The sequence below is a fragment of the Coregonus lavaretus genome (genome assembly GCF_964263955.1).
Source record: "Coregonus lavaretus genome assembly, chromosome: 2".
NCBI lineage: Eukaryota > Metazoa > Chordata > Actinopteri > Salmoniformes > Salmonidae > Coregonus > Coregonus lavaretus.
Genome location: NC_139989.1, coordinates 64,126,398 through 64,197,415, shown reverse-complemented (window position 1 = coordinate 64,197,415; position 71,018 = coordinate 64,126,398). Strand labels below are relative to the sequence as shown.

The 71,018-nt window shown below is 44.0% G+C and overlaps 2 protein-coding genes across 6 annotated transcripts in view; both read right to left on the bottom strand.

Annotated features, from left to right (window-relative positions):
• LOC311143989 (cytokine-like nuclear factor N-PAC) overlaps positions 1–21,723 on the bottom strand; it is a 23,852-nt gene extending 2,129 nt beyond the window's left edge. Inside the window, exons 1-15 of one of the 5 annotated variants that reach the window (XM_084179899.1) lie at positions 21,660–21,723; positions 21,080–21,116; positions 20,880–20,959; positions 20,637–20,784; positions 16,732–16,842; positions 12,925–13,020; positions 9,149–9,202; positions 6,776–6,826; positions 5,289–5,362; positions 4,723–4,822; positions 4,367–4,477; positions 3,462–3,563; positions 3,131–3,293; positions 2,832–3,011; positions 2,315–2,439 (exon numbers count right to left, since the gene is read on the bottom strand). In XM_084179899.1, coding sequence (XP_084036025.1) covers positions 2,315–2,439; positions 2,832–3,011; positions 3,131–3,293; positions 3,462–3,563; positions 4,367–4,477; positions 4,723–4,822; positions 5,289–5,362; positions 6,776–6,826; positions 9,149–9,202; positions 12,925–13,020; positions 16,732–16,842; positions 20,637–20,784; positions 20,880–20,959; positions 21,080–21,116; positions 21,660–21,697 — 1,470 coding nt within the window. In that variant the 5' untranslated portion in view covers positions 21,698–21,723. Of the gene's footprint in view, positions 1–2,314; positions 2,440–2,831; positions 3,012–3,130; positions 3,294–3,461; positions 3,564–4,366; positions 4,478–4,701; positions 4,823–5,288; positions 5,363–6,775; positions 6,827–9,148; positions 9,203–12,924; positions 13,021–16,731; positions 16,843–20,636; positions 20,785–20,879; positions 20,960–21,079; positions 21,117–21,659 lie in introns of all 5 variants that reach the window. The other 4 variants (XM_084179898.1, XM_084179900.1, XM_084179901.1 and 1 more) reach the window with 4 other exon arrangements.
• Positions 21,724–27,607: 5,884 nt separating this feature from the next.
• LOC311148032 (periplakin-like) lies at positions 27,608–53,559 on the bottom strand. Its single transcript, XM_084184922.1, has 22 exons — positions 53,312–53,559; positions 44,732–44,831; positions 44,244–44,398; positions 43,154–43,274; positions 42,924–43,049; positions 41,823–41,864; positions 41,237–41,398; positions 40,815–40,922; positions 40,435–40,530; positions 39,262–39,384; positions 38,164–38,310; positions 37,048–37,199; positions 36,774–36,877; positions 34,318–34,475; positions 33,902–34,080; positions 33,572–33,710; positions 33,131–33,324; positions 32,139–32,289; positions 31,713–31,796; positions 31,448–31,564; positions 30,977–31,069; positions 27,608–30,839 (listed from the first exon to the last, which is right to left on the bottom strand). Exons 1-22 carry the CDS (start codon positions 53,362–53,364, stop codon positions 28,173–28,175), a joined length of 5,271 nt encoding a protein of 1,756 aa, XP_084041048.1. The 5' UTR covers positions 53,365–53,559; the 3' UTR covers positions 27,608–28,172.
• Positions 53,560–71,018: the final 17,459 nt, after the last annotated feature.

The window sequence follows — 71,018 nt, the reverse complement described above, 5'->3', positions numbered from 1 at the left end:
ACTGGCCAGGTTACGAACAGTGTTCCCACGCCCAGTCCTCAGTGTGGGCTGGGCCAGGTTAGGAACAGTGTTCCCACACTGAGGACTGGGCCAGGTTAGGAACAGTGTTCCCACGCCCAGTCCTCAATGTGGGCTGGGCCAGGTTAGGAACAGTGTTCCCACACTGAGGACTGGGCCAGGTTAGGAACAGTGTTCCCACAGCCCACACTGAGGACTGGGCCAGGTTAGGAACAGTGTTCCCACAGTCCACACTGAGGACTGGGCCAGGTTAGGAACAGTGTTCCCACAGCGAGGACTATGCCAGGTTAGGAACAGTGTTCCCACAGCCCACACTGAGGACTGGTCAGGTTACGAACAGTGTTCCCACAGTCCACACTGAGGACTGGGCCAGGTTAGGAACAGTGTTCCCACAGCGAGGACTATGCCAGGTTAGGAACAGTGTTCCCACAGCCCACACTGAGGACTGGTCAGGTTACGAACAGTGTTCCCACAGCCCACACTGAGGACTGGCCAGGTTAGGAACAGTGCTCCCACAGCCCACACTGACGACTGGCCAGGTTAGGAACAGTGTTCCCACGCCCAGTCCTCAGTGTGGGCTGGGCCAGGTTAGGAACAGTGTTCCCACACTGAGGACTGGGCCAGGTTAGGAACAGTGTTCCCACAGTCCACACTGAGGACTGGGCCAGGTCAGGAACAGTGTTCCCATAGCGAGGACTGGGCCAGGTTAGGAACAGTGTTCCCACACTGAGGACTGGGCCAGGTTAGGAACAGTGTTCCCATAGCGAGGACTGGGCCAGGTTAGGAACAGTGTTCCCACACTGAGGACTGGGCCAGGTTAGGAACAGTGTTCCCACACTGAGGACTGGGCCAGGTTAGGAACAGTGTTCCCACACTGAGGACTGGGCCAGGTTAGGAACAGTGTTCCCACGCCCAGTCCTCAATGTGGGCTGGGCCAGGTTAGGAACAGTGTTCCCACACTGAGGACTGGGCCAGGTTAGGAACAGTGTTCCCACAGCCCACACTGAGGACTGGGCCAGGTTAGGAACAGTGTTCCCACAGTCCACACTGAGGACTGGGCCAGGTTAGGAACAGTGTTCCCACAGCGAGGACTATGCCAGGTTAGGAACAGTGTTCCCACAGCCCACACTGAGGACTGGTCAGGTTACGAACAGTGTTCCCACAGCCCACACTGAGGACTGGCCAGGTTAGGAACAGTGCTCCCACAGCCCACACTGACGACTGGCCAGGTTAGGAACAGTGTTCCCACGCCCAGTCCTCAGTGTGGGCTGGGCCAGGTTAGGAACAGTGTTCCCACACTGAGGACTGGGCCAGGTTAGGAACAGTGTTCCCACAGTCCACACTGAGGACTGGGCCAGGTCAGGAACAGTGTTCCCATAGCGAGGACTGGGCCAGGTTAGGAACAGTGTTCCCACACTGAGGACTGGGCCAGGTTAGGAACAGTGTTCCCATAGCGAGGACTGGGCCAGGTTAGGAACAGTGTTCCCACACTGAGGACTGGGCCAGGTTAGGAACAGTGTTCCCACACTGAGGACTGGGCCAGGTTAGGAACAGTGTTCCCGCAGCCCACACTGAGGACTGGCCAGGTTAGGAACAGTGTTCCCACACAGAGGGGGTTCATGTCCCCCTCAGTGTCTGTGTACCAGGGGGGTTCATGTCCCCCTCAGTGTCTGTGTACCAGGGGGGCTCATGTCCCCAGAGAGTGAACAGAGAAACTGTACCAGAAGTACTGGACCCCTGACACCGTGGGCTCGACTAACATTGGAATGGAACCCACAGCCCACACTGACGACTGGGCTAGGTTACGAACAGTGTTCCCACAGCCCACACCGACGACTGGGCCAGGTTAGGAACAGTGTTCCCACACTGAGGACTGGGCCAGGTTAGGAACAGTGTTCCCACACTGAGGACTGGGCCAGGTTAGGAACAGTGTTCCCACACTGAGGACTGGGCCAGGTTAGGAACAGTGTTCCCACACTGAGGACTGGGCCAGGTTAGGAACAGTGCAAGCTGCCTGTTTATTAATTCCCAAACTCCCAGACACCAGAGGAGCTGGAAGCAGCACAGGTCATTATATATCAGTTAGTAATGTTGACATATATCCACCTTATATGTAGAATACGTACATCCCATTTTCTATACTGTAGGTGCTGGGCTAACAATATGGGTAATGTGTCCATGGGTATGTGGACATTTAGACCGTTTGAAATAGCTAAGATCCACCCCCAATGTAAACATTGCCATTTAGAATCTCATTGTCGGCCATTTTGTGTGTGTCAATCCAACAACGTCTTACCTCATTGGCTGCTGCAGCCATAGGGGTTGGGTGATTGGCTGTGTCACCCATGGAGATGGCTAGCCTCAGATCCTTCTGAATGTGTTTCAAATAGTAGTCTGGTTTGAAGTTGCCCTGTAGGATATCTGGAAAGATCCGGGGGAAAGACCTTATCATCATTAGCAGTGGAGAGATGTAATAAAACAATATGCCATTTTGAATAGTTTAACCATAGCCGAGGAAGGTATTACAACATGAACTGAACAGGTAACAAACTTTGTAACCATCAATATTGGGGCATCTTTTACTAAACGAGTCATGCTTTTAGGGATAACACTGGCCCCAAACCGGACACGTTGCTTGTGAGAGAAATGAAAAAATAATTTACCACATGTTAAATCAATTGAATTCACTATGCTCCGAGTTTCCAATGGGCTCTGGTCTAAAGTTGTGCACTATAAAAAGGGAATACGGTGCCATTTGGGAGACATTGTATTTTTTGCTGACTCACTCAGCAGTGTTTTTGTTTCTGACTCACTCTGGCATTTTTGGTCCACGAAGGTGCTGGCCATCTGACCCTGAGACAGGATGTCCAGGAAGGTATGCTGTGATTGGCCCGTGGCCTGGGCTAGGGTCAGCCCCTCGGCGATGGTGGCCATGAAGCTTCCCTGTACCATGTTGAGGATCAGCATCATCTTTGCTGCGTTACCCGCCTCACCTGAGAACACACACACAACATGGACACATGTTAACCTGCTTCACCTGGTACAACAGTAAATTGGATAGCCCTTGGCTAAGACACTCCAGTGTGACTGGCCTAAAACTCAGACCACCTACCTAGGAAGAAGGAGGTCTTTCCCATGGCCTGGAAACAGGAGCTGCAGTCTTCGTAGACCGTCCTGTCTCCGGCAGCTAGGATGACCAGCATGCCCTCGTTAGACACCTGCTGGCTCCCTGCCACAGGAGCCTCCAGGAAGCGCCCGCCCCGCGACGATATCACCTAATGACAGACAGGGACAGGAGCCAATCAGACAGTGGTGTGGCAGTAGAGGAGCTAATGAGAGAGCATAGGATAAGATGATTGATGATGTAACGACAATACCCAATGGGAGAGCAATGATGGCCTAGTGACAGTGGGAAGTGCAAGCATTAGTATGTATGTGTGTACCTGTGAGAGCTCTGTGATGGTCTCTGGGTCGAGGGTAGACATCTCTACGTAACATTTCCCTGGCCTGATGCCCTGGAGCACTCCACTGGGACCCAGTACCAACTGGCAGGAGGGGAGGAGAGAGAGGAGAGAGGGGAGGAGGAGCGAGAGAGAGGGGAGGAGCGAAAGAGAGGGGAGGAGCGAGAGAGAGCGGGGAGGCGAGAGAGAGAGAGCGGGGAGGCGAGAGAGAGAGCAGGGAGGCGAGAGAGAGAGAGCGGGGAGGCGAGAGAGAGAGAGCGGGGAGGCGAGAGAGAGAGAGCGGGGAGGCGAGAGAGAGAGAGCGGGGCGGCGAGAGAGAGAGAGCGGGGCGGCGAGAGAGAGAGAGCGGGGCGGCGAGAGAGAGAGAGCGGGGCGGCGAGAGAGAGAGAGAGCGGGGAGGCGAGAGAGAGAGCGGGGCGGCGAGAGAGAGAGAGAGCGGGGAGGCGAGAGAGAGAGAGCGGGGAGGCGAGAGAGAGAGAGCGGGGAGGCGAGAGAGAGAGAGCGGGGAGGCGAGAGAGAGAGAGCGGGGAGGCGAGAGAGAGAGAGCGGGGAGGCGAGAGAGAGAGAGCGGGGCGGCGAGAGAGAGAGAGCGGGGCGGCGAGAGAGAGAGAGCGGGGCGGCGAGAGAGAGAGCGGGGAGGCGAGAGAGAGAGAGGGGTATGAAGAGCAATAGGCAGTGACATAAATTAGTCACTGCAGTCGGAACAAAAAAGGCATTACAATACTTTTCACACCAAGCTTACTAACTGCAGCAACATGGTAGCCTGGGAGAAATCCAGTCTGTTTGTGCTAACATTCCACTCTTTTTTATCTGCCTGTAAATCTGGCCTGAATACACGCATACAAACTTTCTCCATTGAGATTTGTGTCGGTTTCCTTAGTACTTACATCTCTGGCAGCCTTGGGGTCTGAGACGCAGGAGAAGGTGATGTCACACATGGAGACCACCTCTGCTGGGGTCCGCCCTAACCTGGCCCCCTCCTGGATGAACAGGTCACACTGCAGTAGGAAGACAACAGGAACAAGACAGGACGTGAGCTCACAGGAAGTGATGTCACAACAGGAAGTAGGTCAAATTCAGAACCAAACCCAAACTTTGTTACGTTACATTATAAATAAAATGATTTATTGCATAGATTACAATACTGTACCAAGTAACTGTTGTTTTAATAATAATGTTGATGGAATCACAGGAGTAAATTTTCTGTATAGTATTTTCTCACATGTTGGTTGTCTTGTGGTACCTTTTCTGCTGTGCGATTCCACACTGTGACGACGTGACCCATCTTTAACAGGTTGGACACTATTCCACTACCCATAAGCCCCAGCCCTAGGAACCCTATCCTGTAAGAGGGAAAGATACAAGAGTTCACATTTTTATTCCTTTTCCTGATGGACAAAAAACACTGGGGCCAGTATTCAGAGTCGTAGAGTAGGAGTGCTGATCTAGGATCAGGTCCCCCTATCCATGTAATCTAAAAGGGAAATCTGAGCCCATATTAGCACTCTTTGTAAATACAGACCCTGGTCTACTATATAGGTGCAGCCAGTGACTAACACATTGCTCCATTCTAGAACTAAAAAAAGTCCCATCCTCAAGTTACACTGCATCAGAGTTGCCTACGGGCAGTTTGGTCAAAGCCACAACGGCTTGGAAGACCATCGGGAGGAAAAACACCTGTAGGAGAGCTTATTTTATTCCATGATCTGTAAATTACACGCAGAGTACAGTCTGTACTACTGTTTAAATATAGGGAAGAGATCACGGTGATAATTAAGTTAATATATAGATTATTACAGTATCTCCTACCGTTTGTCTGTGGGTATAATACTGCCATTGATAGCTGTACTGTCAGCAGCTTGTATAGATGTTGACCCCGTATCCTGTACAGACCAACAAAAACAAACATCATTTTGACGCACGCATCGAGAGTTCAAGACCACAGAGGAGTACAAACATACTGTATCTAGTGGGTTTACTCGTTTATTGAATATTTTATCTAGAACTTGCTCTTTGTATGAAAAAAGCAATACCATTCAGTAATGCGTGCCATGTAGTAACCACCATGAGGCTGTGCTATAAAGAGAGTACCTTCCCTGGAGTTAAGACTGAAACCAATGACATACAGTGAGGGAGAAAAGTATTTGATCCACCGCTGATTTTGTACGTTTGCCCACTGACAAAGACATGATCAGTCTATAATTTGAATGGTAGGTTTATTTGAACAGTGAGAGACAGAATAACAACAACAAAATCAAGAAAAACGCATGTCAAAAATGTTAAATTGATTTGCATTTTAATGAGGGAAATAAGTATTTGACCCCCTCTCAATCAGAAAGATTTCTGGCTCCCAGGTGTCTTTTTATACAGGTAACGAGCTGAGATTAGGAGCACACTCTTAAAGGGAGTGCTCCTAATCTCAGTTTGTTACCTGTATAAAAGACACCTGTCCACAGAAGCAATCAATCAATCAGATTCCACTCTCCACCATGGCCAAGACCAAAGAGCTCTCCAAGGATGTCAGGGACAAGGGGGGAGCAGCTAACTGTACCCCTACAGTACCCCTACAGCAGCTAACTGTACCCCTACATAACATGTATCTACAACAGCTAACTGTACCCCTACATAACATGTATCTACAACAGCTAACTGTACCCTTACATAACATGTATCTACAGCAGCTAACTGTACCCCTACATAACATGTATCTACAACAGCTTACTGTACTCCTACATAACATGTATCTACAGCAACTTACTGTAGTCCTACATAACATGTATCTACAACAGCTAACTGTACCCCTACATAACATGTATCTACAGCAGCTAACTGTACCCCTACATAACATGTATCTACAACAGCTAACTGTACCCCTACATAACATGTATCTACAGCAGCTAACTGTACCCCTACATAACATGTATCTACAGCAGCTAACTGTACCCCTACATAACATGTATCTACAGCAGCTAAATGTACCCCTACATAACATGTATCTACAGCAACTTACTGTACCCCTACATAACATGTATCTACAGCAGCTAACTGTACCCCTACATAACATGTATCTACAGCAACTGCTTATTAGTTTCAAGGCGATCCAGTAAAATCAGACAGCGAATGGAGAGGTCATATGGTAAAGTTCTGTCACAAATGGCACCCTATAAAGTGCACTACTTTTGACAAGAGGTTAAAGCACAGTGCCTCATTTGGACAAAATGTGGGGTAGAAAAGAACTGGTGCCAAACGCAGGGCCCTAGTTATAGGGAGCCGTTTGAGACAGACGGCTTGCTCACCTCCTCAACGATCTTCAGGCGTTTACTGATAGGCTCCATGGATGAGGCAGGCTGAGGAGGGAGAGAGAGAAAGAGTTACAGACAGACATTAGTTTACACACAAACAGTGCTGCTAACATCCTCCTAAACTACCACACTGGTTGCGTCCCAAATAACACCATATTCCCTTTATAGTGCACTACTTTTGACCAGGGCTCACTCTCTGAACAGAGAGACACGTTTCATTCCTAGTTCTGGCAGTGTCAGTGAGCGGCTAAGCTAATGCTAGCTAAGGTTTGTAGCATGCTGCTAGGCCTGCTTTGGTAACACTGACGAGGACTATGTGATTGCAAAAATTCTGTGTCGAGTTCATTCATCCAATTCTAGGAGGAAGTAGAAACTAGAGGGGGAATTTATTTTTAAAAAATACATATAGAGTTGCATGGAGCATCTTCTGGAGTCTGTGTGTGTGTGTAGAGCAGGGTTGTCAAACTCATTTTTCCCCGGGGGCCACATTCAATCTTCAGCAAGGTCCGGAGGGCCGCAATGAAAATATGTTATATATCCTCCAAGTCAAAATGTGAAAAAAATTGTCCTATATACATCTTTTTTTGGAATTTGATGCTTCCCGACTATCTAGCTTTCATTTAAATGATTATTAGCAAGCAGGACACAGTCAAATAACTGTATGAATGTAGGTCCATTATCATTTCTACACAGTTTCGACTTGATTTTAGGCATTTGAAAGTATATTTAGTTCATTCCGTATGTTTGACACCCCTGGACTAGAGTTTGGCGGTTTGTACTGTACTAGTAACGTCTGGTGTGTGATAAGATAATGGTCTGTAACATCCGGGGAATACCAGTTAGAACTGTAGTACCGCAGTTATCAGAATAACCACATGTTACTACAGTTTAACGGTTACAGTTTCACTTGCGGTGTGTGTATGGCTTGCTATGTATCTAAAATAAGGCAAGGAATTATGGAGCTCAGAGTGAATAGTGTTGCCTGAGGGAGATTCAGAGTGAATAGTGTTGCCTGAGGGAGATTCAGAGTGAATAGTGTTGCCTGAGGGAGATTCAGAGTGAATAGTGTTGCCTGAGGGAGATTCAGAGTGAATAGTGTTGCCTGAGGGAGATTCAGAGTGAATAGTGTTGCCTGAGGGAGATTCAGAGTGAATAGTGTTGCCTGAGGGAGATTCAGCCCTGTGTGTGTGTGTGCAACTTTATTATCACATTATATCTGCTTTAACAGTGGATACATACACACCCAAATGGAACCCTATTTCTTATATAATGGACTACTTTTGCCCTATTGGCTCTGGTCATAAGTAGTGCACTAAATAGGGAATGGGGTTCCATTTGGGACGCAGAGGAGGATTCAGAGGGAAATCCATGCAAGCGCAGCAGGACAGGGCAAAGGGAGGGAAGAGACCTCTATAAACAATAGACTTCAAGTGCTTCCAGATCAAATAAATCATCCAATTGATTTCTTTCATAAAAACTGTGCTAGATGGAAGTACCAGTGAAATGTAAAAGGGAATCGCCACAGTAGTGTAGAGAAACATTTACATTGAATGAACTACCTAATAAAGCAACACACTGACTGAACTACACACAGACAACGAAGGGGGAAGAAAGGGTTAATGATCAACAAGGAAAAAAGTTGCAGGCAAAAAGGGCTGTGTCCAAACTGTCTGCTTCCCGGTTCTCCACCCTTCTCCTGAAGTGCGCACTTGCACACTCCCCATCGTGGATTTAAAAGCACTGGATTGGAGTCCCCTCAACCCTGGATTGGTGTAGCCTAAACACTGAATTGGTGTAGCCTAAACACTGAATTGGTGTAGCCTAAACACTGAATTGGTGTAGCCTAAACACTGAATTGGTGTAGCCTAAACACTGAATTGGTGTAGCCTAAACACTGAATTGGTGTAGCCTAAACACTGAATTGGTGTAGCCTAAACACTGAATTGGTGTAGCCTAAGCCCTGAATTGGTGTAGCCTAAGCCCTGAATTGGTGTAGCCTAAGCATTGGCTGGAGGAAGTCTGTTTTCACCATTATGAAATCCATGATGGGGTGTGTAAGACAAGTGCACACTTCAAGAGAAGGGTAGACAATTGGAACAGACCTTATTCCTATGAAGCTCATACACAAGCCTGTGTTATTCTCCCACTTAACAGAGTAGGGTGAAGTTGCCCGTAGACGCTGATCTTGGGTCAGTTTAGCATTTTTTCTCCACTGATTAAGGTTAGGGAGGGGAAGCTGATCCTAGATCTGTACCTAGGGGGAACCTCACCCCCTGTGCCCTAAAAACCCAACAGTGTGCTGCCACAGCTGCAAACCAACCAGCCCCCCCAAACCAAGCAAAACGTTTTACAAACGTTCCCTCTTACCTTCTCAGTCTGGCTGAGCAGAAAGTGGTGGAAATGGGGATCATCCTGTACTGGCTACAATGGAAAAGAGTTCAACTGTTGAAATGGGGATCATCCTGTCCTGGCTACAATGGAAGAGACTTCAATTGGAAACTAGTAGTATTCCCTAAACCAGAGTTTCCCAACCCTGGTCCTCGACTACCCCCAACAGTACACATTTTTATTGTAACCTTGGACAAGCACAGCTGATTCAACTTGTCAACTAATCATCAAGCCCTCAATGAGCTGAATGAGGTGTGTTTGTCCAGGGCTACAACAAATCAGTACTGTTGGGGGTACTGGAGGACCAGGGTTGGGAAACACTGCTCTAAACTAGTAGTAGTATTCTCTAAACTATACTGAACAAAAATACAGTTCATTTAAGGAAATCAGTCAATTGAAATACATTCCTTAGGCCCTAATCTATGGATTTCACATGACTGGGAATACAGATATCTGTGACCAGCAGAAGAAGAAAAAAGATTGGGGCATGGATCAGAAAACCAGTCAGTATCTGGTGTGACCAACATTTGCCTCATACAGCACGACACATCTCCTTCGCATAGAGTTGATCAGGCTGTTTTTGTGGCCTGTGGAATGTTGTCCCAATCCTCTTCAATGGCTGTGCGAAAGTTGCTGGATATTGGTGGGAACTGGAACACACTGTCGTACACGTCGATCCAGAGCATCCCAAACATGCTCAAAGGGTGACATGTCTGGTGAGTATGCAGGCCATGGAAGAACTGGGCCATTTTCAGCTTCCAGGAATTGTGTACAGATCCTTGCGACATGGGGCCGTGCATTATCATGTTGAAACATGAGGTGATGGCGGCAGATGAATGGCACGACAATGGGCCTCAGGATCTCGTCATGGTATCTCTGTGCATTCAAATTTCCATAGATAAAATGCAATTGTGTTTGTTGTCCGTAGCTTATGCCTGCCCATACCATAACCCCACGGGGACCTCTGTGCATAACATTGACATCAGCAAACCACTCGCCCACACGACACCATACACGTGGTCTGCAGTTGTGTTGTGGCCGGTAGGACGTACTGCCAAATTCTCTAAAACGACGTTGGATGCAGCTTATGGTAGAGAAATGAACATTCAATTCTCTGGCAATAGCTCTGGTGGACATTCCTGCAGTCAGCATGGCAATTGCGCGCTCCCTCATCTGTGGCATTGTGTTGTGTGACAAAAATGCACATTTTAGAGTTGCCTTTTATTGTCCCCAGCACAAGGTGCACCTGTGTAATGATCATGCTGTTTAATCAGCTTCTTGATACACTATATATACACACAAAGGTATGTGGACACCCCTTCAAATTAGTGGATTCGGCTATTTCAGCCACACCCGTTGCTGACAGGTGTATAAAATCGAGCACACAGCCATGCAATCTCCATAGTTTGCCACCTTTCCAACAAGCCAGTTTGTCAAATTTCTGTCCTGCTAGAGCTGCCCCGGTCAACTGTAAGTGCAACATTCACTACAGAGTTCCAAACTGCCTCTGGAAGCAACGTCAGCACAATAACTGTTTGTCGGGAGCTTCATGAAATGGATTTCCATGGCCCAGCAGCCACCATTGGACATGTACAGGCTCACCGCCATTGGACTCTGGAGCAGTGGAAATGCGTTCTCTGGAGTGATGAATCACGCTTCCCCATCTTGCAATCCGACAGATGAATCTTGGTTTGGCGGATGCCAGGAGAAAGCTACCTACCCCAATGCATAGTGCCAACGGTAAAGTTAGGTGAATGAGGAATAATGGTCTGGGGCTGTCTTTCATGGTTCAGGCCCCTTAGTTCCAGTGAAAGGAAATCTTAATGCTACAACATACAATGACATTCTAGACGATTCTGTGCATCCAACTTTGTGGCAACAGTTTTGGGAAGGTCCTTTCCCGTTTCAGCATGACAATGCCCCTGTTAACAAAGCGAGGTCCATACAGAAATGGTTTGTCAAGATCGGTGTGGAAGAACTTGACTGGCCTGCACAGAACCCTGACCTCAACGAACACCTTTGGGATGAATTGGAACGCCGACTGCGAGCCAGTCCTAATCGCCCAACATCAGTGCCCGACCTCACTAATGCTTGTGGCTGAATGGAAGCAAGTCCCTGCAGCAATGTTCCAACATCTAGTGGAAATCCTTCCTAGAAGAGTGGAGGCTGTTATAGCAGCAAAGGGGGGGGGGACCAACTCCATATTAATGCCCATTATTTTGGAATGAGATGTTTGACAAGCAGGTGTCCACATACTTTTGGTCATGTAGTGTATTCCACACCTGTCCGGTGGATGGATTATCTTGGCAAAGGAGAAGTGCTCACTAACAGGGGTGTAAACATATTTGCGCACAAAACTTGACAGAAATAAGCTTTTTGTGCACATGGAAAATTTCTGGCCTCTTATTTCAGCTCATGAAACATGGGACCAACACTTTACATGTTGTGTTTATATTTTTGTTCAGTGTAGTAGTAGTATTCGCTAAACTAGTAGTATTAGTATTCGCTAAACTAGTAGTAGTAGTAGTAGTAGTAGTAGTAGTAGTAGTAGTATTCGCTAAACTAGTATTCGCTAAACTAGTAGTAGTATTAGCTAAACTAGTAGTATTATTCTCTCAAGACACTCCCTGGCCTGATTGAGGTTACACCCTATTCTCTAGGCTATATAGTGCACTACTTTTGACCAGAGTCCTATGGGCCCTGGTCTAAAGTAGTGCACTATATAGGGAACAGGTTGCCATTTGGGACGTCCATTGAGGTGTTGTTCCAGAAACATACATTCTACACAGGTCTACTCTGCACAGATGATCAGATATTTTTGAATGGCTGGTAACGTGTTCTAACATGTCAGGAACCATATTAAACTAAGACTCAGCGATATGACGTTGCCAGCAGGATGAACTGCAGATATTGCAGATGAGTGTGATGCAAGACATTTCACTGGCGAAAAAATATCTGCTCATGGGTGTGCTTCGCGTTGCAGGGCCCAAAACAGCAGAGAAGTTTAGCCTCACGATTCAAGTCCATCTGATTTTGCTGTTAACTTTGTTCATCGCTGACTCCATCTTTAATATGGTGTAAGAATCTATTATAATCATATGCTGAATTTGTGTTTCTGGAACGCGCAAATGTCACTGTATAGCTAAAGCTAAAAAAAAATGACTTGCACCCCTTTCTTTAAACTGCTAGAATTGTTTTTAAAGCATATATGTTTACTTGAAATCAGAAAAAGCAAGCATTTTGCTACAATCTGAAACTCTAGCTTTTCTTCTGCCATGTTGGAATGACTCATGCCTTAGACTAGAAAGCATTACGCCTTATCGCCTTGTTTCCTTCTGACTACTCATGTTGAAGAGGACTCCCACTCAGGATTGAGCATCTCTACCACAGTGGTCACCAACCCTGGTCCTGGATGAGTAACCATAGCATGCAGGCTTTTGTTACAGCCCAGCACTAAAACTTTATTAGAATGCTCCCATTTGTATGTGCCCCAACTTTAGGGGTTAGTTTCCTGACACAGACGAAGTCTAGTCACGGACTAAAAAACGATTTCCTCTGAGTTAGGAGTAGGCTAAAAAACACATACAGATCTCAGATAACCAAGCTAATCAGCTCTTAGTGCTGGGCTGGGACAAACCCCTGCATCCTCTACCTCTCCAGGTCCAGTGGTCAGTCAGTACCCACTGCGTTCTGTAGCGTAGCGGTAAAGGGAGCTGAAGGTAAGGCAGGCAGGCTGTATGAAGGGTTCCACCTACACTGCTCTCCCATTTGAATCCTGAAACAGGTCCAGTTGTCCCCAGGTCCCCTAGCCGCTCAACACTGGACGGCTCTGGGTCAGATTCAGTTAGGTCCTTCAGGGAGAGAGACACACATTACCCCCTAGCCGCTCAAAACTGGACAGCTCTGGGTCAGATTCAGTTAGGTCCTTCAGGGAGAGAGACACACATTACCCCCTAGCTGCTCAAAACTGGACAGCTCTGGGTCAGATTCAGTTAGGTCCTTCAGGGAGAGAGACACACATTACCCCCTAGCTGCTCAAAACTGGACAGCTCTGGGTCAGATTCAGTTAGGTCCTTCAGGGAGAGAGACACACATTACCCCCTAGCCGCTCAAAACTGGACAGCTCTGGGTCAGATTCAGTTAGGTCCTTCAGGGAGAGAGACACACATTACCCCCTAGCTGCTCAAAACTGGACAGCTCTGGGTCAGATTCAGTTAGGTCCTTCAGGGAGAGAGACACACTGGAAGTCACTTTAAAGACTGTAGACACTACATGCCTAATATTGGGGAGTGGGGTTGATTAGATTGACGTCTCCCTGGTAGGTTCAGTTTATCTATGGAAAGAACAACAGTTCTGGAGTGTGGGGTGTAAGACTGTTCTTCAGGGAGAGAGAGACATTACCCTGGTGGTTCACTCAGTCATGCTGTAGACTAGATAACCTATACATCAGGTGGGGGTGTGACGTCGACTACAGTCACTTTAAAGACTAGAAACACTATAATAATGTGGAGTGAGGTGTCAGTTAGGTCTGTCAGGGAGCGAGACATTGCCCTTGGAGTCACTTTAAAGATACACTATAATCAGGGGTGCACATACCTTTTTCAGTGAGTTACTCAGGTGAGTACCAGCAGATGGTGTCTGGTACTCACCCCATATGTAGCGTGGTCTTAATAAGTGCAGTCTTCCTCACTGTCCTCCTCAGTGCCGCCACCACTGTCCTCTTCAGTGCCGCCACCACTGTCCTCCTCAGTGCCGCCACCACTGTCCTCCTCAGTGCCGCCACCACTGTCCTCCTCAGTGTCGCCCCCACTGTCCTCTGCTTCAGCTTCCTGCATGGTAGATGATGACGATGCTGCAGATGCACCTCCCTGTCCTTGGTTGAGCCTCCAATTAGCTGTCTCCATCCACAGGTCAACAGCAGGCTTTGGGTCAAATGTCTCTGTGGTCTGCTTTGACAGGTGAATGTGCATCAGGGCTGAGAGACGAGCATGTGACAGACAAGATCTGTACCTGGTTTTTATAATGTTGAGATGTGAGAATCCCCTCTCACAAGCTGCACTGCTTAAAGGCAGTGTAAGAGACAGCTTAACCACCTTGTTGATGTTGGAGTAAGCATCTGGGTTACTTGTATTTACTATTTGGACCAAGTCATACACTGCTTTAAGCACATCCATTCTGTCACAGTGGTATCTTTGTCAAGTTGCAAGGTGGCCTCATATTTCTTGAGAATGCTGCAAACTGTTGTGTTTCCAAAACTGTGGAGGTCTTGCATTTCCTGAGGCCATGTTGAAGGATCAAATACTAAGAAATTATCACATGACTTGAGGGAGTCATATCTGATTTCAAACTCTTCAATTAACCCCCTGAGTAAGTGTGTCTTGTCTCTGTCAGCATCAGCATTGGAAACAGTGTGTGCCCTGTGGCTTTCACCATCAAGCAGAAGTGTGAACTGTCCAATGGCCACCATGAGTTCATCCTTACATTCTCCAATGGTCAGCTTTTCCTTCTGAAACCTAATGGATGTGGTCTTCAAAATGTTGCAAATGTCAAGCATGTTTGACAGAAAGCACTGAAAACGCTCTGTGCAGATATGCTGCAAGTCACTGTTATCACTTGTAACCAGTTGCATTTTAATGGCTGGCAATAGTCTTGATATTTTTAACAGTGTTTCATGCCTCCATGCAGACCATCTGATATTATGAAACTTACCCAGTTTCACAAAGGAGTTCCCATTTTCTTCACATAGCTTATTCAGTGCAGCAGTTTTTTGCGCCACCTTTTTGTAAATAAAACTGCAGCAGCTTGACCACAGAGCGATTAAATGTCTAACAGTAAGGAACGTTGCGATCAGCTGATTTCGCGCAATTCTCCAGTGTGTGTGCGGTGCACAGAATGTGCACAAGGGAGTCTCCAACCGCAGCAAGTTGCCGGAGTTTTGGCACAACGCCGTTGTAGATACCTACGTTGACAGCAGCCCCGTCTGTGCACACAGCGACCAACTTTGTTGTCCAGTCATCCAAGCCTGTGTCCTGGAAAAGTCTCACAAGTCCGTCTGTTATGGCCTGCGCGGTTCGGTCAGCACCCAATTCAATCAGTCCAATAAAGTCCGAAGTAAACTCTCCGTTGCTGGACACAGACACAATGTAAACGATTTCCTGCTCAATTTTTGTGATGTCCTCAGATCCATCAAAAAGCAGCCCCCAAAATTCAGCAGACTGCAACTTGGCTCGTAACTCCCCGCTGATGGTGTGAGCGATACTCTGCATGATCCGTGTGCCCCCTTCACGTGAATGATATGCACCTCCGACATTTACTCCTAGCGGCTTCAGTAAAGGAACATCCTCAGAATAGGAAGACATGGGACGTGCGTGTTTAGCTTTATGGAAGGCGAGGAAAAAAAATATTAAACAGAGCTTGCCGCTGTTCTTCATTTAGCTTGTCTCGCCATCTGGCAAGTGGGCGACTGGACATTTCTTCTCGGCTAGCTTGTTTAGCAATGGCTTGCGCCACATTCGTGTGCTCCTTGCTCTTTTCATGTTTGTCAAATAAAGGATGGTTGAAATTCTTTGAGCCTTTATAAAATGCACCTGTTTTGTCTGCTAGATGTGGATTTGAGAGGAAAGTCGTGCACCACATTTCAGTGCGCTCATCGTTAGCTTCAAGCCACTGCAAATCTTGGAGCCACTTTTCCGAAAAAAGTATTTTCTTCGGCTCTGGCTCCAGTTGGCGTTTTTTGTAGGTGGCGAAACGCCAAAGAAGCTGCTTAATGTCTGTTGCTTTTTGGACATCCCTGACAGTAGTTGACAAGCAACATGTCATGTGTAAGGTTAGATGAGAAGATCGGTCAAGTACGCAAAGGCGCGTAGTAACACAAGTGGCATTACGCATTCCTGATTTTTGTCGCGCTTGCGTACCTGCGTACCAGTTATGTGCACCCCTGACTATAATAATGTGGAGTGGGCTTGACTACAGTAACCTGTAGATGTAGAGGTGGTTTCCCAGACAGAGGTTAAGTCTAGTGCTGGACTAAAAAACCAAGCTCAATAGAAAATCTACATTGAAAATGTCCATGATTAAGCTTAATCTGTGTCCGGGAAACAGTCCGCTAGTGTGGAGTGAGGTGTCAGTTAGGGCTTCCAGGGGGTGAGAGACATATTACCCTGTGGGTTCAGTCACGATGGTAGATAGACTTAACCTATTGGGGTGTGGGGTTGACTAGACAGTCTATACATCTACCAGGGAGTGAGAGACTGGAGAACCTACTAGGGCTGACTAGAGAGCTTATATCTAGTAAGATGTATTTACCTGGCTGTGGGTACACAGTCACACTGTAGAGATAGACTGGAGAACCTACTCAGGGATTTCTACCAGTGAGAGCTTCAGTGGTCTCTGTGTGAATTCATGCCAATCAGTGGGACTGAGGAGCCTAAAGAAGAGTGGGACCAACACCTAGCTGTAACCTGATGCCACAGCAGGTGTTGGACAACTGGCCCTTTAAATGATATCAGAGTCTGTATCAGAATGCCCACCACTCTCTAGTGCACTTCTGAGTGTCCACTAACCTTCTCAGAGGGGTCTTTCAGGGCACTGAGGTCTTCATCATCCTCCTCTAGGATCTTCAGGGGTTTAGTTGGAGTCTTCTTTCCTTTAGAGTCCCCTTTACCCTCAGAGCTCTGTAGGAATAACAGACAGACATTACCCCTTTACCCTCAGAGCTCTGTAGGAATAACAGACAGACATTACCCCTTTACCCTCAGAGCTCTGTAGGAATAACAGACAGACATTACCCCTTTACCCTCAGAGCTCTGTAGGAATAACAGACAGACATTACCCCTTTACCCTCAGAGCTCTGTAGGAATAACAGACAGACATTACCCCTTTACCCTCAGAGCTCTGTAGGAATAACAGACAGACATTAACCCTTTACCCTCAGAGCTCTGTAGGAATAACAGACAGACATTAACCCTTTACCCTCAGAGCTCTGTAGGAATAACAGACAGACATTAACCCTTTACCCTCAGAGCTCTGTAGGAATAACAGACAGACATTAACCCTTTACCCTCAGAGCTCTGTAGGAATAACAGACATACATTAACCCTTTACCCTCAGAGCTCTGTAGGAATAACAGACATACATTAACCCTTTACCCTCAGAGCTCTGTAGGAATAACAGACATACATTAACCCTTTACCCTCAGAGCTCTGTAGGAATAACAGACATACATTAACCCTTTACCCTCAGAGCTCTGTAGGAATAACAGACAGACATTAACCCTTTACCCTCAGAGCTCTGTAGGAATAACAGACAGACATTAACCCTTTACCCTCAGAGCTCTGTAGGAATAACAGACATACATTAACCCTTTACCCTCAGAGCTCTGTAGGAATAACAGACATACATTAACCCTTTACCCTCAGAGCTCTGTAGGAATAACAGACATACATTAACCCTTTACCCTCAGAGCTCTGTAGGAATAACAGACATACATTAACCCTTTACCCTCAGAGCTCTGTAGGAATAACAGACAGACATTAACCCTTTACCCTCAGAGCTCTGTAGGAATAACAGAGACATTAACCCTTTACCCTCAGAGCTCTGTAGGAATAACAGACAGACATTAACCCTTTACCCTCAGAGCTCTGTAGGAATAACAGACAGACATTAACCCTTTACCCTCAGAGCTCTGTAGGAATAACAGACAGACATTAACCCTTTACCCTCAGAGCTCTGTAGGAATAACAGACAGACATTAACCCTTTACCCTCAGAGCTCTGTAGGAATAACAGACAGACATTAACCCTTTACCCTCAGAGCTCTGTAGGAATAACAGACAGACATTAACCCTTTACCCTCAGAGCTCTGTAGGAATAACAGACATACATTAACCCTTTTCACCCCAACCCCAGTTGTAACTAACCTGGTTCAGCTTATCAACCAGCTAATTATTAGAATCAGATGTGCTAGATTAGGGTTGGAGTGTAAACCTACAGGAGGGTATCTCTAGGTACAGGGCTGGAGAGCCCTGGTCTAATCTGTGAATGTATAGACAAGGCAAGTCCTTCTACATACAGTGAGGGAAAAAATTATTTGATCCCCTGCTGATTTTGTCTGACAAAGACATGATCAGTCTATAATTTTAATGGTAGGTTTATTTGAGGGAAATAAGTATTTGACCCCTCTGCAAAACATGACTTAGTACTTGGTGGCAAAACCCTTGTTGGCAATCACAGAGGTCAGACGTTTCTTGTAGTTGGCTACCAGGTTTGCACACATCTCAGGAGGGATTTTGTCCCACTCCTCTTTGCAGAGCTTCTCCAAGTCATTAAGGTTTCGAGGCTGACGTTTGGCAACTCGAACCTTCAGCTCCCTCCACAGATTTTCTATGGGATTAAGGTCTGGAGACTGGCTAGGCCACGCCAGGACCATAATGTGCTTCTTCTTGAGCCACTCCTTTGTTGCCTTGGCCGTGTGTTTTGGGTCATTATCATGCTGGAATACCCATCCACGACCCATTTTCAATGCCCTGGCTGAGGGAAGGAGGTTCTCACCCAAGATTTGACGGTACATGGCCCCGTCCATCGTCCCTTTGATGCGGTGAAGTTGTCCTGTCCCCTTAGCAGAAAAAAGCCCCCAAAGCATAATGTTTCTACCTCCATGTTTGACGGTGGGGATGGTGTTCTTGGGATCATAGGCAGCATTCCTCCTCCTCCAAACACGGCGAGTTGAGTTGATGCCAAAGAGCTCCATTTTGGTCTCATCTGACCACAACCCTTTCACCCAGTTCTCCTCTGAATCATTCAGATGTTCATTGGCAAACTTCAGACGGCCCTGTGCTTTCTTGAGCAGGGGGACCTTGCGGGCGCTGCAGGATTTCAGTCCTTTACGGCGGAGTGTGTTACCAATTGTTTTCTTGGTGACTATGGTCCCAGCTGCCTTGAGATCATTGACAAGATCCTCCCATGTAGTTCTGGGCTGATTCCTCACCGTTCTCATGATCATTGCAACTCCACGAGGTGAGATCTTGCATGGAGCCCCAGGCCGAGGGAGATTGACAGTTATTTTGTGTTTCTTCCATTTGCGAATAATCGCACCAACTGTTGTCACCTTCTCACCAAGCTGCTTGGCGATGGTCTTGTAGCACATTCCAGCCTTGTGTAGGTCTACAATCTTCTCCCTGACATTCTTGGATAGCTCTTTGGTCTTGGCCATGGTGGAGAGTTTGGAATCTGATTGATTGATTGCTTCTGTGGACAGGTGTCTTTTATACAGGTAACAAACTGAGATTAGGAGCACTCCCTTTAAGAGTGTGCTCCTAATCTCAGCTCGTTACCTGTATAAAAGACACCTGGGAGACAGAAATCTTTCTGATTGAGAGGGGGTCAAATACTTATTTCCCTCATTAAATTGCAAATCAATTTATAACATTTTTGACATGCGTTTTTCTGGATTTTTTTGTTGTGATTCTGTCTCTCACTGTTCAAATAAACCTACCATTAAAATTATAGACTGATCATTTCTTTGTCAGTGGGCAAACGTACAAAATCAGCAGGGGATCAAATACTTTTTTCCCTCACTGTACTATTTACATCCGTTATACTGAAATTCCAACCTGGCAACCAACCAACCATACTGGACTTGGGTATCCCTAGTTCTCCACTTCAGTATTATAGTGACATAGTCCAACTGTTGTTGAACTCATTTAGATGAACAGTTATGAGTGGTGACCGGAGGTCAATTCTCTGATGGTTGGACAAATCCCATCTGTCTGGTGGCAATGTGACAGACATCACATCGCTTGCTTAGCCATACCACTTCCTCCCGCTCCAGCTTACACCGAGACTAGAACCCTGGACATTTGCCTCGCAAACTCACGTAACCGCCCTCCTGAAACGGTCTTTCCAGTTGCGTCACAGTATGAAAAATGTACAGTATGAAAAATTTATGCACTCACTAACTGTAAGTCGCTCTGGATAAGAGCGTTTGCTAAATTACTAAAATGTCACAGAAAAGCTAGAAATTCAGCAACGCAAGTGGAGACATTTCAGGATGAGGAGGAGTGAGGTTATGGCAGGCGGTGGTTAGCTTTGCGGTTTGGAGCGTTGGGCAAGTAACCGAAATGTCACTGGTTCGAATCCCCGAGCCAACTAGGTGAAAAATCTGTCCATGTGCCCTTGAGCAAGGCACTTAACCCTAACTGCTCCTGTAAGTCGCTCTGGATAAGAGCGTCTTCTAAATGATTAAAATGTAAATCCCCATCTGTTACACCATCAGCTGTTCTCTTGTGTCTGGATTATCCAGGCTATATCTCCTGTTATCTACAGCATTATACCCTCCTCACCTGTTCTTTACCCCTGTTTTTGGGACTAACACAATCATGTTCACTTGGTACGAAATGGAAGAAAACGGTCTTTAAAAAATGTATTTTCTGGCTACTTTCTGCCTGTCTTTAGGGGTTCAACTACCTCACCTGTTCTTTCCCCCCCTGTTTCTCTTTCTTCTTCAGGAAGTCTTCCACCGCGTCCACAGCTTGTTGGAAACGTTTGCCCTTGTTGATCTTGATCATCTCCTCTTTGTGGGGATGGTATGGCTTCAGCTGCTCCACCTTTATCCAGGCACTGCACACACACACATGGATAAGTGATGGAAACAAGCTAGATATGTATATTAGTGATACGTGATAGATCCTGTAGTAGGTTGTTTGTTTACTTACTGGTCTTCAGTTCCAAAGAATTTGACAAAATGGCATTTTTTGCCTCTTGGCTTTTTCAGGTCCTTTGGAGGACTGACGACCTGGAAAGCCAAAGAAAGTGATTCACAATATCCTTTACACTTTAGCCTCCAATACAATTCGAAGTCAAAACGACCATGGGGGTGTTCAGATTTCCCTAGCTATAATTCGACAGATCTTACCTTGCCTGGCCACGGAGGATAGCGCCCGAGCTTTCCCCTAAAACAAGAACATTGTCATTTGATTGATGATTAAACGTTGAATTATCGAGATAACGTTTAAATTCGTTGTCGCAGTAAATATTGGCATCGAACATGAAAATCCCGGGGCACAGTCACCAGCAGAATATTTAGTTAGCTAGTTAAACTTCAGATTGATGTTGTTTCTCGAACATCACAGTACACACTTTTCAACTGGCATCAGTAAACATGTGGAGATACCTAAACGAACCAGTGTATAGATATAGCTAGTATATGGATTGAGCAATATATTTACATACAGTTGCGTCCGGTTTCACTTCTCTGGGTGCGGCAAGGCTAAGTAGTTTACTAGCTAGCTAATGGCTATGCTGACTCGGGCTAGGCAGGCAGTATTTGTTTTGAGTTCGATCGACAACTACCGTTAGTAAACGAATCTAGTCACACATACCTGATCTAATGTAACGAAAATACGCGAATTCAGTTAATCCGACACGGATTCAATGTACACAATGAAATTCGAATGGAATAAGACGATTTAACTAAGTTAAAATGCATATCTCACCAAACCAAGTCCCCGATTCTCAGATGCATCGTCGCCATCTTAGAACTTTACTGAAACGTCGCACTGAATACCGTGAAAGAACACACCCACCAGAAATCAAATGCGTCACCAACCCCAACCCACAGAGCTTCTAAACCCAGAGGCACAACATCGCAAGACTTTCGGGAACGCTTGCGAAAAAGAACGAACAGACAAGGCCGTGGTTTGTGGTATGAGAAGTCAATGAGAGAAGTGAAAAAATCTTCCTTAATTGTTACTGTTCTCAAAATATAAAGGCACAACCTAGATTGGAGCCAATGTCTTCAGTAGTTGAACATGGTATTACTCCAACCGCGTGAAAGTGACAAACTGACATGTTTTAATTTTCGTAAAAAACTACTTTATATCGAAGGAGTGCCTTTGACTGCATGTACATGCGCAGTTCGGCGCAAGACCGTAGTCCCGATGACGTATTTCTACGCATGAGCTTTGCTAGCCAACGTCGCCATGACATCGCCTAAAAGCGTGATCGGGGATTTCAGTTCTAGCCTATCTTAATACTGTCTGCCCAAATCCCCGGTTGTTCGTAGTTACCACAGACACAAAGCAAAAAATGGCTACATCATAAACATTCATGAAAACAAAAATGAGATTTGGTCTTATTTTAAGGTTATGGTTAGACATCCGGTTAGTAGAGCAGTGTGGTTAAGGTTACGTTTAAAATAAGATTTTAAGACAATCAGTTTAGCGGTTTAGCCATTATTATGACTTTGTGCTTGTGGTAACTAGTGACGACCCAAACCGCCAAACAGTCTAAATTGTATACTGTATCCCTAGACAAGACTAGAGGGCAGTTTCAATCAGATACTTTAATTCATCTAGACTAGAGATTCAGTTTCTCTTATGTGCCCTCATGTGCAACTAGGGGGTGGGGTGGTGCACTATTACATCTCAATGGGTATGCCCCTCAACAACTGTAATGGGGGGTGGGTGGTGCACTGCCCTTATCTCAATGGGTGAGGACATGTAACAGGTATAAAATCCCCCCTGCCTGGATGAGAGCTTTCTCTTGACGGTCCACTGTAGGGTTTGCTCTTGCATCGTGTGCAACCATTTTGGGGACCATGAAGTCTCTGTTTGAGAATAAAGGTGAGCGTGGTTGAGTGTACTGAAGAGGTTTGTTTGTTTATCTGTATCAGTGTTCGTTTATTTACACAGCAACAGCATCAGGATAAATTCATAATGGCGCTGAAGGGAATAGCAGCCGTTTTACAGGCTCCTGACCAATTGTGCTATTTAGTTTTTTAGTGATGATCTTAACTTTTTTTTGTATGTAATATTTCCGCCATCGTTTTCTATGACTTAAAAGAGCTTCTGGATATCAAAACAGCGATCACTAACTTCAATTTGGATAAGGATTTCTACTTCAATGAGTCAGCGGCGAATGACATACTGCTCTTCCCGTACCAGGCCCAAATCCCCGACACTCGAAAAAGGAAGGAGCAGCGTTATAGAGGCTGGCGTGCAGGATACCTGACGAGACTACGTCAACGAGTGGATAAACGGCCTCTACCCTCTGTTCTATTGGCGAACATGCAATTATTGGAGAATAAACTGGACGAGCTCCGTTCAACACTATCCTATCAATATGAGCTGAAGAACTGTAATATTCTATGTTTCTCAGTCGGCTGAATAATATAATATGCCATTTTGCAGACGCTTTTATCCAAAGCAACTTACAGTCATGTGTGCATACATTTTTACGTATGGGTGGTCCCGGGGATCGAACCCACTACCCTGGCATTATAAGCACCATGCTCTACCAATTGAGCTACAGAGGACCACTGAACAAGGACACTGAACCATGCATGAGAGCCCCAGCTGTTCCAGACGACTGTGTGATCACGCTCTCCGTAGCCGATGTGAGTAAGACCTTTAAACAGGTTAACATTCACACAGCCGCAGGGCCAGACGGATTACCAGGACGCTTACTCAGAGCATGTGCTGACCAGCTGGCAAGTTTATTCACTGACTTTTTCAACCTCTCTCTGACCCAGTCTGTAATACCTTCATGTTTCAAGCAGACCACCATAGTCCCTGTGCCCAAGAACGCCAAGGTAACCTGTCTAAATGACACCTCCCTCTGCAACTGGATCCTGGACTTCCTCACGGGCCGCCCCCCAGGTGGTGAGGGTAGGCAACAACACATCCACCACGCTGACCCTCAGCACGGGGGCCCCACATGGGTGTGTGCTTAGTCCCCTCCTTTACTCCCTGTTCACCCATGACTGCGTGGCTGCATACGACTCCAACACCATCATTACGTTTTCTGACGACACGACGGTGGTCGTGAAGAGGGCACAACAACGCCTCTTCCCCCTCAGGAGGCTGAAAAGATTTGGCATGGGGCCTCAGATCCTCAAGAAGTTATACAGCTGCACCATTGAGAGCATCTTGACTGGCTGCATCACCGCCTGGTATGGCAACTGCCTGGCAGCTGACCGCAAGGAGCTACAGCGAGTAGTGCATACGGCCCAGTACATCACTGGGGCCGAGCTCCCTGCCATCCAGGACCTCTATACCAGGCGGTGTCAGAGGAAGGCCCTTAAAATGTTCAGACTCCAACTATCCAAGTCATAGACTGTTCTCTCTGCGACCGCACGGCAAGCGGTACTGGAGCACCAAGTCTGGGACCAAAAGGCTCCTGAACAGCTTCTACCCCCAAGCAATAAGACTGCTGAACAGTTAATCAAATGGCTACCTGGACAATTTGCATTGACTCCCTTATTTTTGCACAGATTCTCAGCGCACTGGCTCTATGCACACTCACTGGACTCTACCCACACACTCACACATACTACACTGACTCCAACACACACACACACACACACATACACACACACACACACACACACACACACACACACACACACACACACACACACACACACACACACACACACACACACACACACACATACACACACACACACACACACAAATGCATAGACACACTTTCACACTTCACATCTGCTGCTGCTACTCTGTTTATTATCTATTCCGATTGCCTAGTCACTTTTACCCCTACCAACATGTACATATTATCTCAATTACCTCAACTAACTGGTACCCCTGCACATTGACTCGGTACCGGTACTCTTCGTATATAGCCTCGTTACTGTTATTTTATTGTGTTACTATTTCCTTTATTTATTTTGCAATTTTTTGGTACTTTGCATTGTTGGGAAAGGGTTTGTAAGTAAGCATTTCACAGTAAAGTCTACACCTGTTGTATTCGGCGCATGTGACAAATAAAATAACATTCCCAACATGAATGAATGAGATGAAGGTAATATTCACAGACCCAGACAACCCCTTTTGTCTGTAGGCCTATGCAATGCTAAATCTGTTTCTAGAAGTCTTTATAAAGGATAGGTTTTTATGTTTGGTGTGTAACATGTCGCGCTATTTAACCTTTCCCTGATGCACCACTGGGCGGCAGGTAGCTTAGTGGTTAAGAGCGTTGTGCCAGTAACCGAAAGGTCGCTGGTTCTAATCCCTGAGCCAACTAGGTGAAATATCTGTCGATGTGCCCTTGTGCAAGGCACTTAACCCTAATTGCACCTGTAAGTCGCTCTGGATAAGAGCATCTGCTAAAATGACAACAAAAAAAAGAAATTGTGTTTTTATTAGTCTGATCGCTCACAATAGAGCCTACAATTAGGTGAGTTTATCTCTTGATTGGAAACCCTCACCTCACAATAGGGCCTACAATACAGTGGTATAAAGTCAGCTACAGTTATTCATATTTGACTGTAAATCACCTGTGTTACAATTAGCCTACTTCTTACTAATCTAGTTAAACCAAAACAATGCATATTACATCATTATCCTAATGAGTGTTTTATCAATCAGACACCTACTAAAGTCCTTTGTCTTCCCTGAATGACATCTGACCATGGAACAAGTGGAACATTTCAATCAAGGTTTTATTCATAAAAGCAGACTTGAAAATAGAAATTCTCCTAGTGGCGAAATCATTTCCTCACAACATTATTCTGATACTGCAATAAACACAGACACTAAATTTCAGTCAGATGCCGTAAGGTATTTCTATTCATTTAGAAAAGGCAGGAGGGATCTGGATAAGACATCTCTTAGGTCTGAGTTTGCGTCCCAAATGGCACCCTATTCCATATAGTGTATACTTTAGACAAGGGGCCATAAGGATCTGGTCAAAAGTAATGCATTTTGAGATGCACCCATTTTGCATGAGTTGGTGAATAGTTTTTCTTACATAACACAAGATTACATTGTCTGTCTAGACCAGATTTTGGTCATTTCATCAAAATCCCAGGATTAATTGTTCTAATTATATTTTTGTGTATTTCCTATCATAAGCCCCATCGGGACGGTCTGTCTAGTCCACTGTGTCCGAGGCGTTATCCCAAATGGCACCCTATTCCCTACATAGTGCACTACTTTAGACCAACCCCCTATGGACTCTGGTTAAAAGTAGTGCACTATGTAGGGAATAGGGTGCCATTTGGGACATATATCCAGGGTGAATGGATTGTACACCCACATAAAAAAAATAAAAAAGACTACAGTTTACAATAGAATACTAATAGTACCGGTACTTACAACGGGTCGATTGATCTGAATGGTGTGTGCTGAGTTTGACCATTATGAGTTTATTAATGTGTGACAATATTCAAGATGTCCATTCATCCTCTGCAATAATGTCATTTTTTTGGTTTTCAGTTGGTTTGTCTGGAGAGGCTTTGCTGGTTTGAGGTACAGTAGCCCTCTTTAAGTAAAGTGAATTGTATTTCTGAAATATCTATTGTGTACGTAATCTGTTCTTTCTTTTCTACCATCTGAACAGTATGGTCTCCCATTCTTTTTGGTCATCCTGTGAACTTGGTCAGCTGAATCTCTGTGTTGTATTTCAGGAAGCTAGTGGAAGTAACAGATCTAAGAAGTGATTTTGGAGTACTCTTGCTAACGTGTATTATCTGTGTCAAACAAGCAAACCTAATCCTCTAAGCTTTAATAAACCTAGCTTGTTCTTCATATCTGATTCTGTACTGTTTCTCTTAAATGGACCTAGAACTAGTCTAATGTTTAGATGTGACAGTTGTAATAAAATGGGTATATTTTTGCTAAGGTGTTGTCTGGGCCATTGCATTGCTCCGAACTGTTGATACAACTCAATAGGTGGCATGTCACCAACCTGGGTCTTATGTTTTGGTTGAGGTATTCCCCTCATTAAACAGTAACTGGTGGTGTCTTATGTTCTGGTTGAGGTGGTCCCCTCATTAAACAGTAACTGGTGTAATCTGGTAGTTGTGCCATTTCAGCACTAGTCGGCACCGCAAGAACTTAGATATGTCCGCAAAAACACATCAGTAAATACTACGGTCATGTCCTCAAAAACAACAGTAAATACTAATCATGTCCTCAAAAACACTACAGTAAATACTACAGTGTACTACAGGCATGTCTACAAAAACACTACAGTGAATACTATTGTATATAAATATAGAAACACTACAGTATTTAGACTGTAGTATAATATAGTATTTTTTTATATGGGTAATGATGACCTTCATGTAGCCTACTGAAGGCTATGGGAGAAAGCCGTGGATGGTTTTGGCTGGTTTGGTTGGTGGGAGGACTGTTCGTTCACCATTACAAACACACCCTCTATCTTCAGCGATTTGTCTAACTGATTGCTTCGTTGATCAGATCTGTCCTTGAGCTCAGCAGGAATCTGGTGGTTTTTCAGAAAAGCTGTACAGTTATTTCTTCCAATAGATATGAGCTTCGTCTGTGGAACATAGGCCTAAAGGATGATTTATCTTGCTTATCTACAAGCAATATATATCTTTGTAAATCTATATTGGTGTTTAAAACTGTAATTTATACCCAAGGCCTACTTTTTAAAGAAACACACAAGTTTACCCTTCAACATTTTACTGTTTTATTTCTTATGTAAGACATGTAAAACAGGACAACTGAGAGACAGTTTTACAGTAGCATACCACAGACCGACATTAACAATATCCATTCATATCCTTGTGTATGTAATTCAATCCCACATCAAAAACAAAATAAAGATATTTAAAGTATTACCTCTAACCCTGTACCCAGTGTAAATAGTTTAACAAGTTTACTCCAGGGACAGACAGAAAATCAGTCTACAACCATTTAAATGTATGTTGGCTACAAATACAGCCACCACGTTAACCCTCATTTAAAACCAGAACACCAGTTTTTGCATTTATAGTGTATTATGAATTTGAAAATAAATATAATAACAGTGCAATGTAGAGTTTAGAGAGAGAGAGGAGGAAGATATAAACTAACATATTGTTTAATGTTAGATCAAGAACGTTGGAATTAAAACATTTTGGAAAAATTAAATGTAGTGAAATCCAAAACCAAGAAATGGCACACATTTTCAATCTCATGGTAGTCGGATAGAAAAATAGACAGTTAAAAAAGTAGTTTTCTTCAGATGTTTTTCTTTCACTTGGTCTTTCCCGACACCATGACCCCGAACTCCTGTATGGTGATCTCTTTGTTATGGTACTGCTGCAGCTGGCGGTTGGTGATATTCCCAGCCCTCAGGGCGTCTTCAATGGAGAACTTTTTCCCAGACTTCCTGTCGTGGAGAACAGAGGACTCCCCCTTGGGGCCCTTGACGCTGATCTCCTCCCAGTCGCACTCCTGGCTCTGGAGGTTCACAAACATCTTCCAGTCAATCAGTCCCAGCTTGTAGGCCTCCTCCGGCCGCATCTCCTTGCCCGAGTCGGGGTCGATGACCACGATGGATCTCCTCAGGTGACTCTCCCTCTGCTCCCTCTTGATCTGGATCGCCGCCAGGCCCTTCTGCAGCTTCTCGATCTCCTCATCCTTCTGCCTGGTGATGGCCCTCAGTTCGGCCAGCTCCCCCTGCAGCGAGTCCAGCCTCAGCTCCAGGTTCTTCCCGTTCTCCATGGGGGCCGAGTTGGAGATGCTCCGGGTCTCCGTGGAGGTGATCTGGATCTCGGACTGCAGCCTGCGGATGTCGTTCTGTAGCCTCTGGTTCTCCTGCTGGAGGCGGCTGCTCTCGTCGCGGATGTAGTCCAGCTCCTTGGACGACTTGGTGTTGGTGAACTCCATGTCGGACAGGCGGGACTTGAGGCTGCCCAGCTCCTGGTCCAGCTCCAGCCTCCTCCTCTTCTCCTGGTCCAGCGTCCTTGTCATCTTCTCGATCTCCATCTCGGCCTCAGGGTCCTTCTCCACCTGGATGGTCTCGGTGCGCACCACCTTCTCCTTCACCTCAATCCTCTCCAGGGTGACCTGCTGCTGGAGCAGGACATTCAGCTCCTTCTCCAGCAGGGTACGCTTGTGTCTCTCCTCCTCCACCTGCAGCTTGAGGATAGAGTGCTCTTTCTCTTGCTGGGGGTCCTGCTGGAGAACCACCATCTGTTTCACTGTGACTCTCTCCCTGTTCTCCTTGTCCATGACCTCCATCTCATTCAGCCTGACCCTCAGCCTCTGGATCTCCAGCTCTGCATCGCGCCTGGCCCGACGTTCTCGCTCCAGCTCCTCCAGCTGTGCGTCCAGGTCGGCCTTCTGCCTCTGAAGTTGGTAGAGCTCCACTTTCAGGGTCTCCCTCTGCTTCTGTTCATTGTTGATGCTCTGCGTGAAGGTGTTGCACTCTGACCTCAGTAATGGGTCCTCCTCCATCTTAACCACCTCCTGCTGGACCAACTTCTCCCTGACCTGGGACAGGTCGATCTTCCTTAGCCGGATCTTCTCCTCATTAGCTGATCGCTCCCTCTCCAGGTCCAGGCGTTTCTTCTGCTCGTCCGCCAGCTTCCTCTTCAGGATCTCAATCTCCTCCTTGGTCTTGGGGTTTTCTTTGTACTCCAGCACCTCGTTAACCACCTCTTTAATTTGCACCTGGGGCTTGGTGTCCTTCCACCGCTGAATCTCGTCCCTCAGCTGCCTGATCTCCATCTCTGACTTCTCCGTCTGGTGCGTCTTGTCCACAATCTCATTGCGGAGCTTCTCCAGCTCCCTCTCGGTCTGCGGGTCCGTCTTGTACTTGATGACTTCCTTGATGATCTCCTTGACCTCGATCTGCGGACCTCTGTTTCTCAGCATCTTCAGCTCGTCCTGGTGGGACTTCAGCTGCTGGTCGGTGTCTCTGTACCTCCTCTGGTGCTCTACCAGTTCCATGCGCAGGTTGGCCACTTCAGCCTCAGCCTTGGGGTCTGGCCTGACGATCTCCCTCACCTTCTCCTGAACTATGACCCTTGACTTTTCCTCCTCTAGGCTGGAGATCTTCCTCTGGAGGTCGGCGCGCTCCCTTTGGGAAGACCGGTGCTTGGCCTTCTCATCCTCGTGCTGCCTCCTGAGGTTCTCTACCTCCCTCTCGAAGGCGATATCCTTCTCCACCTTCAGCACCTCCTTGATGGAGATCTTCTCCTCGGCCATGGACTTCTCCTTCTCCAGCCTGCGGAGCTTGTCCTGGAGGAAGCGCAGCTCGTCCTCCAGTTGCTTCCTGTTCTCCTGCTCCTTCTGCTTCCTGTCCAGGAGGATGCGGTACTCGCTCTCCAGCTGCGGGTCGTTCTGCACTTTAATCACCTCCTCCTCTGTGATCACCTCCTGCTCCTTGGACTTCTGCTGCGCCAGGAGCGTCACCTGCTTCGTGATCTGGACCACCTCATTGTCCTTGATGGTCTTCTTCCTCCTCAGCTCCTCCAGCTCCTCCCTGAGCCTCCTCACCTCTTCCTCCTGGCCGCGGTCCCTCTCGATACGCAGCACCTCCTTCACGGTGTACTGCTGTGCTCCTTCTTTGATCTCTGTTTCGATGCCGCGCAGCTTCAGCCTCAGTGCCTCCAGCTCGTTGTCCATGGCCCGGGTGGCCCGGGTTTCGTCCGACAGCTTCTGACGGACATTGTGGACCTCGTCGACCAGAGTAGGATCCGGAACCTTCTTGATGATCTCCTTCTTGACGACGGTGTCCTCCGGCTTCTGGCCCTCCAACATGTAGATGTCTGTCTGGATTTTCTCTAGATCCTTCTCCAGCTGCTCCCTCCTCTGGATCTCGTCCTTCAGTTGACTCTCGATCCTCCAGGCTTCTTCTCCGGGAGCGGCAGATTTGACTTGCTGGACATTGTTGCAGACGATCACGTCTGATTGCTGAGAGAGGGAGAAGAGGCTGGGGTTATTTTTTAGAAGTAATGGCTATGATGTTTATTTAGAATTATGTGACATTTCAATTAATTTTCGATCTTTATAAAGATGTGCAACATTGATTGTTGAACATTCAGGAGCACCTGATTCATAAGGCCTTGGGCAAACTGCAGATTCGCCAGCCTTTGCTTGTTAACTGCATTCACTTCGGTGAATTTCGCTTCAATGGCAGATTCCTGTAAACAAGGAAATTATGAAATGCATGAAACCAGGGGCATTTCCAGAATGTTAATTGGAAGATATCGTTCAAAAGTCTTCCTGAAAATGTATCAAAATGTATACATTTACATTTACATCATTTAGCAGACACTCTTATCCAGAGCGACTTACAAATTGGATCACATTACAACATGTAATATGCATTAAGGTTATAGTCAAGGGCTGTCTCTCAAATGGCACCCTATTCCATATCTAGTGCACTACTTTTGACCAGGACCCATGCACCCTATTCCCTATCTAGTGCACTACTTTTGACCAGGGCCTTATGACCAGAGTCCAAAAAGTAGTGCACTAAATAGTGAAACGGGTGCCATTTGGGCCGCAGTCTTCCTTACCTCTTCCTTGACCCTGAGTGCAGGGGACTCCAGTCTGCTTCTCTTGTAGGTCTGAGGGACCAGCCCGTCTTCAAGGTCCAGAATAGACTTGAACATTTCAGTATCATTCTCATATTCCTGCAAACACAGACAAATTAGTAAAATCAATTATAATTGAGAGGAAGAAAGAGAGAGAGATGAGAGAAATAGTTACTTCAAATTGTAAACATTTCTCCTCGCAGTAGTTAATCAGAATGGATGTGTCTATCAGTGTTCATTCCCCTACCTTGACGGCTTGCTGGTAAAGTTGGGCATTTTTTGATACGTTGTTCAAGTCAGACTCCTTCTTTTTAATGTCGGAGAGCAGGTTCTGTGAAAACAACAACACGGCAATCAACATTTTAGACCGAGAAACATAACAGGACCATTAGAGGTAGAGGACTAGAGTCTAATTCTTTGGATCAAAAGAGTACTATTTACATTACAACTAGAAAACTGACTGGAACCTCTCAGCTGAAAATGTTTTTAGTCCAGGACAGGGTTGCAAAATTCGGAACACCTGACTATCCTCAACCGCGCCGGGGTGACGTTTCCCCTAGGTACAGATCTAAAATCACCTTCCCCTCCCCAATCCTAACATTAACCATTAGTGGGAAAATCAGAAATCAGCGTCTAGGGGTAACTTCACCCTATTCCATCCTCAACCACTTACCTTCTGGTTTACCAGCTTGGTTTCCACCTGACTGAGGTTGTCCTTCTCAGTTGGCTCATAGTTTGGCACGCGGGACAGCCAGCTGTTCAGGTTGTCGTAATCACTGCGGTAGTTGTTGTACGACATCTTAGCCCTCTGCAGGCTCTGAGTTCTGTAACATACCCACAACACAACGTGAATGTAACATACCACAACGTGAATATAACATTCCACAACACAATGTCAAGTGACGTCTATTATAGTAAAACCACAATACAGGACCGGCTATGATGAGTCTTGTTCTTGGCTTCAACCTTCTTTTTTTACCAGTAGTAAAGGGCGATGAACGCTCAATCAGTCCAATCAGTCCTCTCACCTCACAAATATAATGTGTGGATGAGCTGTGCTCTTAAAAGAGTCAAAGGTCACATTCCGATTCTCTACCCTTCTCCCGAAGTGTGCACTTGTACACTTCCCCTTATGGATTTAAAATTAAATTGACTGGTGTAAGAAATATGTTGGAAATGGAAACTCCCTCCAGTCATACTTGCACCAATCCAATGATTTTGAGTTCTAGAGAAGGGTAGAAAATCGGAACGCAGCCACAGTGTTCAACAGCACCTTAGAGACTGCTGCCCTATGTATGGTACATAATCATTGAAGACTCGTCACTTTAATAATGTTTACATACTGTTTTACACACTTCATATCTATTTACTGTATTCTAGTCAAGGCCTACTGCTGTACACGCCTTTTCTATCCATATACTGTCCATAATGTCTATACACACCATCATATACATATATATTTATATTCCGGAGTCTGACATTGCTCATTCTAATATTTCTATATTCCTTTCATTTGTATTTTTTTGATTTGCATTGTTATTAGTGTACTGTTGGCGCTAGGAACACAAGCATTTCACTACACCCACGATAACATCTGCTAAATATGTGTACGCAACTAATAGAATTAGATTTGAATTGATTTGAAAGTTATGTCAGTCCCTTTACCTGGTGTCGATCTGCCTGTTGAGGTTGTCGTAGCGTTTGTTCAGCTTCTGAACCTCGCCCTCCTGCCTCTCGATGTCAGGGCAGTGCTCCTGCAGCTTGGTTGCCATGGTGTCACAGCTGCCTTTGGCCGCACGCAGGTTAGCCTCCGTCTCCGTCACCGCGGACCTCTTGGTCTTCAGCTCTGATGCAATATCCTGTCAGGAGAGGAAGTGAGGTTGAATTGTGTGTATGGAGAAATTCTGCCCCAACTAGGATAAACTTGAGATATGGTATGTAGCTCAGATCTTCCAGTTCATCATGCATTTTTACTCTATGTCATTAGCAAATTTGCTTCGGTCTTTGTATCTGAACTGTAAAAATACAATACATTTCCTTTGTGGAGAGGATCTAAATATGAATCCTGATTAGAATAAACAAGAGATAGAAGGACAGCCATCTTACAGCCAGTTGGCGCTGTGTCATCTCCAGAGATGAGATGTCTGCTGGGGCGACTTCCTCCCTGGCCAGCTTGTTCTCATAGCTGGACAATAAAGTTTTCCCGTTTTGAAGGGAGTTCTCCAGGCGGTTGGAATTCTGAAGCCTGTAAACAAACACATGATATGATTCCATTCTATTTGATTCATGTGACACTTAAATGAGTTTAAATATTGTGTAATAGTAGCCTACAGGTTTGTCATCTTAGTAAAACAGGAAAACTCTCTTATACAAAGTATAAAGTAACAAGGAGGACCTTTTCTCTAACTACTATAAGTCAAGTAAAAAGCTACTTACTTGTCCTCTGAGCACTTGAGCAGCAGGTTGATCTTGTCATATTTATTGTTGGCCTCGTTCACCTTGCCGTTCAGCTGAGGGGCGCTGGCACATTTAGGGTTAGAGGTCAGGAACTTCTCAGCCTCCCTCACCTTGGACGACTTCTCCGGCTCGATCTTACGAACCACGGCCGCAATGTCCTGGTGGAAGAAAATGGGATAAGTATAACACAGTGTAGACTTCCTGGAACTACTAATAGTACTTCCTGCATTAAACCTGTCAAACTTTCTTTGGTAGGATTAAATGGTTTTGAAAACTTTATCGAAAGGATTCTAGTCTAAATAGTGCCAGAGGCAGACAGGAGAAGAGGAGAGTAAGAAAAGCATCTCTACCTCTGTACACCCTCTGTGCAGAGAAAGAGAAAAACGCTGAACTACCTTCATGTCCTGCAGGCGGTCAGCGCTGTCCTGCAGTGGCCTGGTGTGCTCCAGCGGGGGGCGTACTCGAGCGTAGATGGCCTTCTCCTGTTTGTCCAGATCACTGGTCACCTTGTCCAGACCGGCCATCAGCTGGCGACACTGCTGCTCATCCTTGTCTACAATATTAAATCACAATCAATCAATCAATCAATCAATCAATAAATCACACACCAAAATAACACACACAACAATCATATACAACCAGTCACAACAATCACAACATCACATACACAATCAATCACACACACCAAAATAACATACACAAAATCAGATATGTGGTCCTCTGTAGCTCAATTGGTAGAGCATGGCGCTTGTAACGCCAGGGTAGTGGGTTCGATCCCCGGGACCACCCATACGTAAAAATGTATGCACACATGACTGTAAGTCGCTTTGGATAAAAGCGTCTGCTAAATGGCATATTATTATTATTATTATATTATATTATTATTATATGACTACACACACACACACAACAATCCTATAGAACCAGACACTCAACATAACATCACATTCACAATCAGACAATCACAACGGCCTACAAAATCATTCCATTTAATTTTATTTTTTTAAGCTGTAGTTGTAGTGATTAACTCCAGTAGTAATATGACAAACCATGAAATAACAAGACATACCAACCAATCAATCACATTTATTTATAAAGCCCTTTTTACACCAGCAGATGTCACAAAGTGCTTATACAGAAACCCAGCCTAAAACCCCAAACAGCAAGTAATGCAGATGTAGAAGCACGGTGGCTAGGAAAAACTCCCTAGAAAGGTAGGAACCTAGGAAGAAACCTAGAGAGGAACCAGGCTCTGAGGGGGTGACCAGTCCTCTTCTGGCTGTGCCGGGTGGAGATTATAAGAGTACAAGGCCATTAAGGCCAGATCGTTCTTGAAGATGTTGAGACGTTCATAGATGACCAGCAGGGTGAAATAATAATCACAGTGGTTATAGATCAGGGTCTGCAGTAGCTCATATCCCACCTACGAGTAGCATGCAATGTAATTCTAAAAGTACTTAAGTAAAAATACTTTCAAGTACTACTTAAGTAGTTTTTTTTGGTATCTGTACTTTACAATTATTTATTTTTTTGGACAACTTTTACTTTTACTTCACTACATTCCTAAAGAAAATAATGTACTTTTTACTCCATACATTTTCCCTGACACCCAAAAGTACTAGTTACATTTTGAATGCATAGCAGGACAGGAAAATGGTCAAATTCATGCACTTATCAAGAGAACATTTACAGCCTCTGATCTGGCGAACTCACTAAACACAAATACTTTGTTTGTCAATTATGTCTGAGTGTTGGAGTATGTCCTCTGGCTATACGTAAAAAAAGAAAGAAAGAAAATGGTGCCGTCTGGTTTGCTTAATATAAGGAATTTGAAATGATTTATACTTTTACTTTTGATACTTAAGTGCATTTTATCAATTCGATTTACTTTTGATACTTAAGTATATTTAATATCTTTACTTTTACTCAAGTATGACAATTGGGTACTTTTTCCACCACTGTTCATTGGTTCCATCGCAAACTGTCAGAAACATAAAGCTCCAGGCTACCATCCAATCAAAGCCGCATTGACATTATCCCACCCCTGGTTAGCCACTACTGGCTTCAAAATCCAAACGTAACACAATATCTGTCAACACATTTCCAGCAATATTGCCCCCGTCTGTCTGGAGTGAGTGTTTGTTTATCAATCCATGTAGCCAGTTAGCGATGCTAATGATGACCTTGTGGGTAGACAGAAAGACTTTCCCCAAAAACCTTCTCAATTAAATATTAACCGCAAAGTAGGCTTAGCTGACAGAACTATATCATGATTATTTGTATGAATTGGGTGGCCATTGTTTTACAAACTCTGCCATGACATGTGCTGCAGTAGGCTTAACAGAAGCATCGCTAGGTTGACACATTCCTCTCTCGCTAGATGCACAATTAAAGGGGAAATACACTCAAAAATCTAAATTTGTACAAAACGGAGGCAAAACCAGGACAAATAAAAAACAGAGAAAACAGAATTCGGGAAAATACAAAAGGGGATTTTATGGGGCTGTCATGCTGAATACGGTTTATTAACCATTATTTTACCAGGTATATTGACATCTCTTGTACACCAAGGACCCGGGGACGAGTTGCAGGGTCGAGGAGAAGAGAAGAATGTGACTATTTAAAAGCTATAAAAAGAAAAATCAGTAGCTCGCAACGTTTCAATTTTTAAAAAGTATCTCTCATGCTAGAAAAGGCTGGAGACCCCTGTTACAGAGGGTGCAACAGGAGTAAATGTCAGTTGGCCGAGCATTCAGAGGTCGAGACAGGGACATACCATGACATAACATGACATGACATGACATGACATACCATGACATGACATGCCATAACATGACATAACAGTACCTACCAGAGCCAGCGGTGCAGTCTTTCTTCAGTTCCTCCAGGCGTTTGACCAGGGTGGTCTTACTGCCAGACACCTTCATCTTAATACCCTTCTGCTGGGTGGCCAGACTGGAAACACAAGACACTGTTACACAGTGTACAAGTATACTGTCTTGGGAAACAACACAATCTCAGGCACATAGCAGGTAGACACTTGCACCCCCCCACCCCGTCACACACACACCACACTCATACACACACCCCTCTCCACCCGGCCCCCATAACACACACACACTCACTTGTTGGAGATGGAGACAGACTCTGGGTCTGTGGGGGGGATCATGAAGCAGGCCCCTGGAGCGGTCAGTTTACGCCCGGCCGCGTCCTTCACCTCCCACTTGGGCCCCTTGTTACTCAGGAGGGTGTACCTCTCTCCACGCAGGATCTGACCCTGGGATGGACAACCACAACATTACACAGAGTTTAAAGCACTGATCTGACCCTGGGATGGACAACCACAACATTACACAGAGTTTAAATCACTGGTCTGACCCTGGGATGGACAACCACAACATTACACAGAGTTTCACTGACTGATCTGGTATGGAAGAACCAGAACAGAACATAGAGTTTCAATAACTGAACTGCTATGGGACAACCAGAACACAGCATAGAGGTTGACTCACTAAATCAGCATGGGACAACTAGAACACAACAGTGTTTCACTCACTGAACCACTTTGGATAAGGCCCTTAGCTTTTCCTGACCAGGGAAACACTAAGCCCTAGTTAGTAAACTAGAGTTCACAGTTTTTACCGGTCAGGTCACAAAAACAAATCTAAACACAACACCACGTTTCCCCTCACTGTCTGATCCGGTTCCTAAATCTTAAGAGCTCTCTCGACTGCGGCACACACACACACACACACACACCACACACACCACACACACCACACACACCACACACACCTCGCTCTCCAGCTCACAAAATCCACTCCTAAAACCCCCTCAGCCTGCGGCTGATCCCCTGAAGGCTTAAATAAGATGCAGAGCACAGGCCTGGCCTCTTAGAGGATTTAAATACACAAAACCACATTTAGGGGACTGGAATTAAAGGAGCGAGAGTGAAGGAGGTAAAGAGGAGAGAAAAGATGTGGTGCAGTCAGACAGCCTTAGTCATGATAACAGAAAAACACACCACACATAGGGATTAGAGAATGACTGGAGACAGAAAAGGAGAGTGAGAAAGGGAGGGAGTGGAGGAGATGGAGAGGAAGGAGAGAAGGGAAGAAGGAGAGAGGGGAAAGAGACAAAATCGTAGAATGATTGACACAAAGAAGCGTGTGTGTGGAGGAGGATAGTTGGCAAGGTATCAGTCTGAATCTAGAGTAGGGTGGTGGTATATCCAGGTTTACCTCGTCAGTGTCGAACTCACACAGCGCCTCGACGGGGAGCAGCTTCTGAGGGGTGTTCCTACGGAACTGGAGAGGGAGAACCTGTAGGCTGCGCTTCTCCAGAGCCATCACACGCTCATCAAAGTGGTCCATGGCCTTCGCCTGGTCCTGCACACACACACAAACACACACAAACACACACAAACACACACAAACACACACAAACACACACAAACACACACAAACACAGTTAGGGTTTTTTCAAGAGCATTTTGGATTTATAGTTCTAAGACTAAGGCTAATACATTTGTAAAAATCAAGATTTTCTTGATTGAGATTGTAAACTAGCCTGGTAAGCAGACAGACCTGTACGCCAGAAATAATTGTCTCTGCTTTATCCAACTGCTTTGTCGTTGTTTGGCTGAAGCAGAAACAGATCTGTCCCCCATACATGTAGTAAACTACAGTAGCGTAAAGCCCACTCTTAGTAAACTACAGTAGTGTAAAGCCCACTCTTAGTAAACTACAGTAGTGTAAAGCCCACTCTTAGTAAACTACAGTAGTGTAAAGCCCACTCTTAGTACACTACAGTAAAGCCCACTCTTAGTAAACTACAGTAGTGTAAAGCCCACTCTTAGTACACTACAGTAAAGCCCACTCTTAGTAAACTACAGTAGTGTAAAGCCCACTCTTAGTACACTACAGTAAAGCCCACTCTTAGTACACTACAGTAGTGTAAAGCCCACTCTTAGTAAACTCCAGTAAAGCCCACTCTTAGTAAACTACAGTAGTGTAAAGCCCACTCTCAGTAAACTACAGTAGTGTAAAGCCCACTCTTAGTAAACTACAGTAGTGTAAAGCCCACTCTCAGTAAACTACAGTAGTGTAAAGGCCACTCTTAGTAAACTACAGTAGTGTAAAGCCCACTCTCAGTAAACTACAATAGTGTAAAGCCCACTCTCAGTAAACTACAGTAATGTAAAGCCCACTCTTAGTAAACTACAGTAGTGTAAAGCCCACTCTTAGTAAACTACAGTAGTGTAAAGCCCATTCTCAGTAAACTAAAGTAGTTAGAAAGCCTACTCATAGCAAAACATTGTAGTTATAAAGTCCACTCACGTCCAGGTCTCTGATGAGGCTCTCCATCTGGTACATGTCCTTGAACTCTGGTTTGTACTTCTGGTTGACCTCTGTTTCCAGTCTCTTCAGAAGATCCTGGGTGTCCCTGGCCTCTTTGTGGAACTGGAGAGAAAATAGACGCAGTCAGGAAAAACACTGATGTAACAAATGACTGAAAGCTGCTCAGAGTTGATTTACACTAAGGTAAACTGGCTGGCAGTCGGTCTCTGCCTTAACCAACTTTGTTCACATGCCATGACATGCCAAGTCTGTAACTCGCAAGCTGTTGCTTTGTACACAGGCCTATCAAAATCCAATGACCCTGTTCAAACATTCAGGATTTCTTAAACTGATGCTTTCTGAATACTTGTTGCTCTGAATCACCTGGTGGTAGTGGTCCATGTGTTTCAGGTGGTATGAGGGTTAAAGTTAGGGTTAGGTTGGGTTATAGGGTTACAGTATGCTAATCACCTTGTGGTACTCGTCCATGTGTTTCAGGTGGTATGAGGGTTAAAGTTAGGGTTAGTTTGGGTTGTGTTATAGTGTTACAGTATGCTAATCACCTTGTGGTAGTGGTCCATGTGTTTCAGGTGGTATGAGGGTTAAAGTTAGGGTTAGGTTGGGTTGTGTTATAGTGTTACAGTATGCTAATCACCTTGTGGTAGTGGTCCATGTGTTTCAGGTGGTATGAGGGTTAAAGTTAGGGTTAGGTTGGGTTGTGTTACAGTATGCTAATCACCTTGTGGTACTCGTCCATGTGTTTCAGGTGGTATGAGGGTTAAGGTTATGTTGGGTTGGGTTGGGTTACAGTATGCTAATACCTTGTGGTACTCGTCCATGTGTTTCAGGTGGTATGAGGGTTAAAGTTAGGGTTAGGTTGGGTTGTGTTACAGTATGCTAATCACCTTGTGGTACTCATCCATGTGTTTCAGGTGGTATTAGGGTTAACGTTAGGGTTAGGTTGGGTTGTGTTATAGTGTTACAGTATGCTAATCACCTTTTGGTACTCGTCCATGTGCTTTAGGTGGTATGAGGGTTAAAGTTAGGGTTAGGTTGGGTTGTGTTATAGTGTTACAGTATGCTAATCACCTTGTGGTACTCGTCCATGTGTTTCAGGTGGTATGAGGGTTAAAGTTAGGGTTAGGTTGGGTTGTGTTACAGTATGCTAATCACCTTGTGGTACTCGTCCATGTGTTTCAGGTGGTTCTCTTCACAGATGAGCAGGTTCAGGTACTCCTTCCAGTCAGCATGCACTGCCTCCATGTGAGCCTGAGAGGTAGAGTAGAGGTCTGTTACATTAGTCTGTTTGCTGTTTAATCCATATTCATTTTGCTGATTTTAATCTCAGTAGGGTCGAATCCTAACTTCAACAAAAATGTCTAGTTTTACCTTAGTCTCCCATTGACATCAATGCATGACTTAGGCAAACAAAAGACTAAAGTGGAAGTTAGGATTTTCCCCAATAGTAGAATGACAGGGGATAAGTGAAGTGTATCTCCATAACATTCATCCCAGGATGGTAAGTAGAGATGTGTGTGTGTGTGTGTGTGTACCTCAATGACATTCTTGCCAGGATGGTTGGTAGAGATTAGTTTATCTCCATCATCATTCAGCTGCGTGACAGTGGCCTCCTTGGACTCGAGACACTTACTTATGAAGTTCTGGTGGGAGATTTAAAGAGATACAAGTCCCTCTTTACGTTCCAACACATGTAACATGTAGGATCAGGTGTCAAAGAACATGTAGGATCAGGTGTCACATAACATGTAGGATCAGGTGTCACATAACATGTAGGATCAGGTGTCAAATAACATGTAGGATCAGGTGTCAAATAACATGTAGGATCAGGTGTCAAATAACATGTAGGATCAGGTGTCAAATAACATGTAGGATCAGGTGTCAAATAACACCCTGAATGTATTACTCTGTCAGTGCAGGTGAAGGACAGTGTGTGTGTTTGTGTGTCCCTCTCTACCTCATACTGTCTCTGACGAGCAGGGAAGTCCAGGTTGGTGTCACTCCAGTCATAGTTGATCCTCTCCCCTGCCTGCTGGTCCATCCAGTACAGCTCATTGGTGCAGCGCTGCATGTAGTCACGCAGGCTCAGCAGGTGGCGCTGTCGAGCACTGGAACTGGCCTGGGGAGGGACAGGATAGATAGTTACTATAGAGACCTACACACTGGAACTGGCCTGGGGAGGGATAGATAGTTACTATAGAGACCTACACACTGGAACTGGCCTGGGGAGGGACAGGATAGATAGTTACTAGAGAGAGAATATTCTGGGTTAGGGGAAGCAGAGGGGGAAAGGGTGATGGTGAATGAAACACACATTCATCACTACTGACCATCCTGGGATGAATGTTATGGAGTTACACACACACTCTGGCCAAAGGAAGGGAAGGAGGGGGGGGGAGCCAGGGTGTAGGTGGATAAAACATCAACACTTTGTACACACAGACACTGTTGTAGACATACTGAACGCACATAGAAGTACTGTACATGCATATACACTCCTCAAGCTCTCCCTGAGTCCATGCTTCAGATAAAGTCAATCTTACCAGGAGCTTGTTGTAATTCAGCTGGAGGCCACTGGCATTGTCCTAGAGAGAGAGAGAGAGAGAGAGAGAGAGACAGAGACAGAGAGAAACAGAGAGAGACAGAGAGAGACAGAGAGAGAGAGAGAGAGAGAGACAGAGAGAGACAGAGAGAGACAGAGAGAGACAGAGAGAGACAGAGAGAGACAGAGAGAGACAGAGAGAGACAGAGAGAGACAGAGAGAGAGAGAGACAGAGAGACAGAGAGACAGAGAGACAGAGAGACAGAGAGAGAGAGAGAGAGAGAGAGAGAGAGAGAGAGAGAGAGAGAGAGAGAGAGAGAGAGAGTGTAATGTTTACTGTTATTTTTTAAATTGTTTATTTCACTTTTGTTTATTATCTGTTTCACTTGCTTTGACAATGTTAACATATGTTTCCCATGCCAATAAAGCCCCTTAAATTGAGAGAACTAGAGAGAGAATATTACTGCATGGAACTTTCCGTGTGCACTCCCTCCTTTCAGGCATATTAAATGAAACTGAGCTTGACTGGGGAAACAAAAATCCTCACTAACATACGTCATGTCTATGCGACATTATGCGCATTGAATGACTGGAAATGGTGTGGAGAAGTCAGAAATTATTCTAGATTTGTGTCTTTACACTTCTGTAACACTGTATGTATATACGCGGGTATTTTAGCGAAACCTCAAACGTAAAAACAGTCTTAGTTTTTTTCAAATGCAACAGTTTCTAACTGAAGTGGGCCAGAGTTGACCTGAGTGGCTGTTAGTCCTACCTTGTTGTCGCTGTCTGAGACGCCTGGTTATTTTAACTACGTTATTGAAAGTCCCTCTGGATAAGAGACTCGACTAAATAACGACATTTTAATGTGATGCATGAAGGTTTGCTTTGTGAGGAATGGGTCATTGTTGACAATAATTTAGTACAATTTATGCCTGTTTTTTAAAATCATGAATGTAACTTTTTGAGCGGTTGTTGTCGTCGTTGTCAGATATGTGTACTACAAATAAAGCAATGATTATCTTACTGGATAATAGACTACTAAATGAGTGAATATAAATCCAATGTATCAGTTAGTTTCTAAGCTGGTTGTTAGTCCTACCTTGTTGTCGCTGGCTGAGATGTGAGGGGCCAGGGCCTCCACCTCACTGTGAAAGATGTTGTGTTCCTCCACCTCATTCTCTATGGTCGGCAGGTCCTGACCAAAACCTTTGTTCTTCAGGTTGACCTGGTCGGAAGAAAGATATTAAGTTTGTGTTATTGTCTGCGTAAAAGTGTGTGTGAACTGTGTGTACACATATCCAAGCCCGTGTGTGTACGTGTTCCCCTCACCTGTTTCTCGTCTATGATCTTGCCCCAGTTGACGCTCGGCAGGCCCTCAGAGCGGGTCAGGTGGTAGATGCGGTCATGGTCCTCTCTCAGCTTACTCAGTCTCTCTCTCAGCTGCTTCATACTGGAGGAGAGAACACAGGGTTAGAACACAGGGTTAGAACACAGGGTTAGAACACAGGGTTAGAACACAGGGTTAGTTAGAACTCAACAGTGGAGTGAGTGAGTGAGTGGAGATCAGGGTTGAGTTACAATATCTAGTGTATTAGCTTATTAAGACTTACTCCTGCTCTATCATCTCAGCCTGGCGGTGCTGCAGGTACATATCTACTATATAATATAACTCCTGCTCTATCATCTCAGCCTGGCGGTGCTGCAGGTACATATCTACTATATAATATAACTCCTGCTCTATCATCTCAGCCTGGCGGTGCTGCAGGTACATATCTACTATATAATATAACTCCTGCTCTATCATCTCAGCCTGGCGGTGCTGCAGGTACAGTAGGTATATATCTACTATATAATATAACTCCTGCTCTATCATCTCAGCCTGGCGGTGCTGCAGGTACATATCTACTATATAATATAACTCCTGCTCTATCATCTCAGCCTGGTGGTGCTGCAGGTACAGTAGGTATATATCTACTATATAATATAACTCCTGCTCTATCATCTCAGCCTGGCGGTGCTGCAGGTACATATCTACTATATAATATAACTCCTGCTCTATCATCTCAGCCTGACGGTGCTGCAGGTACAGTAGGTATACATCTACTACATAATATAACTCCTGCTCTATCATCTAAGCCTGGTGGTGCTGCAGGTACATATCTACTATATAATATAACTCACTCCTGCTCGATCACCTCAGCCTGGCGGTGCTGCAGGTACAGTAGGTATATATCTACTATATAATATAACTCCTGCTCTATCATCTCAGCCTGGCGGTGCTGCAGGTACAGTAGGTATATCTGGTGTAGTGTATATCTACAATATAACTCACTCCTGCTCGATCATCTCAGACTGGCGGTGCTGCAGGTACAGTAGGTATATCTAGTATAGTGTATATCTGCTATATAATATAACTCACTCCTGCTCGATCATCTCAGCCTGGGGGTGCTGCAGGCGTTTTGCGTCGACAGCATCCTCATCCAGGCCTTGCAGCAGCTCCAGAGAGTTCAGGATGCGCTTGTTGGTGTCGTCCTGGTACAGAGGCTGCTTGCCCTCGTTGATCTTACTCACATCCTGATACAACACAGAGCAGTCAAACGTTATCATATGATGTTGTCAAAGACATCGAGAGCCAGACAGAGCCAATTAGGAGGACGCAAACAGTCTGCCAGACTCATCAATATGATGTTGTTGTTGCATTATAAAGGTATGACCCTATCAGAAGGTTCTGTGATGTTCTATGATGTTCCATGAGGTTCTACGTAGTTCTGAGGTTCTATGTGGTTCTATGAGGTTCTACAATGTTATATGATGATTTTTGAGATTCTATCCAGTTCTGTGTGGTTTTATGATGTTCTAAGTGGTTCTATGAGGTTCTGTGTGATGCGGTTCTTTGCGGTTCTGTACCTTGTTGAGGTTCTGCTCCGTCTCATAGATGAGCTTCTCCACCTTGTCAGCATTCTTCTGCAGCTTCTCAATCAGAGCAGACAGCTCAGAGGAGGGCGCCCTGGAATGAGGAGGTGACAGTTAAATTTTTGTAATTTAACTTATACAGAGCAACTTACAGTCAGTGCATTCAACCAAAGTAGGTCAAATCATTGCAAGTAAAACATTCTTCAAAACAGTCTTCAAGCCCAGGGATGGGCAACTCCAGTCCATGGGGCCTGATCGGTGTCACACTTTCTCCCCCAGCCCCAGCTAACACACCTGACTCCAATAATAAACTAATCATGATCTTCAGTTTAGAACACAATTAGTTGAATCAGCTGTGTTTGCTAGGGATGATGGGAAGACACCAGCTAGTTACATCTACAGACCATCTGAGGAGAACAGACACCAGCTAGTTACATCTACAGACCATCTGAGGGGAACAGACACCAGCTAGTTACATCTACAGACCATCTGAGGGGAACAGACACCAGCTAGTTACATCTACAGACCATCTGAGGGGAACAGACACCAGCTAGTTACATCTACAGACCATCTGAGGGGAACAGACACCAGCTAGTTACATATACAGACCATCTGAGGGGAACAGACACCAGCTAGTTACATCTACAGACCATCTGAGGGGAACAGACACCAGCTAGTTACATCTACAGACCATCTGAGGGGAACAGACACCAGCTAGTTACATCTACAGACCATCTGTGTGTAGTATAGTAAGACCACCATTAGGTTAAAGGGATAGTTCACAGTTGGGTAAACAGTTGGATGAACTATCCCTTTAAAAGGAAAAGACTGCAGTTACTGTAGTCTTTTCACTTCACCGTCTGCCTGCCGTGTCTGCTAACCCTGAATGAACCTGAAAGCTCCCTGCTTCATATCTCCCATGGTTCAGATAACATGGGCTGCATCTCAATAGTCTAGTAGCGTCCTCTCCTCATCTCAATAGTCTATAGTGACTTCCTCTCCTCATCTTCTCTCCTTTGTCTACACTAATGTGAGAGCACTCGACAGGCGCATGAGTATTCCACAAAGGAATCCACCACATTTCTTCCTTTCTGTGATCTGATCTCACCGAGTCAGATCAGTACAGATGAAGGGAAGGAGAGGAGAGGAAGTCACGTTAGAGACTATTGAGATCTACCTCATGGTAAGAGAAATGTTGCCGACAGTAGAGGCCTTGTTATCAGGCACATCATCAGACCAGACCAGGACCACCATTGTCTCTCTCTGACATACTGTTTGCATAGTGCTGTGGAAAACATTTACATTAAAACACATCTTTGTTCACACTCAAAGACTAATTAATGAACTAAAACACATTGCCTCTGCAATATTTCATATAACCTAAAAGTACTGCAGTGGAGGCAACAAGAGACTACAGTATATAGCTTGGGCACTAAGTACATTACTATTTTTCACTCATCAATACTACCATATTTTCCATGCCAAACAACAACAACAAGATTGCTAAAGCAGAGACAGACTGATACCCTGGCTAATATTAGTACTGTTTCCTATTTCAGTACGTGTCTCCAGTCTGTTTACCTGTGAGTTTAAAAATGGAACACCTGCTGATCTTCCAGACAATCACACTAACCACTGAGCTTTGTTCAGAACACCATGCAGAGAGGAGATATTCCAGAACACCCAACATTACTTCTGCTGCACTCAACTAGAACAAACCCATCTGATCATACTGTACATGCAAATAACCTACTATAAATCAACTTTGCTTTTCATACAATACTTCACACACACACACACACACACAAACGCATCAACTCTTTATTGAAGAGAAGACATGATGAAACATAATTGGACTCAACACCATCCATTATTCTTGTCATTGGAAGCGGTCTAGTTTGTGACTCACTCCTCTCTCACGGGAGCCTGCTATCATGGATAGAGGAGTTGGTGAAGTGCCATCAACCAGTAAAACACAATTCGGATGGCACTTAAATACCACTCTCCTAGGTCATCATTGCACAGTGCTTGGCTTGGCTACGATGCCCTCCTGAGGGCAGAACTAGTTCTAGAGTATTTCATAATCTGTCATCTCAAGGAGGGTGTTTCGTCTTCTTCTCCAACAGAACTGGTCCAACAGGTTCCATTCTCCTTTATGTAACAGAGCATGATACTTTAATAACCTGCTGTATGAAGTGATGAAGCTATGAGTACATTGAAGAGTAACACACAGAAAAAAGTTTGATATTAGAACACCTGTTGGCTATACATATCTATCTGTAGTACTGTCTATTTCTACATGCCGAAGCTGGGTATTGGACTGGGGTTCTCATCAAGTCTATACAATGGTGAGATCTTATTTCAGACAGGTTGATTTATCACATACCAGACTTGGGTTCAAATACTTTTCAAAATATTCCAAAACACTTTCAGCGTTTGCTTTAGCCTGATGAACAGGGTGTGGTCTTTTGTGACGGTTTCATATTCTATTGGTTCCAGGCTAGCTCAATCAAGCCCAGATAGAGGATTTGAAAGGATTTCAACCCATGTCTGGTATGTGATAAATAAGCTTGTCTGAATAAGATATCACTGTTGTATGGACTTGAGCAGAAATCCAGTACCCAGCTTCAGGCACATAGAAATAGACAGTACTAGAAAGTAATAGATATGATATACATAGCGTTAGTAGACAGGTGTTCTAATATGAGAAATGTACAACTGTTTGATGTAATCATATTTGCAGGTTTCCATGCCCCGGCTTGACACTTGAATGAAGTAATACATTATAGTCCTTGCCAAATCTATTCAAAAGTCAGTGTGATTGCATTGCACACTGTGCAAAGAGTCTGGGTGTTTTGAACCACTCACAAACTGCTGGATTCTTGTGAAACTGGCATTGGCTCCAACTGGGGAAAAATGACTTGATGTCCACTGGCTCCACCTGGGGAAAAATGACATGATGTCCACTGGCTCCACCTGGGGCTAAATGACATGATGTCCACTGGCTCCACCTGGGGCTAAATGACATGATGTCCACTGGCTCCACCTGGGGCTAAATTACATGATGTCCACTGGCTCCACCTGGGGCTAAATGACATGATGTCCACTGGCTCCACCTGGGGCTAAATGACATGATGTCCACTGGCTCCACCTGGGGCTAAATGACATGATGTCCACTGGCTCCACCTGGGGCTAAATGACATGATGTCCACTGGCTCCACCTGGGGCTAAATGACATGATGTTCACTGGCTCCACCTGGGGCTAAATGACATGATGTTCACTGGCTCCACCTGGGGCTAAATGACATGATGTTCACTGGCTCCACCTGGGGCTAAATGACATGATGTCCACTGGCTCCACCTGGGGCTAAATGACATGATGTCCACTGGCTCCACCTGGGGCTAAATGACATGATGTCCACTGGCTCCACCTGGGTCTAAGGTTATTATTAGTCAGTCATTTCGCTCCCCTCTCTCTCTCTCCAACTCACTGATGAGGATGTGGTTGGCTCTCTTTTCTTGATATATGCTGATGAATAGACTCCTTACTGTCCTGTCCTGTCCTGTCCTGTGTGTGTGTGTGTGCGTCTCACAACATACATTCTCCCTACAACTACTACTGCATGAAAAGCTATCATGTGAGATGCATAAGCGGAGTAGTGGAAATTCAAATGGTTCTCTTTTGATTCACAGTTCAGCTCTCACTGCAGGACTTAATGTGAGCCCCAAACGGTTCTCTTTTGATTCACAGTCACACTCTCACTGCAGGACTTAATGTGAGCCCCAAACGGTTCTCTTTTGATTCACAGTCACATTCTCACTGCAGGACTTAATGTGAGCCCCAAACGGTTCTCTTTTGATTCACAGTCACACTCTCACTGCAGGACTTAATGTGAGCCCCAAATGGCACTCTATTCCCTATATAGTGTACTACTATAGTGCACTACGTTTGATCAAGGCCCATAGGGCTTTATTGCCTGAGTGGATACTTTTTTACACACACACACACACTTCAGAATAGAAGGCCACCACGGTATCTGATAAAAGACCCACATTTCGTCAGGGTCAGAAGACGAAAACATCTCATCGCCATTTTTGTAATTTTTCAAATCATTTTTTCAAACCATTTAAAAAGTCTCACGTCTCTCAACCTAAATGACAGTTGTTCCAAACACCATTCCACCTAAGGCCTAAATCAGTGTTTCCCAAACTCGGTCCTCTACACTACACAGCTGATTTAAATGATCAAAGCTTGATGATGAGTTGATGATTTGAAAATCAGCTGTGTAGTGTGCTCGGGTAAAACCTAAACGTGCACCACTTGGGGTCCCGAGGACAGAGCGGGGAAACCCTGGCCTAAAGGAAAGAGCACGCATATAGACTGTCCTGAAAAGTACATTTGTAGAAGTTAGTACATTTTGTAGGAGTTCTTATGACACTGTCATAGCAATAAGACGGCTGGGTTGCCTAGCGGTTAAGAGCATTGGGCCAGTAACCGAAAGGTCGCTGGTTCGAATCCCCGAGCTGACTATGTCGACGTGCCCTTGAACAAGGCACTCAACCCTAATTGCTCCTGTAAGTCACTCTGAATAACTAAAATGTAAATAATATGCAAATTAGTCCTATGTTCATATGTATCTGTCATGAGACGTGAAGTTTGCATTCATCATATTACCATATGGTGTGATAACTTCCGGCATATGAACCTTAGTTTACGGTATTACAATCCCACTAACAAACATGTTGAGTATGCATACAGTACATCATATGTTTGGATGGCCTGGGGAGGTGGACCTCTGGTCTGCAGTTTGTATTAGAAGGATGCTAACAAACATTGTTCCAATATGTTCTGTTTTCAACCACACTTCCTCATCTATTCTCTCTCTCTCTCTCTCTCTGTTGTTTAATTCTGAAACTGGCAGCTAAACATCTCTCTGAATAAGGAGTAAAGTAATTCCAAGGAGAGGGAGAGAGGGACAAATTGAAACCAGAAGGTAACTATGAGTCATTGAGAGTATGGAGGGAGGGCTGAGATCCAGATGAACTTCCCAGCAACCAATGCCCAGATCAGATTAACCCTTCCTAGACTCCAACTCCTTCAAAGATGAACTTCCCAGCAACCAAGGCCAAGATCAGATCCATTAGGGTCCCTAGATCCTTCAGTATTAACTCATAGATCTGTGAAGGGGTAGGAGCTAAGGGAAGGTACTAGGAACCTAAATGGAACTGGGCTCATGTGTCCATTGTGAGCCATCTGTCAAGGGTGTGTTCATAAAGGTGAAACGTTCACAACGTTACAGAATACAGCTAGATCCACACTACATAGATAATCACTGTTCACTAGCCTCCAGCTGATAGGAGAAACATGTCTGCTCTAGTACTTCACACTTCTATCTGCAAAGCTCTGATGAGTTTCAACAAGAGGAGTTAACCCCAAATACTTTGCTTTGGAACTCACTGGTGTCATGCTACTATGTGATTGGGCCATACAGGTGTCACGCTTGTTTGTGATTGGAAAATGCCCGTTTTAGATCGACCAAAACATAATAACAAAATAACAAGCACACCTGGCTGCAACAGACCTCTATTAGATGTACTGTATGAGACAATCTTCTGTTCTAACCCTGGCAGACAGACAGACAGTAGGCCTAATCATCACCTGCAGGGCTGTAGACTGTGTGTGTGTCTGTGTGTGTGTGTGTGTGTGTGTCTGTGTGTGTGTGTGAATCCCTTTAGCCCAGCAGCCTGCTCCTCTCTGTTCTAGCTGTTGTGACAGGTACCTGTTCTGTTCCTCTGAAGCTCTCCTTCCCCAACAACTACCTGGGATTAACACACACTAAGATATTCACCTGCACCAACCAGAAACACACCAACCAGAACCACACCAACCAGAACCACACCTGCACCAACCAGAACCACACCTGCACCAACCAGAACCACACCAACCAGAACCACACCTGCACCAACCAGAACAAACCAAAACCTATAAAAGCAACGCAACAGTACACAATGGTGAGGGTGGGGCTGCTGTCGCATCGCTAAGATTCCATTGTACCTCCCATCTCTCTACCAGCGTCGGGTAAAAGCGGAAGAGATGCTGAGTTATAACTTGTTACATAAGACAGAACATACGGTCGTCACATGACGCTGATAGTATTCTACCATTTCTACCATAGTATTTCTACCATAGTATTTCTACCATAGTATTTCTACCATAGTATTTCTACCACAGCATTTCTACCACAGCATTTCTACCACAGCATTTCTACCATAGTATCTCTACCATAGTATTTCTACCGTAGGGGAGTGATGTAGACTTGCTGCACCTCTATTCAATCAATAACTCTTATCTTACTCCCACCTAGGCTGAGTCATTCTCCTATTCCATTCTGACTCCAATCAAGACTTATTGAATCACCAATAACTCTGACTGACTCCCACTAACAATAAATAATGCATGAGTAATAAGTCATTATTTCAAAGGGTATTGAAACCCAGAAGTAGCTTAGCGGGTAAGAGCGTTGTGCCAGTAACCGAAAGGTCGTTGGTTCTAATCCCTGAGCCGACTAGGTGAAAAATCAGTCGATGTGCCCTTAAGCAAGGCGCTTAACCCTAATTGCTCCTGTAAGTCGCTCTGGATAAGAGTGTCTGCTAAATGACAAAAAAAAAAAACACCACTGCCCCCAGAAGTTGTGATGTGTTGACCAACATCAAACCACTGATGCAGTCTAGAGGGTCCGCACTCAAAAAAGAGAGTTGCTTAGGCTGAGACAGTTGGTGACCCACAGCTAATAAATCACTCTTAACATCCAACATAAATCATCCCTCAATGCAGCATGGGACACATAAATAGGGTTGCAAAATTCGGGTAAGTAATAAATTCCCTGGTTTTCCAGAAATCCTGGTTGGAGGACTCCGGATTTCCTCCTGATTCCGGAAACCCTCCAACCGGTATTTTGGGAAAACCATGGAACGCACACAGCACACAGTGGTTTTCATTATTCCAACATGGTGTCTGACTCATATGTTGAAACATAAAAGCTCCATCCACTAACTAGAAACAGTTTTAAAGCTAGCTATGCCTTTCCTTCGATATGTGACAAGATACATTCCCTTCCTTCCTGATGTCAGAGATGAGCCGTCCATTAAGGCTTTGTCCCCAATGGCACCCTATTCCCAAAAGGGCTCTGGTCAAAAGTAGTGCACTAATTAGGGAATAGGGTGCCATTTGGGATGCACACTGTCCCAGAGCCATACATTTACATAGATAACCATTGGAAACAGATTAGCTAGCTAACCTCTCATGTTCCAAGGCGAAGGAGTGTTGTTATTACTAGGTGGCCCTGACTCTACCCCCCCCCCCCCCCCCCATCCTAATCCCCTCATCCCCCTCTCCCTCCTCCCCTCATCCCCCTCTCCCTCCTCATCCCCCTCTCCCTCCTCATCCCCCTCTCCCTCCCCTCCCCCTCTCCTACTCTCACTTGATGAGTGACAACCTGCATGCTCTGTGCTCTCTCTGTTCAGAGACACTGGCGATGTCCCAAATGGAAACCTATTCCCTATATAGGGCACTACTTTTGACCAGGGCCCATAGGGGTGTAGTGTGCCATTTGGGATGCATTCACACTTACCGCACCAGAGAAGATCCCATAGCAATATCCTGAACTGATAGTGAAAAGTGACAGCTGAAAATTGAGATATTGTGGATAAGGATTTTGGGATTTTTGGGGGGCAGCTTGTCACCAATCACATACACTATTTACAGGTAGGAGTGCATGGTTAAACACCTCACTATATTATTATATAAGAAGAGATGTATATTGTTCATAAGAACAAAGACATATGATTGGTCCTCTGTAGCTCAGCTGGTAGAGCATGGCGCTTGTAACGCCAAGGTAGTGGGTTCGATCCCCGGGACCACCCATACACAAAAATGTATGCACGCATGACTGTAAGTCGCTTTGGATAAAAGCGTCTGCTAAATGGCATATTATTATTATATTATATTATTGGATTCAATGAAAAATATTTTTGCAGATACAGTAGCCTAATATTTTACTATATTTTGGCAAAGTTGAGGTCAATACTTTCTTGAAGTGAAAAGTAGTTTAACAGGGCTGGGTTGAAGTCCATCAACATCTCTTCTCCCACTCTACCCCGAAAGCAAAAGTTATCAAACCAGTTACTGCCGTTAGCATGCAGCCACACCCTCGAGTCAAGTTAAAAGGACATTCAATACATAAGCTAAGGCTAAACAAACAATATAATTAAAAGCAATTTTCCAGAGTTGTATAAACTTTGGAATATGACTTAACCCGCATGCAACGTGGCTTAATTTATTCTATGACATAGCGCTACAATGTCCCAGGATCGTCGTCAAGTTATAATATACGCGTTATCATAAACGATCATAAATAGAAAATAGAATAGAGTGTCATTTATCAACTTGTCAAACTTCCAACTTGACTTTATCTTTCCTAATGCGACATTAAAATAAACTTGCACAGTGATTAAAGTTTCAAATCGCTATCTATAACCACCAAGATAACTTTCAACATAGAAACAACTACTCACTTTTTCGTTGGCGTGATGGTCACGCTATTCTTCGAAGGTTTTTTCTTGAACATTTTGACAGCGGGACGACTCGGATTCTTCTCCCGTAAAACACCTGTCTCTTCTTCTTCTGCTTCTCTCTGTGAATATATCCCGTAGCGAGAGGCAAGGCTTCTTTCTGAGTTCTCTGGTACGTTCTCTCTCCTCCTCAGACAGGTAGGTATGTTCCAGTACGCTCCACACACAAATGGAAATGTCAAATAATGAGATTCGGCGACGCCCACTAGCGCTAATTCCTTCCAGCAGTCAGCGCAGGCAAAACCGAGCTGTAGTAAAGGAGGGGGATGGACTGTGGATTCCTCCCTGTAGGTGCTGCATACCTGTCACCTATGAACCCGTGGGCGGGGCTGCTTTTATTTTTACAGGTGGATACATTTACGTCATTTAGCAGACGCTCTTATCCAGAGCGATTTACAGGAGCAATTAGGGTTAAGTGCCTTGCTCAAGGGCACATCGACAGATTTTTCACCTAGTCGGCTCGGGGATTAGAACCAGCGACCTTTCGGTTACTAGCACAACACTCTTAACCACTAAGCTACCTGCCGCCCTATACCGCACCTTTTAAAGCCTGGACATTGCTACTATGTTATCAACATATTGCCATTTGCTCAGATGAAAATGCAACTATCATTTAAAGAACATGAGTAGCTAAGTTAATGATCAAGTAAGTGTTTGAGAGAGCAGTCAAAGCAGTGTTCCAAAGCGAAACTATGACATTGTTATTACAAGTCACATTGACACATGTTGGTTACAGGTTACAGGTCAGGCTGTAATACGTTGACACATGTTGGACCAGTTGACCATTATCAGAAGTAGTGTATGTTATGATAAAGTGTTACAGTGTTGACCATGGTTCTGAGGAGGAGGGGTGTAGTTTGCCAATGATGGGGTGGCTACATTGTAACCATGGAGACAGAACAGTGTACATTACTCCTCTCTCAGCTATGGAATCCTCGACGACAAGGACACTCCCTTGGGTTGTGTGTGTGTGTGTTTGTTTGGGGGAGGGAGTGACTCTTCAAAAGGACAGCACTGGCAGAGCCTGTCTCACCTGCCGCTGCCTCCTCACACTGTCTTTGTGTGAGTGTGACAGTGATATGACTCAAGTTTCAGGAGTCTTCTCAGCCTAACTAGGCCATGTGTGTCTTCTTGACCCAGAGAGACAGACAGACAGACAGGCAGACAGACAGGAGTTCAGTGTAATTGAGATGACAGATCAGACAGACAGACAGACAGACAGACAGACAGACAGACAGACAGACAGACAGACAGACAGACAGACAGACAGACAGACAGACAGAGAGAGAGAGAGAGAGAGAGAGAGAGAGAGAGAGAGAGACAGACAGACAGGCAGGCAGGCAGGCAGGCAGGCAGGCAGGCAGGCAGACAGACAGGAGTTCAGTGTAATTGAGATGACAGAACAGACAGACAGACAGACAGACAGAACAGACACGTAAATAAAGAGTCAGTACTACACCAAGGCTGCATCCCAAATGGCACCCTATCCCCTATGGGTCCAGGTCTAAAGTAGTGCACTACAAAGGGAATAGGGTACCATTTGGGATACATCCACTGTGTACACTGTCATGTCTGCAGCCTGTGATTATATGCAGTGCTGCTCTGTTCCCTGGCCTCCGGCCGTGTGTGTGTGTGTGTGTGTGTGCTGTGGACAGGATGCACCACTATCTGCTGAAAGGAAGAGCCAGAGGAAACACAGTCACAACCAGAACTAATTAGTCATCGGGACATGTGTCTGTGTGACTGTGTCTGTGTGACTGTGACTTTGTGACTGTGACTGTGACTGTGTCTGTGTGTCTGTGCCTTGACCCAGAGAGTGACTGTGTGACTGTGTCTGTATCTGGGTGTCTGTGTCTGTGTGACTGTGTATGTGTGTCTGTGGGACTGGGACTGTGTGAGTGTGACTGTGTGTCTGTGATTGTGTGACTGTGTCAGTCTCTGTGTGACTGTGACTGTGTGACTGGGACTGTGTGAGTGTGACTGTGTGTCTGTGATTGTGTGACTGTGTCTGTGTGACTGTGACTGTGTCTGTGTGACTGTGACTGTGTGTCTGTGTCTGTGTATGTGTGACTGTGTGAGTGTGACTGTGTGACTGTGTGACTGTGACTGTGTGACTGTGACTGTGTGACTGTGTGACTGTGACTTTGTCTGTGTGACTGTGACTGTGTCTGCGTCTGTGTGACTGTGACTGTGTGACTGTGACTGCGTCTGTGTGACTGTGACTGTGACTGTGTGACTGTGACTGTGACCACAGGAAAAAGGGAGAAAGGGAAAGTGCTTGTGTTAATGTTCAAGCATGTGTAGGGAAGTGTGTGTGAGGCTGTGTGTGTGTGTGTGTGTATGTTCAGATGGATGGAAACTTAACAGCATGTTGTTGAGTTATACTCTCTCCCCCCTCCCAGACCCCATCAGCCCAAGGCCTTGCTGATTGTAATGTCAACAGCACCACCATTGTTCCCTGCATCACAGTCAACAGGTGTCAGATGGACATGTCAGGGCTGGCTGCTGGCAGAGATAACGGTGATAGGACACAACACAGAGAGATCATCATTTTCTGAACTGCCCAGACGATGCTTTCAAAACATTAGAGGTGAGCTTGTCCCACAGAATGACATTCAGTAAGTAAAGCCTAGTAGTTCAAAGATCTGTGTCGGTGTGTTTGTTGACATATTTTGTGTGTGTGTGCGTGTGTACGTGTGTGTGGGTTGTCAGAGTTCCTGTGTTTGAACTATTATGTCCCTCTCTATCCAGAGAAGTCTCCTTATATAGTAGGTTGACGCCCAAAGGTCACGACCTATACCCTCTGACCCCTAGAGCAAGCTCAAGTTCCTTTGTCAGGCTGTCCGACTGTTTGTGTGTGTGTGTGTGTGTGTGTGTGTGTAGACTCTTGATTGTGTGGGTACAGTGCCTTGCAAAAGTATTCATCCCCATTGGCGTTTTTCCTATTTTGTTGCATTACAACCTGTAATTTAAATTGATTTTTATTTGGATTTCATGTGATGGACATACACAAAATAGTCCAAATTGGTGAAGTGAAATGAAAAAAATAACTTGTTTCAAAAAATTCTAAAAAATTAATAATGGAAAAGTGGTGCATGCATATGTATTCACCCCCTTTGCTATGAAGCCCCTAAGTAAGTTCTGGTGCAACCAATTACCTTCAGAAGTCACATAATTAGTTAAATAAAGTCCACCTGTGTGCAATCTAAGTGTCACATGATCTCTCACATGATCTCAGTACATATACACCTGTTCTGAAAGGCCCCAGAGTCTGCAACACCACTAAGCAAGGGGCACCACCAAGCAAGTGGCACCATGAAGACCAAGGAGCTCTCCAAACAGGTCAGGGACAAAGTTGTGGAGAAGTACAGATCAGGGTTGGGTTATAAAATAATATCAGAAACTTTGAACATCCCACGGCACACCATTAAATCCATTATTAAAAAATGCAAAGAATATGGCACCACAACAAACCTGCCAAGAGAGGGCCGCCAACCAAAACTCACGGACCAGGCAAGGAGGACATTAATCAGAGAGGCAACAAAGAGACCAAAGATAACCCTGAAGGAGCTGCAAAGCTCCACAGCGGAGATTGGAGTATCTGTCCATAGGACCACTTTAAGCCGTACACTCCACAGAGCTGGGCTTTACAGAAGAGTGGCCAGAAAAAAGCCATTGCTTAAAGAAATAAATAAGCAAACACGTTTGGTGTTCGCCAAAAGGCATGTGGGAGACTCCCCAAACATATGGAAGAAGGTACTCTGGTCAGATGAGACTAAAATTGAGCTTTTTGGCCATCAAGGAAAATGCTATGTCTGGCGCAAACCCAACACCTCTCATCACCCCGAGAACACCATCCCCACAGTGAATCATGGTGGTGGCAGCATCATGCTGTGGGGATGTTTTTCATCGGCAGGGACTGGCGCTAAATTCAGGGAATTTATTGAGGGAAACCTGTTTCGGTCTTCCAGAGATTTGAGACTGGGGTGGATGAATAGTTGAATAGTTATGCACGCGTACGTTTTCTGTTTTATTTGTCTTATTTCTTGTTTGCTTCACAATAACAAATATTTTGCATCTTCAAAGTGGTAGGCATGTGTAGTATATCGCGTCGATGCTGGTAATCATTGCTGTCAAACAAAGGAGTCCGCTTATACTGAACTTTGATCACAAGTTTTATTCATATCACAAGCTTTCAGCATAAGTTTACAGACCTGCAGTGTCTGGAGGAACAGTGTCCCAAAATAATCTGTCTGTTTCTAACCCCCTCTTTGTCTAGCCCATACTTATAAAGAATGCAAAAATATGGGTTGCTCCCTCTGCTGTCCAATCACCTGTCTCCCCTGGGGCGTCACCCTACAAATGGTTATATTTGAACTAAGATAAACATCCCCTCTTTGTTCCTCTAGAATAGTCATAATCTTAATACACTACATTCCCCCCTTCGAGACGAACTAAAAGTCTCGAAAACAAAAAGAACAGGATTATGACAAGTAACAATTTATCTTATTGAGTATCTTTAACATTAAACCAAAAACATTTCCCTCTAGAGTGTAAATACCTTTCTATGAAATATGAACAAATCTTTATGAAGTGTGAATACATTACTATGAAATATGAACAAATCTTTATGAAGTGTGAGAGCGAAAAACTGTCTGGCAGCCATCTTTCCAGATATCCATCCATCAATCAAGACAGTAAAATTCTCTCACGGTCCCTCTGCCCCCGGCAACCACCTAGGTACTCCCGATGAATTCATAAATCTTTATCAATGCATTTGAAACTATGCTGCAATTAAATACACATGAAAGCCCCAGCAAACAAAATACTATCCAAAAAATATCCACACCAAGGCTGGTCGACCCATCGGACCCTACCGTGGACCTCTATCCCTGCCTAGACTCCCTGTCCCTAAGCATTCACGAAATAAACAAAAACATCTAAGATCCCCACATGTATCCAATAACATCAAATATCATTCTACAAAAATTAATACCTAAGAAAATGACACAAATTATGTATTACACATGCAAATATGTCTATATTTCATTGCAGACACTGGAATGTAGTCCACTACACTTCATCTCCTCCGTAGTCTCCTCTTCCAATGCATTGTTGATGATGGAATCGGAATCTTTCCACACCTTCCTTGTTCCATCTCCTCCAGTCATTGTCCTTTCATATTGTCCCTTCATATTGTCCTTGTTTGAGTATTTCAATCTCTACATTTTCCCCCAAATGCTTCTGGAAGAAAAGAAAAGACCAAACAGTGTCTTTTGCAAAACAACACTTTCAAATTAAACATCAATATCAACTAAGAATATAAAAATTATATATAAATGATGTATGAATCACATTATCCTATTCCCCCCTTTGATTCATAAAATCATACTAAAATCACACTAATATTGGAAAAAAAATATGAAAAATGATCAAATAATCAAAAAGGATATTTATCCATCCAGTCCCACTTGTCCATCATCCAGATCAGGAACAGTCAACAACGGCATCTGAGTGTTGTCTCCAGGCATCACAACTCCAACCTATCTCAATATCATAGCTTTCTCAAAGGTCAGTAACAAATCACAAACATCACACACAGTGCTATCAAAACTGCTATTAAATCGTAAACCATCACTGCTCCCACTGGGCCTAACTGATCTTGCAACCAAGTCTTCGCTGACCATCCAGCTCCTTCAGATCTACCAAACGCATCCCTTATATATTTCAACGCATCTATAACACTCGTGATATTATCGGAACTATCTGGGATCAAAGTATAACAATTATCCCCCGTCAGATTCATAGCCAAACATAAGCCACCTTGTTTTGCTAAAATATAGTCAAGAGCCATGTCATGTTTCAACAGCGTCAGTCTGTGACTTCTTTGAGTATTTGACAGAAGGTTAAACCCTCTTATTGTTTCATTCGCAAACCCCTGCAAAGTATAGGTAATATTATCAATATGATCTGCCAAAAATGTTACCCCATACCATGGAAAAAGTCCCAGTCCCCACTTCTCTCCTAGACTTATCCTCCAATGGTAGGCTTCCCAGACTATGAAATGTCGCCATGTCTCTTTTCACCCTACTTCCAAACCTAGATTCAGATTTATCTGTGTCCGGTGCTACCCCTCTTTTAATGGTAGAAACCTCATATGGAAGCTTCAACGTTGACATGTAACAACATCCTATCCATCCATAGGGTAAGAATATATACGCTTTATCACCACAAACCCTCCAAATATCTCTAAAATTCCCAATAGTCACATTGTCAGGCAAAAGTTAATCTTTCACCATCAAAGTCCTGCTCTTCTTACTAACTGGAACAGAAAAAGTAACATTATATTTCTCATTACTACCCTTAAGGTCATGCTTACCCAAAGTCATCATATAATCCTCACAATCTGATATTCCCATAAACATACCCCTTACATCATATGTTTTATTAGAACAAAAACAACTTTTAGCCCTCACTGGTTTCACCTCCAATGCTTCAGGGTTCGCTGTTACCTGATTTTCCTTCCCATCTAACAAATTCACATAAGTTAATTCACTTAACCCAATAACACCTAAACCTAGGCTTAAACAAATGTTTTGACAACGACATTATTTTATCTGTTACTGATTGTTGCTGATACAATAGCCATGACAAAGCATAAGACTGACACATACTTGATAGAGGTCGAACGACCTTCCCAAAATGGAACCCCACGTCTCTGGTGCTGGAATTCTCAACAGACATGGACCCTCAAGATTCCTCACTGATCTTACAGAATGAGCTAGCTGCTGGACCCAAAGATTCCTACCTGCCCATCCATCTTTAATTTTCACAACAGAAGAATCAAACCCATATGCCTCCCATTTAGTTTCTCTCTTCCCTAACGAGCGGTACTGATCAGATACCTCTCCTTGTCTGTCATTAAAATCAAAGAACTCATCCTGTACCTCCATGATAGTATCCTTCACTATTTCAGATGAATCTATATTGTTCTCTACCACTATCTGCTCTCCTATTTTAACCCTATCCTTACTACCATTGACAGCACTCTCCATCCGTACCATAAACCCCTGAGTCCCTCTTGCTATCCCCTTTAATTTCAGAAAAGTTGTTGTCGGTGTCGGTGTCATACTTCCTACATTTGTCATTGCCGTCGCATCATTAATCCCTTCCAAAGTTACCATTAAAGTAGTTGATTTAGTTGATGTATTACACCCTTGACTACTTCTAGTGGGAAAGCTACCAATATCCTCTGTGTATTATTTACTGTTGGAGTGGCTACTGTAATATACTTCTCCTGAACTCCTTTGGTGACTGTGGAAGCTTCAACAGACTTCAACTCTTCCATTATAAGCGTCACTTTACGAATTACATAGCCTTTTAACCAATAATTCTTAACCGGAACAAATGTTAATGCTTGCACTAGATAAGTACACATATATTCTCCCTAATCTTCTCTTATCATTACGCAAAATAAATGAACAATCACTCATAACCCTCTTCCACTTCATATCGTTGTACAAACTATACCTCCTTTGACTAGGTGCAACAGCTTCTACATCTGGTCCTGATAACAATACTTCTTCTCCCTAATTATCTCTCCATGTGGGAGGAACGTCCCCATCCTAACCCTAATAACAGTCTTTTTCCCCCTAAAATTGGTGCTGGAGCTATTGGTTCCCTTATAATCAAATGCGATATATTTATGGCTTTAATAACTATCAATGTTGAAAGAGTTAAATTGCTTCTCACTGTTGTTTTAATATACTGAAGTGTTAATGTCATTATTGTTACTTCATCTATTTTCCCTAAGACTTTTAACTCCTTACTTGTATTTCCCTCTATCACCACTAGTGTCACTTTTTTTTTTTTTTAGCTCTCCGTCCTACCTCTAATCCCTGACTTTCAAACTTTTGATTATAAAAAATACACCTACAATTACCTTGATCTTCCTGCTGGGAACTGTAAGTATAGATACTCAATCACCCTCAATCTTCTCTTATCATTCAGCAACGCATACTTTCTCAATGCATCTGCTCCTAACAGATCTAAACTCCTACCATATCTATCTTCCCACTAAACTCTAAAATGTCCTTCACCACTGTTCTCTCTCTCTTACTACTAACTAACATTGAAACTTAGCTTACTGTCTTAGAGTTCCTTCAACCCTAGTTCTCCTAACTTTTTTAATCTAATCTTTTCTCCTAACCTTTAAAAACCTTTTCCACTGATTTATTCACAAAATCCCTTTACCACCAATTTTTAGAATATGTGATTGGGAAGTCCCCACCTGCTTCTGACTTCTTTACACACAGACTTGGCAAACGACTAAACACATTTTAGCCTAGTCTGAAATCTCTTGGTGTAGGAATGTAACCAAGAATAACAGTCACCCCTTTTAACTTTATTTTTCAGACAGATTGTCTAATAGGCAGTCTAATAGATTCCCAAAAACCCTACTCTTTTAAAATATTCTACCAGACAGCCGTTTAGTGTACATCTTATTGTACAGTTCAATTTACACAATGCATCTCTTCCCAACAATGCAATAGGTATATGTTCTAATATTAGTATGTCTATTTTAATTTCTCTTTGATTTTTTATAGAAGAGCTCAATTGGTTCCTTAAGAGTAATTAACTGTTTTACTACCTCAAATCCCTATCCTAATTAGTTAATTTTACATACTGAGATGTTTAACCTCTTTAGGCTGAACACAGATAAAAGCTTTTCCACTATTCACCTCTCCTAGTCCTTTGTTTTTACTTCAATTGTTAGATATTTTCTCTTCTTCTCTAATCGGTGCTATCAGCTGACACCCCCCTTCGTATCCTCTAGGCACTCTAGAATCCTTTAAGGGTTCACCTAGAGAACAGGTGATCTTCACTTGCTCCTTTTTCTTCCTCAGAAATTTCCTCTGTTGTTTCCTCCTGGCGCATTGCACTAACAGGTAAAGTAACCAACCTGTCCACAATTATAACACTCTTCTGAAAGTTGCTGGAAGTGTGGCTGAAATCTTCCTCCTCCTTCTAAGCCTCGTCCTCTTCCTCTCCAATTCTGTGTCTGTCCAGAAACTGTCTGTGGATATGAAACAACTGGTACCCCCAATGGTGGCTGGTACAATTGCATTTGACCTTGTTCAGTTGAAGCTGTAGCAGTGATTGTTGATTTGGTTCACTCTGATTCTTCATAACCAAAGTTTCTCTTCTCCTTCTTCTTCTCCACCAGTTGTAAGTTGTATTTGATTGAGTTTTCTGAGAGTTTCTTGATCCTGTTCTTTCTTGTTGTTGACATATCAGGATTCTTCAACAGCTTATATTCTAAGTTCTGTCCCCGAAATATCATCTTCCATCATCTCCTTACTAGTGGCCTTTTTCCTTGGCCTCACTGTATTCTTCTCTTAGTTTCCAGACATCTCGGTTTTTCTTACTTCTGGAGTTTTGGATTCATCTTTCTGGTCGTTTCTGCTTGTCCTCTATCTATTATTCGTTCATCTTCATCTCTGATGCAATAATCACCCTCCTGGATGATCACTGGAAGCTGAGGATAAACATCCCTAAGCTCTACTTCCTTCTCATAAGGTGGGGGTCTTTTTGCTGAATCCGTATGTGAGAAAGGTGTACTAACTTCTGCCATTAGTTTTTCTGTCGCCTTCTCTTCCTTTAGCCTTTTCTCTATACCTTTGTTTATCTTATCGCTGGAATCTTTTATCAGTTTTTGTTTGAGAATGAAGGGCAACTTTTGTTTCATTTGCCGGATAACCTAGCACTACTTTAGTTAAAGGATTACTATTTTGTACTATATCAACAGGTGTAATTACCTTCATAGCCTTGCTGTCCTTTCTCCCCATTGTAACAACCCTTTTATATTCCTTTATTGTGAATTATTTTATTTTAGACTATATAGCCTATGGCTTCCCCCCTTTAATTATTAATATAAACCAAACAACCCCCAAAAAAACATATTTTTATTTTTTTTATTTTTTTTTATCAATCAACAAAAATATGAATATTAAAAAAATGCAATTAAATTTTTTATCAAAAAATATTTTTAATTAAAATAAAAAATCAATTAAAAAACCAATTAAAAATTATGAATAATTAAAACCAATTTTTTATTTCTATATCCTATCTTACCAATTTATCAATTAGTGGCTATCTTACCACAACCCATCAGGAAAGTAAATGCAAGTAGTCAACTTCACAGCAATCCTAAAAACAAAGCCCTCTAACCCTACAATCACTACAATACCCATAAACCCCCTTGCTCTATAAGCACCTAATTATCTTAATTTTACAGAATAATGTCAGTACTTGATTTCCAACACAACCCTAATCAACCCAAGTGATGCACAGAAACTCCAAAATGCAATTTTTAATGAATCAGTATTTGCCAAGCCTCTGTGAAATTGTCATAGCATCAAATATCCTGTAGGGGAAGATTTTGTAAACAGAACCAGCCTGATATGACTCGATCCTCTGTCGCGTCACACCTTTCCCGTGATGTATACGTCAGCACTTCCTGTATCTCTTCCTCTTTCTCTCCTCTCGTCCTATCGTTCATCTCATATGACAAAAGAACAGAGACACAGAAAAAGATTTTAGTAGTTTATGCAATCACTGAGTTATTTCCAGCATTCAATATTCCTTCGTTCACATTCGCTCTAAGAATCAACTCAGGAATAAATATAGATAGCTCAATAACATTTTTATTTTATTTTAATCCGTCATTTTATTTTATTTATTTTAATTAGTCAACATATATCTCTCTCATTTATCAATTCAATAGGTCACAAAACCAGTTTCATCTTTAACCAACAGCCGCTTTAACAACTAGAAGATTCCATTCATTTTCAAATCTTTTCTCTTTGTTCCCTTTCGTCTGTTTCTCTGTCTCCCCCTGCAGCACAGTCCAACAGAAGTATGACCCATTTACCCAAAATCCCCCTTGTTGTAGTTTTAGTAAGCAACGTGTTGTAGTTTAGTGCCGTAAAACAAACGTGTCATAATCTCGTGCCGTAAACTCCCCCGTTTTGTAGTGTAGTGTCGTAAAATCAAACGCATGCGCAAATACATTTAACGATACGATTTCCAGACAACAGAACGTTAGCATTCTGCTACAGCTCCTCTCTTTTACCCCTTATAGTCAAACAATAACACTTAACAGAGCTCACAATCGCATAGAACCCTGAATTCTACACACACAAACATAATTTAAGAGGCTTTATTCCATCGCAATGGCCCTCTAAGGTCACACGTTAGCATGTAGCATGCAACATATTAGCATTTAGCATTAGCATTAGCATGTATCTAACCTGTGGCTTGAAACACAATCAGCATTTAGCATTAGCATTTAGCATTTATCATGTGGCGTGCAACATGTAACAAGAACCTGCATTGCCCTTTTCCTTTGTCTTATTCTCTACCGTTTATGATGCCGTGAGTTCAATGGATATCTACAGAGAGATTACCCCAAGCAGACATCCCGTCGGATAAAAGATGAGCCGTAACCACAATCAAATAAATTCCATCAACCCGAGTTTTCAGAACCCACCTAATACACATCTAACGCGCAAGAGGATTTTCGGCCCATCCTGGATGGCCCCCCTCTGGGGTCTTTACAAGATGCAATGCCCTAATTTTGTATACGTATATCTGCCTTGTACATCTGCCTTGTATTATATCTGCCTTTTTATATCTGCCTTTTACTACCATCGATTGCTCTAAAATTTTTGAATAATTATGACAGACCCTTAGTCGACAGCAATAACACCACATCAGCACAAACCCAAGTAATTTACACGGTACACCCTTCAATGCCCTCTCATAAGCCAGCGGAACAACTAATGCCCAAATTTTGTGTGAAATCTCACCTTATAGCCGGCTTGAGCGGTAGTCACCTCGCGACTCAGGAATGGGACAAAGAACGATGCATACAGATCCCGGACGAGCCCCCATTTGTAGTATATCGCGTCGATGCTGGTAATCATTGCTGTCAAACAAAGGAGTCCGCTTATACTGAACTTTGATCACAAGTTTTATTCATATCACAAGCTTTCAGCATAAGTTTACAGACCTGCAGTGTCTGGAGGAACAGTGTCCCAAAATAATCTGTCTGTTTCTAACCCCCTCTTTGTCTAGCCCATACTTATAAAGAATGCAAAAATATGGGTTGCTCCCTCTGCTGTCCAATCACCTGTCTCCCCTGGGGCGTCACCCTACAAATGGTTATATTTGAACTAAGATAAACATCCCCTCTTTGTTCCTCTAGAATAGTCATAATCTTAATACACTACACATGTTATGTAAATCAAATGATACAAACCCCCAAAAAATCCATTTTAATTCCAGGTCGTAAGGCAACAAAATAGGAAAAATGTCAAGGGGGGTGAATATTTTCGCAAGCCACTGTAGGTGAGACAACCACATATCACAGACATAATAAGTACATTTCTCTCAATTAAGTAACTATCAGGAAAGTCAGTGCTAGTAGGGGGAAAAAGTTGAAAAATAGAAATAGTGACAAGAGGAATAAATACACAGTAAAAAATGAATACCAAATAAATAGTACAAATGACATGGCTATATACAGGAAGTAGAATATAACATGGCTATATACAGGGAGTAGAATATAACATGGCTATATACAGGAAGTAGAATATAACATGGCTATATACAGGGAGTATAATATAACATGGCTATATACAGGAAGTAGAATATAACATGGCTATATACAGGAAGTAGAATATAACATGGCTATATACAGGGAGTAGAATATAACATGGCTATATACATGAAGTAGAATATAACATGGCTATATACAGGAAGTAGAATATAACATGGCTATATACAGGAAGTAGAATATAACATGGCTATATACAGGAAGTAGAATATAACATGGCTATATACAGGGAGTAGAATATAACATGGCTATATACAGGAAGTAGAATATAACATGGCTATATACAGGGAGTAGAATATAACATGGCTATATACAGGAAGTAGAATATAACATGGCTATATACAGGAAGTAGAATATAACATGGCTATATACAGGAAGTAGAATATAACATGGCTATATACAGGGAGTAGAATATAACATGGCTATATACATGAAGTAGAATATAACATGGCTATATACAGGGAGTAGAATATAACATGGCTATATACAGGGAGTAGAATATAACATGGCTATATACAGGGAGTAGAATATAACATGGCTATATACAGGGAGTAGAATATAACATGGCTATATACAGGAAGTAGAATATAACATGGCTATATACAGGGAGTAGAATATAACATGGCTATATACAGGAAGTAGAATATAACATGGCTATATATAGGGAGTAGAATATAACATGGCTATATACAGGAAGTAGAATATAACATGGCTATATACAGGGAGTAGAATATAACATGGCTATATACAGGAAGTAGAATATAACATGGCTATATACAGGAAGTAGAATATAACATGGCTATATACAGGAAGTAGAATATAACATGGCTATATACAGGGAGTAGAATATGACATGGCTATATACAGGAAGTAGAATATAACATGGCTATATACAGGGAGCCCATTAGAGATGGGCTGTGTACAGGTGCAGTGATCGGTAAGCTGCTCTGACAACTAATGCTTAAAGTTACAGGTAATCCATGTATATAGCCATGTTATTACCTCGTACCCCTGCACATCGACTCAGTACTGGTACTCCCTGTATATAGCCATGTTATTACCTCGTACCCCTGCACATCGATTCGGTACTGGTACTCCCTGTATATAGCCATGTTTTTACCTCGTACCCAACTACCTCATCCCCATATTGTTATTTAGTTTGCTAATTTGCACCCCAGTATCTCTATTTGCACATAATCCCTTGCACATCTATCATTCCAGTGTTAATACTAATTTTAATTATTTTGCACTATGGCCTATTTATTGCCTTACCTCCATAACTTGCTACATTTGCACACACTGTATATATATTTTCTGTTGTATTTTTGACTTTATGTTTTGTTTTACCCCATATGTAACTCTGTGTTGTTGTTGTTTTTCAACTGACTTACCTGGTTAAATAAAGGTTAAATAAAAAAATACAATAAAAAATACCAGTACTGAGTCGATGTGCAGGGGTACGAGGTAATAACATGGCTATAAACAGGGAGTACCAGTACCGAGTCGATGTGCAGGGGTGCGCGGTAATAACATGGCTATATACTATATACAGGGAGTACCAGTACCGAGTTGATGTGCAGGGGTGCAAGCTAATAACATGGCTATATACAGGGAGTACCAGTACCGAGGTGATGTGCAGGGGTATGAGGTAATAACATGGCTATATACAGGGATTACCAGCACTGAGTCGATGTGCAGGGGTATGAGGTAATAACATGGCTATATACTATAATAATAATAAATAATAATAATATGCCATTTAGCAGACGCTTTTATCCAAAGCGACTTACAGTCATGCGTGCATACATTTTTGTGTATGGGTGGTCCCGGGGATCGAACCCACTACCTTGGCGTTACAAGTGCCGTGCTCTACCAGCTGAGCTACAGAGGACCACTATATACAGGGAGTACCAGTACCGAGGTGATGTGCAGGGGTATGAGGTAATAACATGGCTATATACAGGGATTACCAGTACTGAGTCGATGTGCAGGGGTATGAGGTAATAACATGGCTATATACAGGGAGTACCAGTACTGAGTCGATGTGCAGGGGTATGAGGTAATAACATGGCTATATACAGGGATTACCAGTACTGAGTCGATGTGCAGGGGTATGAGGTAATAACATGGCTATATACAGGGATTACCAGTACTGAGTCGATGTGCAGGGGTATGAGGTAATAACATGGCTATATACAGGGAATACCAGTACTGAGTCGATGTGCAGGGGTATGAGGTAATAACATGGCTATATACAGGGAGTACCAGTACCGAGTCGATGTGCAGGGGTGCGAGGTAACTGATGTAGCTATGTACTGTACATATACAGTGCCTTCGGAAAGTATTCAGACCCCTTGACTTTTTCTACATTTTGTTACGTTACAGCCTTATTCTAAAATTGATTAAATTGTTTTTTTTTCCCCTCATCAATCTACACACAATACCCTATAATGACAAAGCAAAAACAGGTTTTTAGAAATGTTTGCAAATGTATAAAATAAAAAACAGAAATAGCACATCTACATGAGGATTCAGACCCTTTACTCAGTACTTTGTTGAAGCACCTTTGGCAGTGATTACTTCCGAGTCTTCTTGGGTATGACGCTACAAGCTTGGCACACCTGTATTTGGGGAGTTTCCCCCATTCTGCTCTGCAGATTGGATGGGGCGTGTCGCTGCACAGCTATTTTCAGGTCTCTCCAGAGATGTTAGATCGGGTTCAAGTCAGGGCTCTGACTGGGCCACTCAAGGACATTCAGAGACTCGTCCCGAAGCCACTCCTGCGTTGTCTTGGCTGTGTGCTTAGGGTCGTTGTCCTGTTGGAAAGTGAACCTTCTCTCCAGTTTGAGGTCCTGAGCGCTCTGGAGCAGGTTTTCATCAAGGATCTCTCTGTACTTTGCTCCATTCACCTTTCCCTCGATCCTGACTAGACTTCCAGTCCCTGCCGCTGAAAAACATCCCCACAGCATGATGCTGCCACCACCATGTTTCAGGGATGATGCCAGGTTTCCTCTAGACGTGACGCTTGGCATTCAGGCCAAAGAGTTCAATCTTGGTTTAATCAGACCAGAGAATCTTGTTTCTCATGGTCTGAGAGTCATTTAGGTGCCTTTTGGCAAACTTCAAGCGGGCTGTCATGTGCCTTTAACTGAGGAGTGGCTTCCATTTGGCCACTCTACCATAAAGGCCTAATTGGTGGAGTGCTGCAGAGATGGTTGTCCTTCTGGAAGGTTCTCGCATCTCCACAGAGGAACTCTGGAGCTCTGTCAGAGTGACCATCGGGTTCTTGGTCACCTCTCTGACCAAGGCCCTTCTCCCCCGATTGCTCAGTTTGGCCGGGCGGCCAGCTCTAGGAAGAGTCTTGGTGGTTCCAAAATTCTTCCATTTAAGAATGATGGAGGCCACTGTGTTCTTGGGGACCTTCAATGCTGCAGATCTGTGCCTCGACACAATCCTGTCTCGGAGCTCTACGGACAATTCCTTCGATCTCATGGCTTGGTTTTTGCTCTGACATGCACTGTCAACTGTGGAACCTTATATAGACAGGTGTGTGCCTTTCTAAATCATGACCAATCAATTGAATTTACCACAGGTGGACTCCAATCAAGTTGTATAAACATCTCAAGGATGGCAATGGAAACAGGATGCACCTGAGCTCAATTTCGAGTCTCATAGCAAAGGGTCTGAATACTTATGTAAATGTGATATTTCTGTTTTTTTGTTTTACATTTGCAAAAATTTCAAAAAACCTGTTTTTGCTTTGTCATTATGGGGAATTGGGTGTAGATTGATGAGAAAAAAACAACAATTTAATCCATTTCAGAATAAGGCTGTAACGTAACAAAATGTGGAAAAAGTCAAGGTGTCTGAATACTTTCCGAAGGCACTGTATAGGTAGGGGTAAAGTTACTAGGCAACAGGAAAGATAATAGACAGTAACAGCAGTATACTGTAGGTAGGGGTAAAGTTACTAGGCAACAGGATAGATAATAGACAGTAACAGCAGCATATGTTGTGAGTGTGAAAGTGTGTGTGTGTGTGTGTGTGTATCTGTTTGTGTGTGTGTGCATGGTATGTGTTTGTGTGTGTGTATGTGTGTATGTGTGTGTTGGGGGTGTCAGTGTAAGCATGTGTGAGTGTGTGGGTAGAGTCCAGTGTGTTCAAGAGTCCAGTGTGTTCAGTTCAAGAGAGTTAGTGCAAAAAAGGGTCAATGCAGATAGTCTGGGTAGCTATTGGTTAACTGTTTAACTAACTATTTAGCATTCTTATGGCTTGGGAGTAGAAGCTGTTCAGGGTCCTGTTGGTTCCAGACTTGGTGCATCGGTACCGCTTGCTGTGAGGTAGCAGAGAGAACAGCCTATGACTTGGGTGACTTCGACACTTTTTTCTTCCTCTGACACCGCCTGGTATAGAGGTCCTTTACTGGGCCGTACGCACTACCCTCTGTAGCGCCGTGCAGTTGGATACCAAGCAGTTGCTATGCTAAGCGGTGATGCAGCCAGTCAAGATGCTCTTGATGGTGCAGCTATAGAACTTTTGAAGGATCTGAGGGCCCATGCCAAATCTTTTCAGCCTCCCAAGGGGGAAGAGGCGTTGTCGTGCCTTCTTCACGACTGTGTTGGTGTGTTTTGGACCATGATAGATCTTTAGTGATGTGGACACCGAGGAACTTGAAGCTCTCGACCCACTCCACTACAGCCCTGTCGATACCGTTAAACTGGCCCCATCAGTAGTGCATTCTTAAACTGATGTAGGGTAGAATCAATGGAGGGTACAGTCCTCTCTCTCGCTTTCTGTCTCTCTCTGTCTCTCTCTCTCTCTTTCTTGCTCTCTCTCTCTTTCTTGCTCTCTCTCTCTCTCTCTCTCTCTCTCTCTCTCTCTCTCTCTCTCTCTCTCTCTCTCTCTCTCTCTCTCTCTCTCTCTCTCTCTCTCTCTCTCTATCAATTCAATTCAATTCAATTTAAGGGCTTT

Excerpts from the sequence above, each read along its gene's own strand:
- LOC311148032 (XM_084184922.1), bottom strand. The coding sequence starts at position 53,364 with ATGTTCAAGAAAAAACCTTCGAAGAATAGCGTGACCATCACGCCAACG. Across the intron at positions 44,832-53,311 it reads ACCATCACGCCAACGAAAAA|GGCGCCCTCCTCTGAGCTGT; the intron begins GTGAGTAGTTGT and ends TCCTCATTCCAG. Across the intron at positions 37,200-38,163 it reads GTGAGTTCGACACTGACGAG|GGTCAGATCCTGCGTGGAGA; the intron begins GTAAACCTGGAT and ends TGTCCATCCCAG.